At 39.0% G+C, this 72,089-nt stretch overlaps 1 protein-coding gene across 2 annotated transcripts; it reads left to right on the top strand.

Moving 5' to 3' along the window:
* The first annotated feature begins 57,810 nt into the window (after nt 1–57,810).
* On the top strand, nt 57,811–71,666 carry TLR4 (toll like receptor 4). Of its 2 annotated transcripts, XM_037797711.1 has the most exons (3): nt 57,811–58,141; nt 61,914–62,080; nt 65,364–71,666. In XM_037797711.1, exons 1-3 carry the CDS (start codon nt 58,049–58,051, stop codon nt 67,627–67,629), a joined length of 2,526 nt encoding a protein of 841 aa, XP_037653639.1. In that variant the 5' UTR covers nt 57,811–58,048; the 3' UTR covers nt 67,630–71,666. The 2 variants fall into 2 exon arrangements, with proteins under 2 accessions (XP_037653639.1, XP_037653640.1); XM_037797712.1 differs by lacking the exon at nt 61,914–62,080.
* The last annotated feature ends 423 nt before the right edge of the window (nt 71,667–72,089 follow it).

Below are 72,089 nucleotides of genomic sequence, written 5' to 3'. Positions count from 1 at the left end.
ATCAAAAAACTCATGCTCACTTCATAAACAATGAAGCCAAAGCCCCGGGTAGATGAGAGATTTGAATCAATTCATTAATCACTTCATGGTAGAGCTTGCAAGTACAGTGTTCCAGTCTAAATTCCACTAAAGCTCATCCACTACATCATGCAGGCTTTGAAATAAATTAGTAGTAGTTGGACTTGGTCCCTGATAGCCAAAGAGACATACATTTTGCTACCTCTTCTTTTCTCAATGCAGGCAGATATTACAAACCAAGCACAGCACTCCTTCCTACTAAACTTAGGCTTTGTCTTTAATCCTTCTAAACATGGTACTCCGGGCAGCCACAGCTAATTAATTGGGATTAGCTTTAAATAAAAACTATTGGCCATCCCGGACCACAAGATCACTAAGGTCCATTCTACTTTAGAGTTCTGTGATTTCATATTTAATTTTATGGTTCTAGGAACAAGATTTAATCCAACTGAAATTTACTGGTAGCCTTATGTCACCCCAGACATTTTTCATTCATCATAAAAGATAAGCTTTTTAGAGCTTTGTGTTCACAGTCTGGTGGAGGTGATGGGCAGATGCACAAGGAAGTCTAGTTTAGATATACTAAGCAAAATGTTACGGAAGAACAGACAAAGTAGGAACTAACATTTGATGGGAGTAAAGATGGTACTAGATAAAGGCAAACCTAGAATCCTTGTTGACAAGTGGCATTTGAACACAACTTCAAGTTGAGGGAATAAAACAGACATCATACACGTTGACAACCACTTGAGAAAAGGCATTATGCCATAGGAAGGTTTGGATGTGGTAGATAGTAAGCTTTTTGAAGGCAGAATGAAGATATCTGTTCTGGGGTCCCATGATGGTTGAAATTAATAGGAAGAATATTTAGGCACCCAATAGCAATTCAGTCAGGCTGCTTGTATTGCCTTTCTTGTTCTGTCTTCATTGCATCTCAAATGCCAATCTATCCTACCATCTAGAGCCAGATTCCTTTGTTAATATGACTTGCCCCTGAAGAAATCCTTTCTGAAAAGTCCACCATATTTGCCTGAGATGATACCAGCTCTTACCACACATTTTTTTTTTCTTTTTTGCAGCATACTTTTGTTTTGCTTCCATCCAATATTTTTTTCCAGATATTTATTGAACACCTAACCTGGAAGCAGACCCTCTGCCTTGGGATAAGTGGAGAAAAGTTGCAACTAGGTTGCCTCTTGTCTTTCTGAGTACATTCAATGTATTGATTGAATAGTAATAAAAAAAAATCCCAAGGAAAAAAAGGAAATAATACTGATTTCCAGGAAGCTTGCAATTGAAAGGGAGAAGTGAGAAATGTTTTGGATATCAGAAAATCTGAGCTTTAGTTCTGATCCTAACAGTTCAACTTTGAGGAGATAATGTCTGGTGTCATCTCAGGTGCCAATCCTGATTCACCTGGAGCACTGTGTTGAGGAGATGACTTGGAATACAGATGGCTCGATGGCTTAGCAAGGTCTGCCATGGGTGGGAGCTCAGGGAGTCGCCCCAGCAGTACAATAGATTTGGATCCTCAGTCGAGTCCACCTTGAATGGTCCCTTTAAATGTTATACTCCTGTGGATCCCTGTGCTAATAGCTTTACCCCAAAAAAGAGCATGCTGAGGAGATGAGATAATTTATTCTATATCAATAAGAAAAGAGGCATACAAAATATTGGCAAGAAACAAGGATAATTCTTGACTACTCTCTTTTATTTTAAAATAAATTTTGGAAAATTCTTGGTCTTAGCATCCTCAATTCCTGGCCATTGGCCATGGTAAAAAATCAGTCTCTTCTGGTCCATTACAAATTACATGATCATAAGTCCATTCATCAGGAAAAAATACTCAGAAGGGATGCATAATTCAGCAATTAGAATTGAGTCTTTGAGATTTTCATTGACTAACTCTGAGGCCCTCATGTTGACTATTTCACTTTGGACAGTGTGAGCATCCAAGGGAACAGGTAGAGACCGTAACAATTCTTCCAGTGGTCGGCTTGGGAATAGATGTCTGTATAGCCTTGCTCCTGGCATATATTGGAAGTTCTGATAATATTTGTAGAAAGAAGAGACCCAATAGACCATTTGACTGAACATCTTATTAAGCACATATTATATGCTTGATCTACTCCTAGGCATAGGAAGAGATCTCCCTGAAGACATCATCGGCTCTCCTACTTCCTGTGCTTCTGTGAAACTGAGCTGTTGGGCTGGACTATGCCTAACATACTATGAAACAGAATGTGACCAGCTGCAGGAGAATTTAGTTTGGGTTTCTACTCTTAGGAGCAGGGTGAATTTTCAGGTGCTCCTGTTTGGATTATGGCTTGAGAGAGGGGCTTCTGAAGCCAGGCTAAGAGTCCGTGGCTAATGCAGCCCCTCTGATATTCACTGCTCAGGCTGCTTGTATCGCTTTCCTTGTTCTGTCTTCATTGCATCTCAAATGCCAATCTATCCTACCATCTAGAGCCAGATTCCTTTGACTGTTAATATGACTTGCCCTTGAAGAAATCCTTTCTGAAAAGTCCACCGTATTTACATGAGATGATACCAGCTCTTGCCAAATTTTTTTTTTTTTTTTTTTTTTTTTTTTTTTTTTTTTTTTTTTTTGCAGCATACTTTTGTTTTGTTTCCATCCAATATTTTTTTCCAGATATTTATTGAACACCTAACCTGGAAGCAGACCCTCTGCCTTGGGATAAGTGGAGAAAAATTACAACTAGGGTGCCTCTTGTCTCTCTGAGTACATTCAAGCTTCTGCTAGTTAAGTCATGAATTTTTCTAAAACTACATCATCCATCTGAAAGGGACCTTACTGATCAGTTTGATTCAATCTTCAGATGGGAAAACTAAGCCTTAGAGAAGGGAAGTAACTTCCCCAAGGACTTCCACCTCATATAGCCAGGTCAAGTTCTGATTGCTAGCTCAGGGATTTTCCCAACACTGTCCTGGGAAGGGTGAGGAAAGGGCTAGCAGGGTAGTAAGGGAATTAGTAGGTGGTTTATTTTCAGGATGTTTTTCTTCCTTCGATGTACATTTACAGACCTCTTGCTATTTGTGAAATGTGAAGAAAACATGGTTACTACCATCTGCCAGTTTGTATCCTGGTTGGGAACAGAGGTACATATGCATTTAATTTCCATACCATTTCGAATTTTGGTAAGTGCTGTAATCACAATAAATAAAATACATGTTTGAAGATCGGAGAGGTTAATTATGCTTGCTCATCTGGGCAAGTTTCTTACAGCACAGTGCAGTACTTAGAGTAGATGAGGAAGACATCCCGTGAAGGGAAAGAACAGATGAAAAGATGTTTAACAGGGAGCCAAATATCTTTTGAAGAATGCATCAGCACTTTTTATGGAACAAGAAAATACCCCTCTTACAAGGAGTTGGAGGTTAGCCCCAATCTTGCTCCTCAACATGGACCCAATCCTCGTAAGCTTTCATTGGTTTTTGTGAAAGCTTAAATGATTGTAGTTCTAGCTTTGGTCACACGATGGCAGTGCAGGGCTACAAAAGGGTCGCCCAACCTCTATAGTACTTTTAAAGGGCGCGTTTGTAAAAAATGCAGAGAAAGACAGGGGTCTCAGACCAAATTCTGGAGCTGCTCTGAGGGGCTCCTAGGAGAAGACAATAACTTTCCAAGCTGGGAAGGCAGGTACTGTCATTCTGAATCACTGGTGTGTCCGAAATCTCTGGAAAGAATTTAAATGTTGTCCCAGTTGTAGCCCGGGAAGAAATAAATCCCCTTTGAGTTATACTATTTTTAAAAACAATAAGAGGATTTATGCAACCACCTCTCCCAGTTTCCCTAAATGTTTTCCTCCATCGTCGGGAGAGTGTCTGGGGAGGTTGAGGAGCAGAAGCTTGTTGCCACCTTAGCTGGCAGAAAATGAGAGTGTTTATCCAAGGTGATGTAAAAATGAATAAATAAACCGGGGTCCCAAAGAAAGAGCACCAGCCCAACAATCTGATCTGATGCCCCTTGTTTAAAGTCACCTTTCTCAGTGTTTTGCTCACCTGCGAAATGTAAGGGGGTGGGGCTGTGATTGTGACTGTGTGTGTGTATGCGTGTGTGTGTGAGAGAGAGAGAGAGATTGTGGTGGTCGTGCATGTGTGTGTATGTAGTGGTGGTGATATGGTAAAGGTGATGGTGCTGGCACAGGCCGTAGCAGCTAGGGTCATTTTGGTTCTGTGTAGAGTAGGGGACAGAGAAAAGGGGGGACAGTAAGAGGAGGAAAGAAGGGAGGAGGGAGAGAGAGGACATGAAGGACCAGAAGATTCCTAAAGTGAGGGAAATGGTTTGATTTGCATCTCTGGTGAAAAGTGAGTTTGAAGTTAGATTTTTTTTTTCTTTTACCCCTTCTTCCCTACCTTCTCAATTTCCATTTCCCAACACACATTCTTTCTGTTTTCTTGTTCTTTATCTGTCATAATAGCTTGTTTTCCTTCTCCCTCCCTTTCTCTATCTCTCTCACACAGTCCCCCCATTAACTTCAGTTTCCACCCTTTTTTCTATTATTCCCAAAAAGAAACTTTTGGGGAGAGAAAAAAAGGACTAGAGTCAGACCGCACTATCCACCTAAGAAGACAAAGAAAAGGATGCTGGGAGAATCCCACCTTGAGTGTGTGGAGGGAAGGTGAGGTTGGGACTGGGGGCAGGAGCCTTTGGAGGAGGGGAATGATGAATAAATGAGTCCTCAAATCAAGAAGGTGGCTGCCCAGGAGAAAGCCTGCTTTCCGACTGCAGAGGCGAGAAATAAGGATAGTGTCCAGACATTGGGGTGGGGTGGGGTGAAAAGCTGGGTTGTGCGTATATGTGAAAATTGCAGTTTTCCTCTTTTTTATTTAAAAAAGGCAGAACCTCTCTATTTTTAAGACACAATCAATTTCCCAAAATCATTTATTTCTAAACATTACCAGTCAAATCCCCCATTCCTTTCTGCCTTTAGAGTTTGAATGAAATTGATCTGTATTTTAATTTTAAAGATAAAAAATCTATTCAAATTGTCCCTCTGGTTAGAAAATTCTGTGCATGGGTTTTCCCTTCCCTACTCTCCCTCTTTCCCTCAGCCTCTCCTTTGCACCAGGGAGGACCCATGGGTGGACTGCCAATGTGATCATTTCAATTTGCTTTTCTCTTGACTATTTATGATGTAACCTACAAAACATTTTCCCTGGGAAGTTGATATTTGTAAAGACCATTTTCAAAGAAATGCAAGTAGGAGAGACTGTGTGGGTGGGATTCTAGTGAGAATGCCTTGTTGTTTTCGTTGTTGTTTTATTATCATTGTTATGATAATAAACCTTTTATTCAAGGACTGTGATGGAAGAGCAACAAAACAACTCTCATCCATAATCAGTTATAGCTGGGAGACAGTAAGGAGCTCTGCAATGTTTCTTTGATGTTCTGGGAAAGAGGGATGTGTTGACTGCTCTGAAGCCTTTTGATAGACACTGGGCAGTCAGAACTGGCTCTTTTAATGCAACAGTTTCTATGAGTTTGGCACAGATGAAGATAGTAATAATACCGATAATTTAGATATTAGAAAACAATTCCACATCCATTATGAAATTGAATTCTTTCAACTGCCCTGTGGGGTAGTTTTTTCATCCCCTTTTAACCAAGGAGGCAAATAAGGCTCAGGGAGGCTGGGTTTGGCCCAGCCTCCCCGCTACATTCATGCAGGCCCAAGGGCAGGCTAATGCATTCTCTTTCCATAGAGGTAGAGTTGAAGTGTAAGCCAGGTGCGACAGCCTCCACCATGAATGTGGCAGGAGGGATTAAAAGTGTCTGGAGACTATACAGTGAGCAGTCCCAGAGGAGAGAATTCATTTTTAAACAGACCTTCCTTCAAGTTCTGTCTTTGCCCCTCCTAGATCCAAACCTTGGGCATATGAATTGACTCATCTAAACCTTAGTTTATCTGTCTATAAAATGAGAATGATGGTGCCTACCTCTTGAGAAGATTAATTGAGATAATGCATATAAAGTGCATTAACCTGCTAGTTGTTATTATGGCAGCTAGTATCCACATGAGCCACCAATTCCTATGTCTTCTTTAAGCCATTATCAGACACAAGTGAGAAAGAATCTGTATTATCTATTGCTTCATAATAAATCAGCTTAAAACAACAATAAATATATATTTTCTCATGGTTTCTGTGGATCAGAAATTCAGGAGAGACTTCCTGGTGTAGTTCTGGCTCACGGTCTCTCAGGAGGTGGCAGCTGAGATATGGCCTGGGCTGCAGCCATCTGCAGGCTTGCCTAGGACTGGAGGACCCTCTTCCAAGATGGCTCAGTCACGTGCCTGAGAAGCTGCTGGTGGCCATTGCAGGAGGCCTCGTTTATTTGCCACGTGGACTTCTCCACAGGGCTGTCTTCCCCCAGAGTGAGTGATCCTAGGCAGCAAGGCTTCCATGCCTACTCTGGTGAGCCTTAGAAGTCACACTTCACCATTTTCACAATGTCTTATTGGTTACCCAGGTATTCACTTTCAGGATAGGAGCAAACTATACCCGGTTATGAATGATGGGAGACTAGAATCACTGGCAGCCATCTTGGAGGCTGGCTGCCACAGAGACCTACCCTACAGACCCAGGACTAGTAGTTTGGTACCAGGAGTTTGTTCTGGAAAGGTCTTGGCTCTTACATGGTGGTGATAAAGTAGCTGTTGGCAAACAACTCCACAGAGACCAGGGAGGTCAGATTCAGAAAGCACCTCATGGACTTAGCAGAAAAGGTATGAGGCAGGGAGGACACTTCACAGATGGTGTTAGTGACCCACTGATCTCCCAATTTCTAATCTGGCCTTCCTTTTCCTGCCCTACCCTGGGGTCCTGGGTTTTCTCTTCCCTGCACCTCAGCCACAAAACAGGAATTCAGCTCCCATTTTCCCTCTGACTTGGTTGGTCCCAGGAGACAGATTTTGACTAGGAGAGATTTGACTCAGGAAATCTGGGGTGGAGTCTGGGAATCTGTGTCTTTAACAATTATCCCAGGTGATTCTTAGCATCAGACAAGTTTGGGAAGCCCTAGGTACTTTCTCAAGAGCTGATGACAGGATGAGAGATCAGAGTCCCCCTCCCAACGATCCCACGCTTGTGTTGAAATTGCTCATGACCTTGGATCTTTGGCCACACATCCTTTACTAACCTTGTGCAGCCTCCAGGTCCTGGGGCCTCCACTTCTCGTTTCTGTAGGTGAATTTCTGAGCTCCTTGTACTGCTCCCTTCCACTGCCAGCTCCAGATTAAAAACCCTCAAAAACACACATAGAATGTTTGTGTGTTTTGTCTGTTTGGACAGGCAGGGAGTTCCCTGGGTGTTTGGAGATAATTTCTTGGTTAAATTATCTTTTTTTTTTTTCTTTCATGTTTGAAAAAACAAACTGGCTTCTTTACACTTGCCTCCTCGCTCCCTCCTCATTTCCTACTGTGGAGACAAATCTCTAACTTAAAAAAAAAGAAAAAATTCCCAGCACACACACAATCAACCTACTGACAAACCAACATTTTCTGCCAAAATATTGCATAAAGAAGAATGAAATGAGGGGTAAATCCTTTGTTTAACCACAGGAATAATTCCCTAGATTTCCAGTGTTTTAAGGTTGACCTCTTGAATATTAAAATAAGCATGGCTGTTCTGCAGAAAAATTGTGAAATTTGGTTGTGGTCCACCATTTCCATGCTCTTATATTGATCGATTCCCTACTATGTGTGCTTTTTAGACAGTAAACAGATAAAACCTACACGGATTTGGCCCTCAACTAGTCTAGTAGGAGAAAATTAAGAGGGACATAATTTCAGTACCAGGCAGAACGTAGAAAAGAGTCAGGAGCAGTGAACATAGAATGTTTGGGAAGTTTGAGGGAGGAGAAAGCATTCGTAGGGATGATCACAGAAGGCACTAAGTATAGTGGTTAAGGACATGAGACCAGATTGTGGAGTTCAAATCCCAGCTCTGCCTTATATTAGCTGTTTGAGTTAGGGCAGGTCCATTAACCAGTTTGGGTCTCAATTGTCTCAACTATGAAATAGGGATTATAACAGTCCTTACCTTAGGGTGGTTATGGGAATTCAGCGAATTGATGCTACTAAAGCACTTCACCTGCATCAACCATGCAGCACAGGCTTAGTAAGTAAATGTTAGCTACTCTCAAGCTGAGCCTTGAAGGATGAGGGGAATATAGACATGTATTTATGGAGGTGGGAAGGGAGATCTTTCTATGCTAAGACAATAACAAGAGGAAAATCACAATTTTGGGGAATTTCCAGGCATATATGGGGTTAGAGGCGGTGCAGTATAGCTAGAGAAAAGAATGAGTGAGGAGTTGAGGAAGATGAAGTGGAGAGATAAGCTGAGATCATAAAACCTTTGTGGTGGTTTGCTTATTTCACTGATGACAATAATATGAGAAAATGCTAAATGCAGTATCCTGATGGTGAATATATGGCTGTTCACCGTACAATTCTTTGGACTTTTCTTTTGGGAAGAAATCATTACACTAAGAGAGTGGGGACTTCCATTGTTCTCTTTCACTTTGCTAAATATTTCATCTCGACAACTGTTTCTGGTAAAATGCCCTCCAGCCTGACAACAAAAATAGTATAAAGCTACAAGGCATTGCTACTTTCACCACGGCAACTCAGAGGCTACCTTAAATAGGATTTTATGCAATACACATTTGATAACATATTTGCCTTGTTTTGAAGGCCATCTAATTTCTCCCCCCTCTTCTTTTAGTTACAAAGAAAGTCTTTTCATGACAGAATAGCTCATAATAGTAATAGTTTATTAGGCCCCTTGTGTCCCAGATCAAGTTCAGCTCATCCCATGGTAAATGGGCAAGAATGACAACCTGCAGAGGTGTGTTTCCAAGGATACCTTAGCCCATTTCTTTCTGATAAGCAAGACATGGAAGTTTTGGAAAAGAGCTGAAAAGACAGGGCAGCAGAGAACAGGGTATGTTCTGTCTGGGGAAAAGCAAGAAAGAAGTACTACTTGGTGGAGTAAGGGAAGCAGGAGAATGAACTGGAGAAATTAACATTTCTCATAAAGATTTTGGGGGCAAACTGCTGTGAAATATGAGAAACCTACATATTTTCTCCCCAGGAAAACGTACAGTCAACTCCTAAAAAAAAAACAACAAAAAACATCGAGCAATTCTGTGTGGGACTGGATTTTTGGAGAGAAGCAATAGGGCCTAAGTCTGAATTATGGCTGGTAAAGGGCTGATCTCGCGTGGGCAAGCAGGCAGGTTGACATCTACTGTCACAGACACTGGCCTCTTAAATCCACAAACAAATCCTCCGTGAGTAGGTGTGAGTTCTTGCCCGTTATGAATGAGAAAAGTGGGCATTAGAGAGTTAAAGTGACTTGGTTACACGGCTGGTAAATGACAGAGTCAGGGCCCATCCCTGAACTGTGGGATGCCAAAATCTGTGCACTAGAAGCCTTTCCAACCATTCTGCCCTGATATGGGGGCTTGACCTCATTCATCTTTGAATCCTGTATTCCCAGGATAAAGCCTGGCACAGAGTAGATTTTCAGTGCTTTTTTATTTGTTGAGCAAACGTTTAGAAGCACGTGCCAAGGACCCTTCCATCTCCTGCATATAGAATATGGGAGTATTTATTTTATGGGGAAAACAATGACTCGACTAGCACTAACTCTGGTTGGTGGAATGATTTGGGAAATTAATGCTTAAGGGAACAAATGATTAGAAATAAGCCTCATGAGTGAGGCATGCTTCTTCAAGGTGCTGGCAGTGGATTTGGATTTCACAGGCAATTGGAGTGGGACTTGGTAATGGGATCCAGCCATTTCCTTCCAAGACCCTTTATAAGCCAAAGTCTATATGTAGCATAGGTTACCAGACCCTCTAATATACTGGCCCAGAGCAGAGTAAATCTTAGCTGAAACTTCCAAGTAGCAGGCTGTCCTCACAAGCTGTGCACTTAATTAGACTCTGATAATCTGTATAAATTAGCATTTGCTAGTGATAAATATCACACGTCGAGCCTTAAATAATACATTAGACTTAATTGAATAAATGCATATATTATGGCTTTATAACACATATTTTCCATAATGAGTAATCTTCCATGCACAAACAAACAACAATTCTGATTAATCAGGTGGGGTAATTGTGCTATTAAAACTCCAGATTCAGCAAGAAAACTCTCAGTGTTGGTCAGGTGAAAAAAAAAGAAGTATTTTCCTTGACTAGGTTGGATGACTCTCCTGTCATTGAACTCCTGGGTTTTTGCAGTATATCCAAGTCTATGTCCCTTCCCCACTTCTGAAACCTGGATTTCAGCCTCAAATCTACTGCTTAGTAACTCTGTCATCTTGGGCAAGTCACTGGAATTCCTTGTTTCTAGTCATCCCTGTTATTTCAGATGGGCACAGCACTCATCTTATCAATTTGGGACAATTAGAAGTATTAAATCTAAAGTATCCCACCTGGTGGCAAGCACATTGAAAACTGTGAATGGTTGAAAAGAGGATATTACCATTAGGAAACATTTTAAATATTTTGCCATCCATTATCTCATTCAATCATCATGAGAAAGAAGGCAGAGTAGATATTTATGCCTAGTTTTAAAATGATAGAAACCATTCCAGAGTCTAAATGGTTTGAGTAGCTTATTTGTTTAGCCATTCAATAAATATTTATTGATCACACAATGCCAAGTATTGGAAGTTCAAAGATGAAAACACCAGGCCCTGGCCTCTGTCTTAGTGAATTTACTATGTACCGTAAGGGTGGGGTGGGGGAAATATTAAAAATTACCAACAACTGTAATATTGCCACAATTAAAATATAGGCAAATGAAATGAAAGAATCAGGAAAGGGCAACCAAACTGTTTTCTGAAAGCCAAGGAAGATCTCAAAGAGATGATTGGTGTTGAGTAGAAATGCAGAGGAGAAAGAGTTTGCTGTTTGCTTTGGATTAGGGAATTGTACTGGTATGGAAGTATTATGTCCCCCAAAACACCATGTTCCTCGATGCAAGCTTGCGGGGCAGACGTATTAGTGTTGATTAGGTTGGAACCTATTGATTGAGTGTTTCCATGGAGATGTGACTCAATCAACTGTGGGCAAGGCTTTGACTGGATAATTTCCATGGAGGTGTTACCCCACCCATTTAGGGTGGGTCTGAATTAAATCACTAGAGCCATATAAATTAGCTGACAAACGGAAGGAACACAGAGAGCAACTGAGAGTGACATTTGAGAGCAGCTGCAGCTAAAAGAGGACAAAACACCCCAAGAGCAACATTTTGGAGAATGCCATTTTGAAACACAACCTGGGAGTAAGCAGACACCAGTCACATGTCTTCCGAGCTAACAGAGGTTTTCCGGATGCCAACGGTCTTCCTTCATTGAAGGTACCCTATTGGGATGACTTACCTTGGACACCTGATGGCCTTAAGACTGTAACTTTGTAATCAAATAACCCCCCTTTATAAAAGCCAGTCCATTTCTGGTATTTTGCATAACAGTAGCATTAGCAAACTGAAACAGGAATGCTTTCCAGGAAGAGGGAAGGTGGAGACATGAGGAACCAAAGAAAGCTTGGGTTATTACATGAAATTAGTGTATCTAGTATTTTCCACCCTTGGCACTATTGCCATTTAGGGTCAGATAATTCTTAGTTGTAGGGGATTGTCCTGGGCATTGTTGGATGTTTAGCAGCCTCCCTGATCTCTACTCACTAGATGCCAGTAGGATCGCATCCCCTGCAACAAATTGTGGCACTCAAAAATGTTTCCACACATTCTAAAATGTCCTTGGTGGGGTGGTGGGCAAGATTCCCCACATTTGAGAACTAAAACTCTGAAATCTAGATTGCAAGGTAAGGAGTCATGAAAATGAGGCTGAAGTGACAGTCAAATCATGACAAGCTTCCTTTGTCACTCTAAATTGTTCTCTTTTTTTAGGTGATTGTGACTAATCTTGTTCTTGAGCACATGGGGAGAGCCTCTTAGTGTAACTTACTTAGAATCCAAAATTTCCCACAGGACCAATCTCTGGTCAAATCGCACTAGTTCCTTGAATCTACCTGTGGACACATGGGATGTGCAACCAACCCTTTTGTAAATCCTCTTCTCCTCTTTTCCCCTTCAGTGTGTGTATTTTCTTTTTTCTTTTTATGAGTCCCTGGAAATTTCTCACATATGTGCAAGAACACATTTTACTCCTGCAGCTCCCTCTGCTCCATCAGGAACTGCTGCTGGGCTGGACAGCAGAATGCCACACAGATGGCCAAAAAGGCATTGCTGAGATAATGCTTATAAGCCGTGACCTTCGTGGTCCAGCCTTCGGGCACCATAACAGGCAACCTGATCCAGTAACCCACATACACTTTAGGAATAAATTCATCTTCTTTACTTGGGATCCTCAAATATCACAATTGCATTGTTATAAATAGACCACACCCACGTTCATTAAAATCCTCCTTTTCCTTCTAGCCACTCCTCTGTATCCCATCAGTTTTCTGGCACCATTCTGTTAAAACACACAAAGCACAAAAAACAAACAAATAAATAACCTCTATCACATCTCTTTGCAGCCTATCTTTATGCTTTGAGAGAAAATTTCTCCTTCAGCTGTAATTCATTTGCATCTCTTGTCCTTCTTTCCTCCTATCCTATGTATGGTTTCTGTGGTCCTTTCTCTATTTTCTGTTTTCTATATTTTAAAAGCCTGATAACCAATAAACCAATCACAGAACAGACATTGGAGCACAGTGGATAGAGAGAAATTCAGATGCAAAGCCTCAATCTCCTTTAGGAGAGAGAGGAAAGGGGGAGGCTAAGAATTTGGTGCCATCCCTGAAGGGTAGCAATCTGCCAGAAGCACTGTCACCAACTTTTCAATGCTGCATTGGCAGATGCCATTCTTCCCCAACCCCTCCATGTTCCATTTTTTTCCATGGGATACAGCTTTCCTGAGTGCATGTTTCTGTACCTCTGTCCAATGTGCATCAGAGTTTCCTCCATTTCTTGTAAGTTGTCTACTGGTGGCCACCACTGGCCTATCAGGTGTCACCACCGATTGCTTGACCCATCACAGAGAAAAATAATCTCAGCACCCTGAGGTGAAGTTGAAGGGGATAATCAATCCCCCCACTTTACATTGTATCCTGTTAGAGAGGTCCCATAGCAGTGCAGAAACAACCATAGTACTGTAATCATGTCTGTGCAGGTTTGTATATTTATGTCCCCTGGAAAAAGCCATATTCTTTAATGCATTCTTGTGGGGGCAGACATATTAGTGTGGACTGGGTTGGAACCTATTGGTTCAGTGTCCATGGAGATGTGACCCACCCAACTGTGGGTGATGACTCTGATTGGATGATTTCCATGGAGGCGTGGCCCTGCCCATTTAATATGAGCCTTGATTAGTTTACTGGAGCACTATATAAGCTCAGACAGAAGGAGCTCACAGCTAGCTGGTGCTGAGACAGACATTTTGAAGACAGCCGTTGGAAGCTGATACAGACATTTTGGAGAACACCATTTTGAAATGCAACCTGGGAGCAAGCAGATACCAGCCATGTGCCTTCCCAACTAACAGAGGTTTTCTGGACACCATTGGCCATCCTCCAGTGAAGGTACCCAATTGCTGATGTGTTACCTTGGACACTTTATGGCCTTAAGACTATAACTGTGTAACCAAATAAACCCCCTTTATAAAAGCCAATCCATTTCTGGTGTTTTGCATTCTGGCAGCATTAGCAAACTGGAACAATGTCATTATTCCCTCTGATGATGAGGCCTAAATTCGTGAGTCAGTTGACTCAGCTGTCCCTATCTTTCCTTGGGAGATACGTGTACTCCTTCTCCCCTCTGTGTATTCTGGCTTCAGTTGGTCCACCTGCCTGTTTGCCAGTCATGTTCACCATGGCTAATCTCTATTTTTGGGTGCAGTCTACATGCAAGTGATAGTTCCACTGAAATATATTCCCTGATCCTCATTATTATGTATTTATTTATCACTATCAGGTTGTATGTCTTTTCTATAAGTCACCTCAAACCATTTGTGGAATAAGGTAGGTGATAAATAAAGACATGAATTAATTCTTACATTAGACTAGTACATGAAATGGATGTGGAGAGCAGATAAGAACCAAATGCAAACAGTTACCCGACTAAAATTCCCACTGACTTGCTGGAAGGGAAAATAAGTAATAAGGGATAAGAGGCCTATAACCTATAAAGAGGTGTAAAAATATAAGAAGATTATGATGATGAACACTTATAGTACTGTCCCTGTTTATCTGGCATTGCCAGAAAATGAGGCATTGTACCTAAGTGAATTTTTCTGAAGACTAGCACTTATTCCTTTCAAGAGTACATGCTTTTTCTTTTTAATCATTTATATGAAAATCTTTCTAAAAAGGTTACAAACTTTCTGAAATGTTTGATGGAGACTGACAAATTTTATTTTACCTTTGCTTGATTATTCATACTTGGCACATGAACATCTATTCTGATACTACACCACAGCACAATTCTACTCTGGTAGATAATTGTCTGTCTTTTTTAAAAATGACTTTTAGTAGCTTCTACATGTTGAATACTTATCCTGTGCCTTGCACTGTGCTTACTGATCACATCCATTATCTCATTTGATTCTCAAAGGGACATCCTCTTCACAGATGCAGAGCTCTTTGCCCTTTCACCAAATAGCTCCATTTCTGCTGCTTTTGAGTGATCATGTTTGCTTTTTATGATCTTTTCTGTCTCTTTGTGTATTGTTTGGCTATCTGCTCTCAGCCTTAACCAGCTTCTAATTTTTTGCTTCTATTCTTCTATGTGTTAGGAAACCTGGAGACCACACTTCATAGAATTATTTAGAAAGTTGGGGTCTAAATGAAAATCTTGGGGTTTGGCTGGATTAAAATGGATGCCTCACTTCAGATACTACACTCACTAGGGCAGCCCCAGCATGCTCTCCAAGGGACCCAGATTGAGAACGTCTGGAGTCCCTAGCCAGGCATCTCTCTATTTATAGAGTTAAGCTAGGCTTGGCTTTTATGTGATAGCCCTTCAATACATAAGCTTCCATTTATCATGGAAAAAACATGCTCCTATTTTACAAATATTTATACTGACAGGTGATTGCTAGGTAATAACTTGTGTTAGAATTGAATGTTTCTGATCATTTAATCTTTTAGAAATTAATCTTAGGACTTTCAACACCATGTAACTCTAGGTGCATGTCATTCCATTGAACATAATACAGTGGCTGAAAATGGGTTCTAAGAATTATCTGTACCTTGGTCGCTTAGTTTTCCAGGGCTGCTATGACAAATACCATTTGTTGGCTTATACAACAGAAATTCTTTGTCTCATATTTTGGGAGGCTAGAAGTCCAAGTTATTGGCAGGGATTGCTTTCCCCAGTCTGTATTGTTCTGGCTATCCTCCATCACATAATGATCTCTCTCTCTCTCTCTCTCTCTTTCTCCTGTGTTTGTTTCTCTGACTTTTCTTGGCTTCTGCTTCCACTGACTTCTGGCTTCTTCTGATTCACTGCATCTGAATTTCCTTTGCTTTTAAGTACTCTAGTCATATGGATTAAAACCTACCCTGATTTGGCATCATCTAAATAAGATCTTTGTAGTGCCTATTCACAAATGAATATACATCTTAACTAATAACATCTTCAAAAATCCTACTTACAATGACCTCCCCCACACAGGAATATGGACTAAGACTTGAACATGTCTTTTGTGGGGAACATGATTCAGTTCCCATCATTTGGTATATCTCAGCGAGAGGCTTTTTTTAAAATTCACTTTTATTGAGATATATTCACATACCATACAATCATCCACGGTTCACAATCAGCTGTTGACAGTACTATCATAGAGTTGTGCATTCATCACCCCAATCAATTTTTGAACATTTTCCTTTCTCCAAAAAGAATGAAAATAAGAATAAAAATAAAAGTAGGAAAGAACACTCAAAGCATTCCATCCCCCCATCCCACTCCATTTTTCAATAATTTTTTGTCCCCATTTTTCTACTCATCTGTCCATACACTGAATATAGGGAGTGTGAGCCACAAGGTTTTCACAATCACACAGTCCCACCATGTAAGCCACACAGTTATGCAATCATCTTCAAGAATCAAGGCTACTGGGTTGCAGTTCAACACAGTTTCAGGTATTTCCTTCTAGCTACTCCAATACACTAAAAACTAAAAAGGGATATCTATATAGTGCATAAGAATGCCCTCCAGAGGGATCTCTTGACTCCATTTGAAATCTCTCAGCCTCTGAAACATAATATAGTTCCATTTCGCTTCCCCCTTTTGGTCAAGAAGATTTTCTCAATCCCATGATGCCAAGTCCAAGCTCATTCCTGGGAGTCATGTCCCATGTTGCCAGGGAGATTTACATCCCTAGGAGTCATGTCCCACATAGCAGGGAGGGCAGTAAGTTCACCTGCTGAGTGGGTTTAGAGAGAGAGCAGCCACATCTGAGCAACAAAGTTCTCTGGAGGAGACATTTAGGCATAATTGTAAGTAGGCTTGGCCTTTCCTTTGCAGTAACAAGCTTCACAAGGGCAAGCCCCAAGATTGAGGGCTCAGCCCACTAAATTTTTATTCCTCAATGTTTGTGAGAATATCAGTACTATTCCAGGTGGGGAAGTCCAACACTTCCACATTTATCCCCAGTTCCTCAGGGGGGCCCTGCAAATATATTTTTATTCTCTACCCAAATTACTTTGGCATGTATCGGGATTTCACACTAATCTGTACAAACCTACCAGATCTCACTTCCTATTCAAAGTTCCATGTAATTATGGTGTTTGAATAAACTGATTGTACAAGTTAAATTATTTAGTGTGCTGCAGAAAGTATAGATCCTGCACCATATAAACATCTCTTCCCTTGGTCTCGCACAGAAGTTGAAGTTTTAAAACACAGTCTGTATCGTCCTTAACCCTTTGGCCTGATTTGCCTTAGTCCTAACCAGATCTGCTTCATTCATATCTTTAATTGAAGTTTGAACTCTTTTTCAGCTTTTTGAACATTTGCTGTATGAGGTAATACTGACATGCATAGCTGCCGAGCTCTAGCTCTGATTTTCAGGTGTCACACAGATACCCAAAGTTCCAGACACCGACCAGGTTATACACAAATTGCTCAGTGTCTCAGAATTTAGAAATAATCATTACAACTCAGGAATAGATGTGACTTCTGTAAGAGCTTACAATCTAGGGACTATTACAGTAAGCGTTCCCCTGATAAGCTGTGCTAGTAAAATTCAATTCTCAGAGTTTACACATTATAGTTAGTCCATATTAGTGAGGTATTATAATGTTTGCCTTTTTGTTTCTGGCGTACTTTACTCAAAATGCCGTCCTCAAGAGCCATTTATCTAGTTGCATGTCTCACAGCTTCATTCTTTCTTGCAGCTGCTCAATATTCTATTTGTATGCATACACCACAATTCACCATTCTGTTCATCAGTCGATGTACTGTTAGGCCACTTCCATCCATTGTAAATCGTGAATACTGTCGCCATAAACACCAGTGTGCAAATGTCCATTTGTGTCTCTGCTCTCAGATATTCCATGTATATACCCAATAATGAGATTGCAGGACATTATGGCACCCATATACTTAGCTTCTTGTGGAATCACCACACTGTCCTCCAGATAGGCCATACTGTTCTACTTCTCCACCAACAGAAAATCGGTACATCCCTCTTTCCATGTTTTCTCCAGCACTTGTATCCCTCTGTTTATATTTTTCCCTGCAATTTTATAAAGATATATTCACATACCATACAATCATCCACAGTGTACAATCAGTTGTTCACAGTATCATCATATAATTGTGCATTTTAGCAAGAGACTTTTGATATAATTTACAACTTTACGAAATCTGAATCTAGTCATGGCCTACTATAAATTGGTCAGTGGGCTCATTAGTGGTTATATCTTAGAATATGATTTAATGCCTTTGAAATAAAATGTATAAATGAAGAATAACATGTTAATGTTTCTTATTATCTATTAGAATGGCACATGCTATGAAAGATATGGCTACTAGGTCAGGAAGCTGAGTTTTTGGTTTGGAGTCTTTGTCATAGTTTTCTTTCTTTCTAAGTTGGCAGACACCATAGTGAATCTAAGAGTGCTATGGATAGACAGTTCTATAGAGATGCTCGAGGTTTGGGATGATGTAAGAAGATTTGTAGAATAGTTTTATATTGCACATTTATGGGTAAGGACATATGACTACATGACCTAGATATTGGAGCCTAGGTCATCCATACTCATTTTTTCCTTGCCTGAAGATGATTTTCATGTAATACCCTATGATGCAGGCTAAAAATAATGTGGCCGAAAAGACAGCTCCATATCCAGAGTTGTGGCTCATCTAGGGGACAGGAGGCTCAGCATGTTATAGAAATAGCCAGAGATTGGGGAGGGGGCTTGAGGACTCAGGTCTAGGCCCCAGTTGTTTCACCTGCTTACTTCATGTTTCTAGCAAGTGACCTTCTGTTGTATGTCTGTTGGAGAAGGTTGCAACGCCTACTTCAGAGGGTTGTTGGGAGAGCTACAGGTAATGGTATGTGTCTCTGAAAAGCATTTTGGAAAATTCAATGTGCCATATATGCTTTTTTCTTAAGATTATTTAGGAAATATTTCTAAGATTTAATCTCCTTTCTCATCATCACCTGGACACAGGTGAGAGTTAAGATGTGAGTCACTAAAGGAAACAAAGGTCACAAATTTAAAACATCAGTAACATCAGTGGAACTTTAATGGGACCTCTTTTATGTGAGCTGCATACCTGCCCTTTTGCATCTTTGTGTTTCCTTGAAGCGGTATGTTTACAAGGACATTGCTCCTCACCAATTTTGCTCATCCTCTATTAAAAAGTCCCAGTGAAGACAGCTTCCCAGGCAACATAGCTAGGATTTCTCCTTTTGGTCCAGTCCAAAATTGTCCTGGATCATTATTTTCACAGAATCTCAGAATTTTTGTCTCTTACTAGAATGATCTCTGTGTACAGTGAGCACATCCTCCAGCTGGAAGGCAAAGAGGAATATGCAGTTACATTTCACATTTCATGTTCTGTTACAATTTTAGTCCTCAAACTGACCTTGGGAAGAAAAGAGCACAATCTATGTATTATGGATGAAGGAATTGATGATCTTAAGTTATTTACTTAAATTCATACTGATAATAATGCATGTAGAAGAACCTAAACTTGATTCTCGCTGACATCTAAGTCAACGCTGGTTTCCCTAATCCAGACTGCATCTCAGAACATTAGGAAGCATTTCCAAATGCCTCATGTTTAAGAAGGGCCAGAGGATTCCATTGAAGGAATCAGAAGACAAGTATTGTAGTAGTCTCCTGCCATACTATACTCTTAAAAAGATGATAAAACTTCTTTGAACCTCAGTTTTCCTACTCATATATCTCCCAGCTAGTTGAAGAGCAAATGGATTAATGAAAGCAAAAGTGGTTGTTTGGCCAAGTGTTATATGGAAGTGAGAAATCAATAATAACCCCAAGTGATATTAATAAATTCTGTCTGCTCTTTAAGAGGGTTCCAGGTGACAATATTCCCTGGTTAGTATTTCCCCCTTATGTAGTGGTTGGAGTAGAAGATCCTACTTGTGTTCTTGGCAATGACAGATACTAGTAAAATCTCAGTTGAAGGGGCCACACATTAATCAGACTTGCATTGGATTAATGACATAATCTCAGTTTAATGGCAGCTCATCATCCACTTTTACTGCCTAGCTTTAAGAAGAGATTCTTTCCAAGCCCAGCCTCCAAGTTTATTAACTACTTAATCTGGGCTGGAAACTGTGGGTGTCTATTTTATCTCTCTTAGGACTATTTACAGAGAGGATAAAAGATGAGGTGGCCTAGCCTGGGAGTATTTGAATCCTCCAGTTTATTAGAATCATATACAGTAATAATGTTAGCAGTGGATGGGAGAATTTATAGATCAGCCTATCATAAGATAATAAACATTTATTTATTTAATTCCGAAATATTATTTAGAAACTTCATGTGGTACTCATCTTTCTGGGAATCAGGTAGACAAAAATGGAAGCGTTCCTGCTCTTTAAAGGCTCAAAATCTGGTGAAATATTATAAATTTTATAAATTCCATAAGCTTTTTACAATAAGATGCAGAATTATTAGTTGGTGGCCAGATCAAAGCAAACCAACATGGGACATTCTAAGTCTGAAAAGTTTGGAAGTAAACTTTCTCCTCACTAACTCCTTGTAAACGTTTGAATATACTCTTTTAAGGCTTGTAGTCATTGTTCAGCATTTCTGGACAAGGTGTACACCCACATCTTGGCATCTTAATTCATGGTTTGTTATGCCTGTGAATTATGTGTGCATGTTGGGGAGGACATGGTGGAAAGTGTGATGATAAATAGCTGGGCTTTGGAGTCAGCCACTCCTGACTATCGCAATTTTGTTTGAGGCCTTGGAAAATCATTTAATCTTATTAGATTTTATTTTCCTTGTCTGTAAATGGGAGTACTGATATCTATCTTATAGTGAGTTAGAAGGAGGACTAAAGCAAATCAAATGTGTAAAATTTCTAGTGCAGTATGCAGTATTTGGCACAAAGTTTGTGTTTAAAAACCCTAGCTATCATGATGAGCCCTACGTGAGCAAGTGTCTGTACAGCCACTTGGAAAGAAACCTGGTCCCAGACTGACTTTGACACGTGGTCTCTGCTGGAATCTGGGAAAGGCACTGTTCCTCCCAGTCTCTATTTCTTTCTCTATTTAATGAAAATTATAATTAGTATACTTTGAGATTAGAGGGGGGATTTGCACTTACTTATGCATTTGTTTCATGTATGTGTGTTGAATCCCCTTTTACACAGCAGGAAATGTTCTAGCTGCTGGAGAATCAGCATGCAAAACACCTGGCAGAGAGATAGAACTTAAATGTAAGCTGATCTCATGTTATTAATAATTATAGCAGACTTGCTACTATCATTCAATTAGATTTGATTATAATAATAATTAGTATTAATATTATCTATTCAAAAATGTGGTTTTCCCCCATCAAACATATTTATTTTCTTGTGCATGTGTGACTTTTAATATATTGACAGTCAAAACAACTCATTGCAGTTTACTGAGACCACTGGAACCAAGCATTAGAATTTCCAGACATTTGCATGTATTTCATCTTCCCTGGGACCTTGACGTTGACCTCAACTCCAGTCTCTGAATTTCCATTTAATAAGAAGCTGAATGGAAAATCAGACCTTCACCCCAGGAAATGCCTCTGCTTCTACCTGTGTTTACAAAAATGGTGGTGCATTGCAATGAACTTGCTTCATCCCCGATTGCTCCTCACTGTGTGTTTGGAGGATTGGCAACGATAATTTGGTTTTAAGCCCGATCTCCCTTCATTTAAACTGTCACACAGTTTCATTTCCTTCCAAGGTCCATCTACCTCCAAGTGTATTAGGGGTGTGTAATAGGTCTTGAGAAGTACCTCATTAGTCTCTGGGAGTGATATACTACTCGGGCAGGAGAGGTCTGTCTCAGCTGCTTATGAATGACTTTATTCCTTAGTTGAATTCTGGAGCCACTCACAAATCTGCTATGTCTGGGTGTGGAGCTGGCCTGGAGGTCGTGTGGTGAGGACATTAGTTTGCTGACCCATAATCTAAAGTGCAATCACACAGAACATCCTAGTATGTGCAGGACAATGTCATAAACTCAAGCCACTTCCCCTAGTCCTCACACATCAGGTCCCAACTGACCCATAAAACCAAGTGCTTCATTGGCCAGAAATTTTCAAACTAGGGCTCTTTGGAAGTGGTTTTGAGACTGCCTGGGGGCAGATGGGGGGAAGGGCACAGTTCTTTAGGCTCTCGGGACCCTTCTCTACTTTAGGCAGAACAGTTCTGCTTATATTTATTTTGTATTTTGCTTCTCTGTAAACTTTCACTGTACAAAAAAAAAATATTCTTGGGCCCATTTATTTATTTGTTTTTGGAACAATGCTTTTGGATAATTGCCCTGGCTCTTTTCTCCTCTTAATCCTTCCCTTGGCCTCTTACATGTGATGACTCCAGGGACTTTCCCACAGCTGTTTGTTTTATTGCTTCTAACATAAAATTTGTGTCCAGGAGTAACCTGTGTGTGTGTGTGTGTGTGTGTGTGTGTGTGTGTGTGTGTGAGCTCTTCTCCCATGATTTCCATCTGGGCCTTTCCACACCATGCCTGTCATATACAGCCTACTCCAGGGCTTCTTTTTTTTTTTCTTTTTTTTTTTTTAATCATCATTTTATTGAGATATATTCACATACCACGCAGTCATACAAAACAAATTGTACTTTCGATTGTTTACAGTACCATTACATAGTTGTACATTCATCACCTAAATCAATCCCTGACACCTTCATTAGCACACACACAAAAATAACAAGAATAATAATTAGAGTGAAAAAGAGCAATTGAAGTAAAAAAGAACACTAGGTACCTTTGTCTGTTTGTTTGCTTCCCCTACTTTTCTACACATCCATCCATAAACTAGACAAAGTGGAGTTTGGTCCTTATGGCATTCCCAATCCCACTGTCACCCCTCATAAGCTACATTTTTATACAACTGTCTTCGAGATTCATGGGTTCTGGGTTGTAGTTTAATAGTTTCAGGTATCCACCACCAGCTACCCCAATTCTTTAGAACCTAAAAAAGGTTGTCTAAAGTGTGCGTAAGAGTGCCCACCAGAGTGATCTCTCGGCTCGTTTTGGAATCTCTCTGCCACTGAAGCTTATTTCATTTCCTTTCACATCCCCCTTTTGGTCAAGAAGATGTTCTCCATCCCACGATGTCCAGGGCTTCTTAAATGTTAACAGGCACGCAACTCAACTGGTTATCTTATTGAAATGCAAATTCTGACTCAGGAGGTCTGAGGGAGGGCCTGAGATTCTGCATTTCCAAAAGTTTCCTGGTGATGCAGAATTGCAGGTGTGGGGCCCACCCTTTCAGTACAGAGGGCTTCAATAAGTATAACGTGTTTGCGATACAAACGCAGCCTCAAGAGAAATCTACCCTCACCACACTCCTGAGCTAATTATAGATCCCAAATAGAAATTCTGGAGTTACTGCTGCCTCAACACACTATACTGCCTGTGGTGAGTATTTCCGCAATCTCATACCCGAATAAGCCAGTAGCTTTCCATAATTGGGGTTGGGGGTGGAATCCTATGGTAGCAACCCATTGGATTTTCTTTTTCAAAACTTGGGGTGCTGGAGGCAGGAATTTTGTTGAGCATCCGCTGTATGACAGACACTGCTAGGCACTTAACATACAACATCATAATTAATATGCAACATTTTTGTGAGGCCCATGTTTAATAGCAATTTCATATTGAGGGAACTTTTATTGTAAGCAGCAATGACAAGAGTCCCTAAAGCTTCTAAATTATTGCTATCCAGTTTCTACATTTTTTTTAACATATATTTTCTCATCTGCTCCTGTGAGCTCTCCAGATCAAGAAGCTAGGCCATGGAACTAGCAAGAAGCAAAGCCCGAAATAGGTGCAGTTCCCTGGATTCCTGGTCCAGTGATTTTTCCCTCCACTCATTGTCGTTTATATTTGCATGGAACATTAGATGCTACCCACCCAAATTAACGGATCTTTCAAACGGTGTGACAGTGGCATGCTGTCGTAAAGTAATTTTCAAATTTAGGCTTGAGAATCGTTTGGAGAGGTTGTTAATTCTGACTCTGATTCAGTAAACATGGGTGGAGCCTAGGAATCCACATTGTTGACAGTGATCCAGTTAATTTTGGTGTCCCCAGGGTCACACTTTCAGAAACACTGGTATGTTACTACAACTCGGGATTGCGGATCAAAAAAATTATTTGTGAACTCTGGCTGTGTGCTCATCACCTCCTAACCTACCCACCTGCCTGAGTCTTCCCATTTTTCAAAGGAAAGAATTGGGCTAACTAGTGGATACTAACCATCTGGGTGCATTAGAATTACCTGAGGAGCTATTAAAACACAAACCCCTTTGGAGATTCAGATTCATGGGTCTGAGGAGAGCCTTTTTAGAGCTTCTAATATGAAATGATTCTAATATGCAGGCATGGTTTGAAATTTTGGGATTTTATTTTTAAAAAACTGTGGTATCTCATCAGATACCCCACAGGCCCTCTGCAGGTTTTCCCAGTAGAGAGACCCTGGGGGTTGCTACCCTCTTTTCAGGTGGGTGGGTGGGGCTATATTCAGCAACAAGGGGGTCTACAGGGATTTGTGCATTTCCTGGTGCTTTTGTCAGTGACTGAACAAAACAAAAACCACCTTTATCCCTGGCTTCTATTATTTGAATTTAGTGTCAGTGATAGCAGTACTCACTACCATCCACTGGGCTCCAACATGTGCTCCTTTCATTCTCAGAACACCTTTTCCAGGAAAGAATTACTGGTGTTTTATAAGTGAGGAAGCCAATCCTCCAGGGTACTTCTTGATTTGCAGAAGATCCCATAGGTGACCAGGGATTTGAACACAGGTTAGTCAGGCCCAAAAAACACACTTTTTCTCCTAGATCTTTAGAACCAGTTGTCTTTCTTGAGTCTATGTTTCTCCTTCACCTTCTTAATATAGTTCTTTGGAGAAGGGACCCTTGGATTGTTTTATCTCACTAATACATATGAGTCCATAATAACTCCCAGACCAGTTCATTGGATGTGGATGAATAAGTTCTCAATGGAGTCACACTGTCAAATCGATTTATTCATTTAGCAGTGAGTATCCATTAAATTGCCAAGCACTCTTCTAGACCCTGTAGATGTACCACTGAAGTTTAAATGGGTGGGGAGTAAAGTGTACATATACCACTAAAGTATATATGGGTGGGGAGTATATGGGGGAGGCAGGCTTTATGAATCCCTAAAACTGCCTGTGATAATTGTAGGTATGCGTAAATGTGCATTTATCTGGGGAGAGAATTCACAGCTTTCATCAGATTTTCTAATAATTTATGACATCCAGAAGTTTAAGCATCAGTGAAGTCCTTTTCCATCTTTTAAGATCAAAAATTCCAAACAGGGGTATTTTGTTCTCTTGAGGGCCCTTAAGTGGTTTCCGGAAGATGTGTCTCTGCTCCACGAGTTTCCTACATCTGAGATTAGGCCAGGATGTTCTGATCTGCAGAGACAAAACAGGGAAATGAATAATAATGTCTCAGTGAGATGATTTAGGACTTGCCCAGTGTATGAATAGATTGGGTCTTTTGCAAAACTCTCTTGGGGAACAATCTCCCACAGTGACTCAGCAAAAAACAACTGTCAGTGACTCCATTTTGAAACTTCTATCATCTACTGCTCTCTTTCCCTCACCTTCTTTATCCAATCAGTTGTCACAGCCTATAGATTCTCTGACTTTTTCACTTAGATGGTTTCAATATTCAATAAACTAGCTCCCTGCCTCCTGTCTTGCCCGCCTCAAATCCATCCTATATACTGCTGTTAGATTAGCTTTTCTAAAGAGCTTTGTGTCACTCTCTTTCTGAGAATCCTTCAGTGACTCTCTGTTCCATAGGGAATAAAATAACAGTTCCTCCACCTGTCATTTATCATCTTCTATGACTGGGTCTCTGCCAATCTTTCCTGCTCTATGTTTTACATAATCATCATATAAATGTTATATTTCAGCCATACCAGAACCCTTACCACTGGAAAACTCCACATTCCCAGGCTTGGAATGCCCTTTCCACTTTCATATGGTATTTCTAGATTGTCCAGCTAGAGCAGATTTTCCCTTATTGTTTTGCCTGCTTTGTATTCACTTTGTATTTACCTCCATTGTAACATTTACCATGATTTGCTTTGTGTTGAGCTAAACTGTGTATGTATGGGCTTCTCCCTTAGATCGTAGGTGAGGGAAAGGCAGTGTCTCTGGGGCCCATGAAGGAGAGATCTTGACTTCAAGAAAGATTTGAAAATGGTGGAGGCAACCTTGAGAAAATGTAGAAAGGCTGTTTGTTTTGTTAAGAGGTAAATATTTTTCTTAATTATTTCAAGTTTTTAGCAGCAATTGAAATAAAGCTTAGGGAAGAATGGGACGGTTTATATTCTAAACGTCTTGAATAAAATAGAGTTTTTATATAGGCAATAGATTTTCTATTTGAAGCTTGATTTTCCAGATCTTTTGCCAGTATTGATTTCTTCTTAATTATTCTCTTAGGGGCAGTCATGAAGCCCTTTCTGCAAACTCCCACAAATCTATGTCCAATACCCAATTAAGTGCTTGGCACATAGTAGATGGTTAATAAATGTTAATTGAAAAAATATAAGGAGAATATAGATAGACAGAGGGTTTTGATAAATGTGCAGGTGTTTGTAGGCAGAGAAGAAATTCCTGTGGTCAATACTGGAGACCCTACTTGGGTATGGAAATAGGGGGACAAATGTGGGGGGTGGGGATGGGGAGTTTGAAGCTCTGTGAAGAGAAAACTAAATTATAACTCAAATTTTCTGTCTATCTTTCTATGATTTAGTATCTGGATTTTTTTAAATAAATACGTACCAAGCATCAACCATGTGCTAGGCATTGCACTGTCTATTGGAGACGAATCTGTGGAGTTTGTTAAAAGGGCTTAAGACAAAAATTAAGGTTTGGCCTGGCCTTCAATGAGAATGACACAGGTGAATACTCACTAATAGCCTGACATAGGTGAGCAGGACAAAAATCAACTATAGGTAGAAAGAACTAGCAATATGGAACATGTGTATGTTAAATGTGACTTTCACTTTTATTTGTTCTAAAATTGTATCTATATTTTCTTATTATAAAATTATATTAGCCCACTGTAAAGAATCTAAAAATTATCTCATAAGCTATGTGGTGGGTACACACGTATTTACTATTTTTAAATAATACTTCTATGCTATGTTCTTTTGTATTATGATATATTTGATTTTTAAAAGGAATATTTATTTTTAAAAAAACAATTCAAACAATATAAAATAGTAGAGTGAAGAAATTTTTTAAATATCTAAATATCAACCACTGTTAATACTTTGTTGAAAATCCTTCTGGAAATCCATTTTCTCACTTGTGCTCCCTTGCTCTCACTCTTTCTCTTGCTGCACTTAAACACTCACATGAACTCGCAATTTTATATAAATGCATTCATACCACTCATGCCTCTTGTGATTTGATTTTTACACTCAACAATATGTTGCTAATCTTTCTTTATTGATAAAAATATACTCACAGCATCCTGTCAATATCTTCTCACTCGTCCTCTACATGAGCATAGACTATTCATTAATCAGTGCCATGCTGATAGACATTTAGATTGTTTTCAGATTTTGAAAAAATTTTCTAAAGCACACTACAATAAATATCCTTTTACTGATGTCTTTGCAACTTGGACATGAACCACCTGTGGATTAATTCCTAGAAGTAAGTTTGCTTTGTTTCTATTTTTCTTCTTTTTTTTGAAATAGAGTTTTCATATTTAATATGGTTTTCCCTAACAGAAGCACATTTTAGAACCAGCATTGAGTAATGGCATGCAATTTGACTTGTTTTGGGCATATTGAGATCTATTATTTGTTACTGAGGTGCTTTCAGGAATTGAGTTTTGTAGTTGCTTTCCTTTACATGATAATTAGCAAAGTATGTGCAGTATCAATTGAAATTAAATCAAGGTAAATAAATCGTACTTTATCATGGAGTTGATATTCTTGAATTTTCTTTATAGTATATGTAAAATTATGCAGGTCCCCCAACTTGCTACATTTTTCAGAGAAGTTTAGCAATTATCATTCAGGGCTTTGGTAAGTTGTTCACGTAAGCTGATTTTGATCAAGTAGGGAAGACAAGGTTATAAACTTATGGCACTCCATGGTTTTAGGTTCTGTCCTTCATGTTAACTACTCTTGACTTGTCCGCAGTCACTTCAGACTTTGTACAATGATCTCCACTTGTATAACTGCCCTTTTGGGTTAAATGATTGAGGTTTGCCTCATAAGGAATAAGAATCTTTATAAAGATAGTCAGGTGTAGCAAGGATGAGGATACCAGAGATGGATGAAAGAAAAGTTTATTAGTACTTGTAGTTCCTGGAACAGAGAGGAGCCTCATGCCTTGTACAGTCTCACAGGAAGACAAGTCAGGGCATAAGCTCAACCAAGCAGGTGGGAAGCAAAGGTTGCAAGGCACCTGGGGACTGTGCCTTTATAGTATTGTAGGGGTGGAGCTTTAACAGTTGGTCAAGTAAGGGTGGGGATTGGGGAGTTCGTACCTGACTTTTGCAGGGATGGGAACCCAGGTAGGATGGAAGGAGGAGAGGGAGAAGCTGTTTACCTTGTAATAAGCAGGTGTCACAGAGAAACCTAACAACAGGGTGTAGGATGCTGAAGCATCATGACAATGCAAAGCCTCTGTGCTATTAACGACAGGGTTGGAGATGCTGAGGCAGCAGAACAGTATGAAAAAAAGCCCTGTTTTATTTTAATTCATTGCAAGGTCAAAGCATTATCTCACATTCTTGAGATTTTGGCCTCTCTCATCCTCTTTCCTGCACCCCACTCCATTTCTGCCTAGAAATACTTTTTGTGACTATGTACAATAAGGTAATCATGAAATATGGTTTTAAGTGGCCTGTTCCCTGGTGGGTAAAATCACCTAAGATCTTATATTTAAAATTCTAAAATAATAAAAAAAGGCCAGGTAGATTGTGACAACAAGAGAGAGGCATTCAGGGCACAATAAACTCTGAGTTCCTACTAAAGACAGGAAAGAAGATGTAGACCTCTTTCTTTAATGATTTCTAAAGGCACAACTTATCTCAGGGCGTTTTTAGAGTGAATTATAACGGATTCATTCATTTGGAGCACAAAGTATCTAAGTTACATAACTCTGCTGTTCTTCCCACTTTTCATTATTAGCAAGTTTATTATATTATCGTTATTTTAATTCCCAGCATTTTCTCCATCACCTTTTCTTTTGTTACCGTCTCACTCATAATTTTCTTCATTCTCTTCCTCTTTCCTGCTTTTCTCTCTTTATTTCACTTCAACTGCCACTTTATTTCTTATCACTTTCAATTTTTCTTCATTCATTTATTCACCATTAATTCTTTTTCTTTTTTCCCTGTATCTTCTCTTCCTCATCTTTGCTTCCTTTTCTCTTTTCCTCACACTTCTTTTTATTGCTCATTTTTCCTTCTCTTCATTTTTCTCTTTCCTGTGACGTCTTACTCATAATTCTTCTTTCTTCCTCCCCTTTCCAGTCTTTCTCTTTCCTACACTTCCTTTTCTTTCTCCTCCCCCTTTCATTCCCTTCTTCCATTTTTCTTTTTCCCCTTCTCTCCTTTCAAAACCAGTTTTACTCTTCTCTATTTATCCTCTCTTTCTTTTTCCCATCTGTTCTGCCCATTGTGTTTTCCTGAAGGAACACTGCTGCTTTCCTTTCATCCTTTTCCTGCACAGATGCCTCTAGGAGTAGATGGGTTGTTTAAGGGTAGGTTGTTCAAGAGCAGGACAACAGATGGTGAGAAGCCAGGCTGGCGAAGAGCTCTCTCGCAGCAGCCTGACACCTCCTGCCTGATGTTTCCTTTTCCTTCTTCTTTTTATTTTTCCTCTTCTTTTCTCATTAAGGTATCTGTATTTGAATTTGTGCTGCTTTCCTTCAAGGTGACTTTGCTGACATCAAGAGGAATGACATCAGGGCACAGGGTATTTTCCAGCCTTGCTTTGAAAATTATAGAGGCTAAGGAAAGTCATGAATAGCTCATAAGGGCCCAGATTTAATCACTTATTCTTATTTGTTCTTGTTATTGTGCTAAAATAACAATCGAATCTATTATTTGCTGAGTTCTCACTGTGTGCCAGATGCTTGCATCATCTCATCTTAATCCCACAGCCATCATATGAAGTAGGCACGAATAGCATCCCTGTTTTGCAGATGAAAACTGAAGATCAAGGGTGTTAGAACTGGCCCAAGGTCACAGAGCTGGTGTTTAGAAGATCTGGGGCTGGCACCTTCATGACAGACATGGTTTGCCTGCAGGGATTCATAAGCGGGTAATTGGTCAGTACCAGCATTGATGGAGCTTTTAATCTTTGTGAGGCACCATGAAAGAGTAGGGTCATCCAAACCTGGGTTCAAACCTTGGCCCCATCACTTACTAACTATTGTCTCATTTAGTTCTCATGGCAACTTGCTAGGTCAATATTAGTATCCCATTTTATAAATGAGGATGTAAGGTTCAGAGGGCATAGCCAACTTGCCTATGGTAATATAGCTCTGACTCCAAGGTGTGAATGTTCTGTATTACATTGATGTGGGCTTTAAGAATGAATAGAATTTTCTTAGGCCAAGAAGGCAGTGGGAATTCTTCCAGTGTGGAGGAGGAAGTGTGTGGTCTGGGCATGAAAACAGGGAAGAAATGAACACGGTATCTACAGGACAGTGAAGAGATTGGTCTTTCTGACTTATTCCCACTTACAAACTTGACTGAATCACTTATGTTTGTAACTCAAAATGTCTCTATATGTAAAATGGAGTTAATAATTTGTCTATATTATCATTATCTATATATATTGAGTTTTATGGCATAAGACAAACTAAATAAAATACACGGTTTATGAAAAAAAAAACACTAGCAAAATGACGTCAAATATCGTGGCATATGTCTCAGACTAGAGTGAGACATGATTTTTTTCTTATTTTTATTTTTTCTTCTGTATTTTCTAAATATTCCAGGATTAGCATGAAAGCTGGATGAAAGAAAAGAAGAAATTATAAGTTGTATATGAAGTTATCATGAAGCTATCTTTTAAAATTGTAAGTATACTTTAATTCTTGTTCTTTTTTTCTTTTTGATAAATGTTTTTCAGTAGCACTGATTTATGTTTATTGACTATGGTTAGGGACTTTGGGGACTCATAAATACAACCTAGAAAAAAAATAAAGAGAGAACATAGAATTTCTAAAGGTAACTGAAAAAGAGTTGGGAGGAGTAAGGGAAGAAGAGAAATGAAGTTAATTTGCAAGCTTACGGACATATGAAAATGTATAATGAGTTATTTCTACAGTAATGTTACATTATCAATCACCCACAACATCTTAGTGACTTACAACAAACATTTCTTTCTTCCTCATAAGACTGCAGGTCAACTAGGTGGCACTGTTTCATTTGTGCATCAAAGGATTTCACCACGAAAGTAAAAAGACAACCTACCGAATGGGAGAACATATTTGGAAACCATATATCTGATAAGGGTGTAAAACATCCCCAAAATAAATAAAGAACTACAACTCAACCACCAAAAGACAAACAACCCAATTAAAAATGGGCAAAAGTCTCGAATAGACTTTTCTCCAAAGAAGATATACAAATGGCCAATTAGCACATGAAAAGATGCTCAACATCATTAGCCATTAGGAAAATGCAAATAAAAACTACACAGGTGTCATTTCACACCCACAGAATGGCTACTATGAAAAAAACGGAAAATAATGAGTGCTGAAGATGATGCGGACAAATAGGAGCACTTGTTCATTGTTGATGGAAATACAAAATGGTGCAGCCATTGCAGAAAACAGTTTGGAGTTCCTCAGAAATATAAGTATAGAATTACTGTATGACCTGGCAGTCACACTTCTGGTTATATATCCCAAAGAATGGAAAGCAGGGACTCAAATTCATATTTTCACACTGATGTTCATTGCAGCATTATTCAGAATTACCAAAAGATAGAAGCAACTGAAGTGTCCATCAATAGATGAATAGATAAATACAATGTATTATATACATACAATGGAATATTAGCCATAAAAAGGAATGAAGTTCTGATACATCTGTTGATATGGATGAACTTTGAAGATACAATGTTAAGTAAAATAAACCAGACACCAAAGGACAAATATTGTATGATCTCATTGAAATGAAATAATTAGAATAAGCAAATTCAGAGAAAGAAACTAGAATAGAGGTAATTGGGGGTTGGGGTAGGGGTAGGTTATGGGAATTTAATGACTAATTGGTACAGAATTTCTGTTTGGGGAGATGGAAAAGTTTTTGTAATGGATGGTCGTAGTAGTAGCACAACATTGTAAATGTAATTGACACCACTGAATTATATATTCAAATGTGGTCAAAGGAGGAAATTTTAGGTTGTATGTATGTTACTAAAATAAATATAAGAAGAAAAAAAACATAGGACTTTACAAAACAAACAGTGATTTCCCCATGTAAATTGGCCTATAGTTAACAGTATAATTATAATTATATTGTCTCATGAATTGTAACAAAGGTAACACACTAATTGACAGTGTTAGTAATAGGCAAAACTGCATGGGTGAGGGGGATATGGGTACTCTATTTTCCAGAAACCTACAACTTGTCTAATAAATTTTTATATAAAAAAAGGGAAAGAGAAGAAAAGTCTATAAATCAAATAAGTTAGAAATAAATATTTAATTTCTTGTCAAAAAATATTTGTGCAAATCTTATAAATAGCCAAATTAAATAGCCACTGTTAGAAAACGTTTAACCAAATGTTTTTGTCACTGAAAGTTCCCCCAAATAGTAAGAAATTAGAAAATAAATATATTTTTTTATTTTCTAAGAATTAAGTGCGAAGGTCCTGACAATATCAGGATCAGGAAAAAAAAAAAATCCTGGTATCCTAAAGCAGTCTAGTCATCATGACATTCTTTTTCTATTTGGAATCCTGAAGTAGTATTTGGTAAGAGAAAATCCTTCCAATTCCCTATCCTCACAGGTTTGGGATTAAAGCCAATATGATCTATTCCTTGTGAATATGTCTAATCAGAAAAGAATCTCAGCATCTTTGATGTCTGGACTTGCAACCCTCAAGGACCACCTTGAGATATGAGGCCATAGTTTATGTTACATTCTGAAGTCCATATTTAGTGAGTGACAGAGCAGGGACAAATTACCCAGATCTTTTTATTTTAAGTCCAGTGTCTTCCACAGGACTGAATTTTATGTCCTTTTGCCCTCAACTTCTTCCCTTTTGTAAAAATCAAAGGACAAGGAATATGTTCATTGTCAGCAAAATGGAAGGCTTGGACTAGATCAGTAGCTTTGCTAAAGATATCCTTTTTATTCCATTATTTTGATCCATTTATTTTGAGCCACTCCGCACAGAGAAATGTTTCTTTTCCCTATTTTCTTATCTTGTGCATCAGGTTAAAAGATTTACCAATCAAAGGAATTGAGATAGACTGGAGAAAAAAACATGTACATGTTTAACAATAGTCATGCAGATTTCTTATTAGTTTTCATTTCATTCAAGAAACCTTATTTTTTCTGGAAGAAAAGATAATACTGAAATTGCTTAGAGAGGTGAGCTTTTGAATGCATCCTACTCAGGAAGATGGAGTCATGTCCAACCTGGACAGTTTTTATAATTGTGGTTAACAAACAATTATTCAACATATGACTTAAGGTGTATAAATCAACACTTTGAGATTTGAATCTTAGAGATTCTCAATTTTAATTGTTGGTGAATGTTCAACATGTGGCCCTCTTACTCTTTAATATGAAACTTATTTTATCCCTCCTTTTCCATCTTAGTCACCATGTTCATTGTCTAGAAACAGACACAAATCAGTGACAATCAATCTTTCCATAAAGATGGAGAGGCCTGAAATATCATCTTGTTCTATTTTCAGATGAGGACATTGAAACAGAGGGGTAAAATGACTTGCTCAAGACTTTCAAATGATAATAAATTTTCAGTTTGCAAGTTTCTCTCTTCAAAACCTCCCTGGTTTTCTAAATGCCACATAACCCTGTTAATAGCAGAAGTTGGGAAAGACAACTCCCTAGGACTTCCTTCTTCTTTTCAAAACTTAAGACAGTTTAATTATTAATCATTTTTGCATTGTCTCTCCACTGCCTGCCTATTGCTATTAATGATTAGACATGTTCAAATATTACTGGTAATAATCTGTGAATGTTCATTACCCCTCAGTTTAATTATTTGTTTTTTGCCTAGGAATATAGAAGGCTTCAGGCCCCTAACTCAGTGTATGTTTGCGTGTGTATGGTGCATGTGGTACATGGTAACTGGATCGTATATATGTGTATAATTTCTTTTAGACCCCAACTGCTATTGCATGAAGCAAAAATATTTCAAATAAGGATTCTTAACCACTTTCTTACTTATGAAACCACATAATTCCTGTTGAATGTGAAGGCAGAAAGTCAGGTATAGCTTATGATCCTCCTTCATTTTATTTTTTCAGTCTTTTGCAACAATTCTTTGAAACCCTCTTTAAAGGCTAATTTATTTTACTTCTCCAGGAATAAAAACTGTATGTGCCCTTTGGATTTTATTTGGCTTTGTTTATTTGTTTTAATTCATTAGGTGCTTGGGGGGATTCCTAAATTAATGAGACCAAAGTATGTAAGTTAGTTCCTGTCCACTCTTCTAAGAATGACTACACAGCAGAAGGTTCTACTCCACTTTTGAAGTGAGTGGGAGTAGACAGATAGTTTTATCTGTATTAAGGATGTTTTACTCTGCAAAAGGTGCCCAAAAGTCTCTCAGCTACCTCTCTGTCTAGAGCAGAAGAACAGATAAAATAAATGTTCAGTCTTTCTAAGGAGGACATTTCACTTATAGTAGATGAGTGCCTGTCATCAGGAAAATACAGCCTCATGGGTGGGAGAAAAGAAAGGGTGAAAGAAAAGGAAATACCGTTTGTTATGAGTCTACAAATACTATTTCATTTCATCCTCCAAATGATAGCTTTTATATTGAGTTTCTATTAGCTCAGAGAATTTAAATGATTTGCCCAAGGACACTCAGATGGTAAGTAGCATAAATGGAATTTAAATCTAGATCTGAGCAAAATGGCAAAATGAGACACCCCAGCTTTCCATGTACTCCCAGAATTTCTGAATAATAAGCAAAAACTAGCAGAAAAGGAAAGGTATGTGTGCCAGTTTAGATATATTATGTCCCTTTGAAAAGTCATATTCTTTAATGCAATCTTGTGGGGGCAGACTGATTAGTCTGTTTATTAGGGTGGAACCTCTGATTAAATTATTTCCATTGAGGCATGGACTGTGCCCATTCAGGGTAGGTCTTGATTATTCACTGGACTACTTAAGAGAGCTCTGGAGCCAGAGCAGGTAGAGATGCTTAGAGATTGTTGGAGATGCAGACAGAAGGAAGTAAGGAGATGCTAAGTTAGAGATGAAGCCCAGAGTTTGCCCCAGAGAAGCTAAGAGAGGACCCCCAGACATTTAGAGAGAACATCCTAGGAGAAAGAAGCAAGGATGCCCAGGAGCTGAGAGAGACTGGTGAAGACAGACACTCAGAGACATTTTGGAGAACACCATTTTGAAACACAACCTGGGAGCAAAGGACCAGCAGACACCAGCCATGTGACTTCTCAGCTGATAGAGGTGTTCCGGATGCCACTGGCCTTCCTTCACTGAAGGTATTCTCTTGTTGATGACTTAGTTTAGACACTTTTATGGCCTTAGAACTTTATATTGGTAACCAAATAAATCCCCTTTATAAAAACCAATCCATTTCTGGTATTTTGCATAATGGCAGCATTAGTAAACTGGAACAATATGTGACAAAATTCAGCAATGTTTCTTGATTAAAAGACTCAGGAAACTTGAAATAGAAGGAATCTTTATCAACATGATAAGGACATATATGAAAAACCCATAGCTAACATCATATTTAATGGTGAAAGATTGAAAACTTTCCCCTAAAATCAGGTATAAGAAAAGAATGCCCATATTCAACACTGCTATTCAATATTTTAAAGGAAATTCTAGCTAGAGAAATTAGGCAGAAAAAGAAATAAAAGTCATTCCAAACTGGAAAGGCAGAAGTAAATTCACAGATTATATTATCCCATTGCTATAGAAAGCCCCAAAGAAATTACAAAAAAGCCACCAGAGGTGATAAGTGAATTCATCAGTGATGGGTTACAAGATCAAAACACAGAAATCAGTTGTGTTTTTATATACCAGCAATGATCAATATAAAATGAAATCAAGAAAACAATTCTAATCAAAATTCCAAATGCTTTCTTTGCAGAAATGGGAAAGCCAGTCATCACATTCATATGAAAGAGCAAGGGGCCTTAAATAGCCAAATTCCTTTTGAAAATGAAGAAAAAATTGGAGGACTCATACTTTCCAATTTCAGAACTTATTACAAAGCTACAGTAATCAAAACAGTATGGCATTGGCATAAGGACATATAGGCCAGTGGAATAGAATTGAGAGTTCAGAAACAAACCCACCCATCTGTGGCTAATTCATTTTTGACACATGTACAAAGTCCACATAACAGGGGAAAATAGTCTCTTCAACAAATGGTGCTGGGAAAACTGGATATCCACATGCAAAGAATGAAGATGGACCCCTACCTCATACAATATACAAAAATTAATTCTAAAGAGAACAATGATCTGAATATGAGATAAAACTATAAAACTTTCAGAATAAAACATTTTTACATTTTATACCACAAGTGTGAGCAACAAAAGAAAAATTAGATATATGGGATTTCATTGAGATTTAAATGTTTGTACATCAAAGGGCATCATCAAGAGATTGAAAAAATAACATACATAATGGAAGAAAATATTTGGAAACCAATATCTGATAAGAGCTTAATATCCAGAATATGTAAAGAATTCCTACAGCTCAACAACAAAAAGACAGACCCAATTAAAAAAATGGGCAAAGGACTTGAATAAACATTTCTGTAAAGATGATACACAAATGGTCAACATGCACATGATAAGATGCTCAACCTCATCAGCAATTAGGGAAATGAAACCAAAACCACCATTAGATACCACTTCACAATAAGATGACTATTATTTTAAAAATGGGAAATAATATGTTCTGGCAAGGATACAAAGAAAAAAGGAACTCTTTGTACACTGTTTGTGGGAACATAAAATGGTGCAGCCATTGTGGAAAACAGTTTGACAGTTCCTCACAATGTTAAATATATAATTACCATATGACCTGGTAGTTCCACTTCAAAGTATATACCAAAAAATTGAAAGCAGGGACTCAAACAGATATCTGTACACCAATATTCACAGCAGCATTAATCACAATAGCCAAAAAAGTGGAAACTCCCTAAGTGTCTAGGAACAGTTAATGGATAAATAAAATGTTGTATACACATGGAATGGGATATTATTCAACTGTTAAAAAGAATGAAATTCTGATATGTGCTACAAAATGGATAAACCTTGAAGACATCATGTTGCGTGAAATAAGCCAGACACAAAAGGACAAATATTGTATGAATCTATTTACATAAAATACCTAGAATAAGTAAATTCATAGAGACAGAAAGTAGATTACAGTTTACCAGTAACTGAGGAAGGTGAGGAAATTTCTTTACAAGTGCTGAAAAAGTTTTGGTAATGGATGCAAGTGATGATAGCACAACATTGTGACTGTAATTAAAACAATCGAATTCTATACTGAATGTGGTTAAAAGGAAATTTTGAATTGTGCATGTGTTACCACAATAAAAATAAAAGGAAATTTAAGAAAGGAAACAAAAGCCAAGAGCTGACTGATCCCAAAGTCTCTACTCTTTCTACTACACTATGCTTCCTCAACATATGACATATGCATAAATAATTTCAAATGGTGTACACATGTAAAAATTATTAGAACCACAAATAATTTTCCTCTAGAACTCAGAAGAGGATTTTAGATACTTCTAGATAAGTTGTTCAGAAACAGCTTTTTGGAGGTGACATTTGAGCTAAGGATGTGTAGAATGAAAAGATCCAAGCAACTCTAGTGTGTTCCTTTGTGTGAACCTCTCCATAGTACTACTTACTCGAGTTTTATGAAATCTATCTAGGCCTCTGTCCTGCATTGCTCTTCATGAACTCTGTAGTCCATTTCAGCACTGAATGCATAGGAACACAGAGGCATAAGCCTCTATGAAGATGTGCTATCTTTCTGTTAGCTAGACATTTCCTGGAGAAAATGCTAGTAAAATACAACACACACACACACACACACACACACACACACACACACACACACAATTAATTAATTTATTTTTTGTTCTATGGGGTTATTTATCTTTTCACCACTACTGACGACTTCTACTATTGAAAACTTGAAAAATCACTAGCTTCCAAGAAATGTCTACAATTTATCCATCAGTATCGATTTTATGATGCAGCTTTTCCAAACCCAGCTCTGCTATGGGATTTCCAGGGATACACTATAGGAGATGTAAGACTTGATGAACCATCTATCAAAGATCTTATGATTTCCATTGAGAGATAATAATTGTAGTTTGCATTTATTGACTTTTCTATGTGTTCAGAGCAATTCAAATTGCATTTCCAGGTTTATCTCATTTAATTCTCTCAACTGATTTGTGACATAGTTACTGTTCTCCCAGTTTTAAAGCAGAATCTTAGACACAGAGAGGCTTATTAACTTGACAAAGAGCACTCAGTGAATATGTGGCAAAGCAGAGATACAAAGTTTCTCTGTGAAAAGTTAAGATACAAGTATTTAATACTGTTGTAAGATAGCAGTCTTTATAATAGAGACTCATAGAACAATATAGGAAGAAGACTTAGAGGCCAATTAAGAATGAGGAAACAGAAATACAATTTCTACACCCATAGATGAGTCATATAGTAAGTTAGTGGTAGACCTTGGTCTAGAACCAACATTTAAGGGCTTCTATCTATGGCTAGCTGATTTTTAGTACTTCAGAAGATATGACATGATTTTGTCAACCACTGGTAGACTTAAGAAATTCTGTACAAACAGGAAAGAGCTCTCAGGGTCTCAGACCAAAAACCTATATTGAGTCCATTTTAGGGATGAGAAATATATTTTGAGTGGGGTTAGAAGTGATGGGGAAAGTAGCTTAATTTCTATCTTTGAAGTTGAACACAAATTGAAAATTAGCACTTTTATGTTTAAATTTATGTTTTTATTCCTTTCATTCATCTATGTACCACTCCAGAATTCATTGCTTTCAACTTGGTCCTTCACCTCTTCCATGAGGTCAACACTGTGGGCTTCATTTATGATGACCTTTTAAGTCGCAAGTACCTACCTGATTTCCAAAACAAAAATGAAAACAAAACAAAAAAAAAACCCAAAACAAAAAAACAACAAAAACCCCCCACGAAACCCAACATTAACCTAGGTATGGTGAGTATCTGTTTTCTACGTAATCCATGTCTTGCATATTTCACTTTTGCAGAGGCAACACATGGGAGTGGGGCTCCATTTGTGTGAAACTTGAAAGTTGGTGACTTATACTGTGGGCTCTCTGCCTTACTTTTGAACTGGAATCCTGCAGTACAAAGCCTTCCACCATTCTCTGAGTCCTGCGTTCTCTGCTTCGTTGTCTTAGTCTGTTTCTCCATGTATCCACAGAGGGGTGAGGGATAGTTAGTTAATCTGATAAATAAACCAGTGTGGATAAGAAAAGGGAAGGTGACTTCTCTCTTAGGCAACTAAGTTATGTAAGGTAGGTCAAGAGCTATAAGAAAGACTCAGAAATGTATACATGTTCACATAGAAGTTTGATGCTCACTCATATCACAGTACTGGGTAGGTGAATTGGTTGGTGGGGTTTATTATGAGTCAATGAGGTTGAAAGTACTCTCCAACTTGTATAATGCTATATGGACTTGAGGGCATGTTGGGAATTTGGGGTAAGATAGGTGATTAATTTGGGGAGCAGATCCAAGCTAGTGAAGACCTTTATGAGACCTTCATGAAACCTTTATGAGAGAAGAGCTTGGATTATGGCTCCTTATTTACAGATGGGGAAATTAAGTCCCTGAAAGGCCTAGTGATTGCTTAAGGCAACATAGCAAATGAGTTAGGGAACCATTCAAGTCTCCTGACACCAGATCTAGTATACCTTCTTTTTTTTTTTTCTTGCAATTTTGTTAAGGTACAGTCTCATAACACATAATCATCCAAAGTGTACAATCAGTTGTTCACAGTATCATCATATAGTTGTGCATTATCACCACAGTCAATTTTTGAACATTTTCATTACTCCAAAAAAATAATGAAAATAAAAATAAAAACAAAAAGTAAAAAAGAACACCCCAAACAACTCATTCTCCCCATCCCCCCTATTATTCATTTATTTTTTTATCCCCATTTTTATACTTGTCTGTTCATACACTGGATAAAGAGAGTGTGAGTCACAAGGTTTTCTACAATCACACAGTCACATTGTATAAGCTATATAGTTACACACTCGTCTTCAAGAAATAAGGCTACCGGGCTGCAGTTCAACAGTTTCAGGTATTTCCTTCTAGCTATTCTAATACACTAAAAACCAAAAGGGGATATCTATATAAGGCATAAGAAAACCTTCCTGAATGACCTCTTGACTCTATTTGAAATGTCTGAGACTCTTAAACTTTACTTTGTTTCATTTCTCTTCTCCCTTTTGGTCAAGAAGTCTTTCTTAATCCCAGTCCAGATTCATCCCAGGGAGTCATGTCATATGTTGTCAGGGAGATTTACACCCCTGGGATTTATGTCCCATGTAGGGGGGAGGGCAGTGAGTCCGCCTGCCAAGTTGGCTTAGAGAGAGTGGCCACATCTGAGCAACAAAAGAGGTCCTCTGGGGGTGACTCTTAGGCACAATTATAAGTAGGCTTAGCTTCTCTTTTGCAGTATCAGCTTCATAAGGACAAGCCCCCAAATCAAGAGTTCAACCTCCCCAATGTTTGTGAAACTATTATTAATTCCCCAGGTAGGTAAATTTAATATTTTCACATTTTTCCCAAGTCCCTCAAGGGGGCTTTTAAAATACTTTTTTATCCTCTGCTCAAATTAGTCTGGGATGTATTGGGACTTCACACTAACCTGTACAAACAAACCAGATCTCACTCCCTATTCAAGATTCTGTGTGATTACAGTGTTTGAATAAACTGACCATACAAGTTAAATTACATAGTGTGCTACAGAAAATAAAGATTTTCCTCCAAATAAACATCTGTACCTTTGGTTGCACACTGAAGTTGAAGTTTTAAAACACAGCAATACCATCCTCTACTCTTTGGTCTGATTTACATAGTCCTAACCTAGGCATTTTATTCATATCTCTCACTGAAATCTGGTCTCTTTTTCAGCTTCTTTAACATTTGCTGTATGGAGTAATGTTGACATTCATAGCTACCGAACTCTAGCTCTGAGTCTCAAGTGTCACACAGATATTTGAAGTTTCAGGAACCGGCCAGGTTATACACAAGAGCTTAGCATCTCAGAGCCTAGAAATAACTATTACAACTCAGGAAGAGAAGTAACTGCTGCAAGAGCTTACAGTCTAGGAACCATTATGATAAGCCTTCATGTGATAACCTATGCTCTCAGATTCAATTTTCAGAGTTTGCTTATTATAGTTAGTTCATCGTAGTGAGGTGTTATAATGTCTGTTATCTCATTTCTGGCTTATTTCAAGCATCATACTGTTTTCAAGGTCTATTTACATAGTTGCATACCTCACAACTTCATTTCTTCTTGCAGCTGTTCAATATTCCATTGTATGTATACACCACAGTTCACCATTCTGTTCATCAGTTGCTATACCCTTTGGCCACCTCCATCCATTGCGAATCATGAACACTGCCGCCATAAACTCCAGTGTGCAAATGTCCATTTGTGTGCCTGCTCTCAGTTCTTCCAAGTATATACCCCATAATGGGGTTGCAGGACCATACGGCAACCCCATACTTGGCTTTCTGTGGAACCACTACACTGGCTTCCAGATGGGTTGCACCATTCTACTTCTCCACAAGCAATGATTAGCTACATGCCTCTCTCCACATTTTCTCCAGCACTTGTACCCCTCTTTATTTTTTAAACATTCAATCCTAAGTAAGCAATCAATGTTTCCTGGTATAATCACATAGTTATGCATTCACCACCACAATCTATATGTGGAGATTTCCATTTCTTCCACCAAGAAAAGAGGAATAGGAGAAAAAAGACAAAGAAAAAAATGATGAACAAAAAAATAAAAGGAGAAAAAAGACAAAAAAACGATGAACAACAACAACAAAAAAAAGTAAAAGAAAAAAAATTAAATACATTAAAAAGTTTGGGCAACACCACCACCACTGAGAATCCCATACTCCTACCTTATATCCCCCTCTTAAAGACATTTAACTTTGGTATATTTCCTTTGTTACAATCAGTGGAGGCATATTACAATGTATTGCTAACCACAGACTGCTTTGCGTTGATTGTATTTTTCTCCCAATACCATCCCATTCTCAATACCTTGCGATGTTCACATTCATTTGTTTTCCCTCATGTAAAAACATTCTTACATTGGCGCATTTAATCGCTATCATTGACCACTCTAGTTTTCACTAAGTTATACAGTCCCAGTCTTTATCTTCTATCTTTCCTTTTCGCATCCTACATGCCCCTTGCCTTCCTCTTTCAACTGTACTCTCACTCATCTTTGTTCAATGTAGTACCCTTTCTTTTAACCTCAATACCACTGGCCAAGTATGCATCCATGCTAAAGGGAATGGTACACAGTGTGCAGTGGGGTGAACCAAATGGCCTCAGTTATGAGTCACCATCAGTCTTTGCTCTAGCCCCACCCATAATATCCATATAAGAAAATTAGGGCCAAGGACCACTCTAGATTGAAATTTTTAGGAGAAAAAAGAAATAAGATGGCATTTTGCATGTCTAGCACATTTTATTATATGCTAGGTCTGTACTAGATATTTAATATAACATTTTTTCATGTCATCCCCTCAACAACCTCCTAAGGAAAATACTTATATCCCCATTTTGAACATAAGAAAACTGAACTCATAGAGGTGTTCCAAAGTTCTACAATTGGAAAACTGTGAAGCTAAGATTCAAGCTCAAATACGTCTGCCTCCAAAACACGCTCCATTTCCATTTTACTGTGATGACTTCACTCACTTGGAATAGAATCGGCAATTTGAATCTAGTCCTCTCCATTAATTAATCCCACATTTGACTATAACCACTTGTCCAAGAGCTAAGGAAGTTTTGTTAACTGGTTTAAGGAGGAATTATTTTCAGGACAATGTTAAAAGTTATTTCTCCTTAGAAGTATGTTCTTTCTACTGAAGGTAATGTAACATGACTTTTCAGCAGAGAAGAAACTCTAAATGAAAATGGTTTCTGAAGGTCATCTCTTTGATTGGATGAATCCCTATCACTGACTGACACATCCTTTGGAGGTTTCTTCTCTTCTTGATGCTGGTGGAATTCTGATGTCTCATCTGCATTTGACAGACAGACGGCTGTTGGGAAATTGTGCTTAGAAGTCTGGACTAATTTGGGGGTTTCCTTATCGTAAATCCAGGAGTGATGGATGCTACTGTCTAGGAGAGGTCCAATGTGCCTCAATTTCCCTTATATAGTTAGATATTGAACTTTCAATCACCAAGGGAGATTTGATTGAATTATTTGCTATTGTCCTTTATATGTTTGTATTTGCAGCTGATAACTTCTGACAACCTCTGCTTCAGTAAAGACTATTTTGTGCAGTGAAGGAGCTGGATTCCCTTCCTCCTAGAATTATCCAGTTCGCTTTTCATTCTCTTCTCCTTTTGTTCTTAAGTTGACTATTTAATTGAGATGTTAAGGTCCCTTGCAGATCTGAGTGGCAATTTAAAACCAGGTTTCTCCATAGACTTTGAAGCTAGCAACATTTGTGAGATGAGTCTGCTCCAATCATCTTGGCTGAAAACTCTGGAGAGATAAGATTTTCCAAGCTGGGATGTGTTATGTCCAGTGTTCTCTTATTGTTAGGAAAAAAACATTCCGGAGTTTTAGATTCTTTGTTCCAGTTGGATATATAATTGAGGAAAGAGAAAAAACGATCTGTTTGGAAGCTGAAAGCAGAGTGTTTAACATTTTCTAGCTTCAGTAACCTTCTCTTTACATATTTATTTTTTTTATTTAATTAAAAAAACGGTGCTTGATTTTTAAATTCCCTGGGAACTTGTTATCCTTTCAGTTTAGTTTTACCACAGACCTCTTTGCATGGCATGCCAAGGTCTCTGTATAGAAAAAGAACTTAGATCTCCTTTCTTTACAGATGAAGTTATTAAGAAGAGATGTAGATGCTTTACTTAAGATCATACAATTTTTAGTTGTAGAGTCATTAAGGATAGAATCCTGGCCTCATTTTTCTCTTTACTCCACTCTTCTACAAGGTTACTGAGATGATTTTCTTGGTCTCTAATTGAATTATCTGATGCTTCATTGTTTCTGCCATTCATTCAATTCATTCATTTAATGTTACTCATTTACTTGATTGATTGAAAGGTAACAGTGTATCATTGTGCCAATCTCCTTGCATAATTTTTTAAAATTGTATGTATCTTTATTGATTAGGGTTATTGATTGTAGATTTACTCTGGCTAACATAAGAAAAAGGAAACATATTAGAAAGGTACCTGAGGTACACAGATGATTAGACTTGGGTAAAAGTAGAAACTAAATGACTCTGGAATAGCAAGAAGCAGGAATCAGAACATCTAGCAACTGTCTTTTTGCCAGAGTAGTGCAGACAAAGGCCAACTTTGCTGCCCATTCTACTATGAAAGCAGTGCAAAACTACCTTTTTTTCCCTTATGACACTTGTTTCATAGTGGAGGTCCTAAGAAAGCATTCAAATGGCTCAACATAGATCATATGCCAATTCATGGGTGTGCCAGCACATTTGGATTAAAAATAAAACTCCACCAGTTACATGTGTGTGTACACATATGTATTTCCTTATATTAAAGCAACATGTGAAAGTAAAAAATAGAGTATTTCAGAAATTAGAGACAGATATAATGGGAAAACCACACAATTCAAAAATAACCAGTCTTAACCGTGTGTATTTTTCCTATTTATAAAAATATATTATGTAAGAATTTATCGCATGTAATTTTAGTGTATCCTATATTTTAATATTTATCACCTTTGAAATTATTCTGGTTTTATTAGTTTTGTAATTTCCTTTCAGTATAATTGTAAGTATTCCTTTTGTTCAATAAAATTTTAGATACCTGTTGTATTCATGATATTACAGGAAGCAACAGTGAGTCATCACAGACCTTGCATTTGAGAACTCATAGTCAAATAGAGTAAATGAGATATGGACACAAACCATCACAATATGAGGAAAAATGATAAAATTTACAAAAGAGATATAGATAAATGAGAATATTTAGGGAGCGGAGAGAACAGAAATCAAGGCAGCTTGGGGGAAATAAGGGGCTGCTTTTCTGGAGGAGTTGGCATCCAAACTGAATCTGGAAGGCCAGGGAGGATTTATACATGTAGAAAGAGAAGGAGGCAGAGAAAAGGTCTTTACTTATTTATGTTTTAATAAAAACTCAAGATCACTTTAGAGAAACTCAACACATGAATGTGTGAAGTAGTTTGGTGATGTTCAAAAACTAAACAGTGTGTGATGAAGGGCCAGAGAGAGGGATATCAACATTAGGTCATTTGCGCCACAACCAAGTCAATCCTGACCCAAACTGGGGCCAAATCTCTCTGTTTTGCACTTTCTTTTTTAAACTATTTTTCCTATCTTCTTGCTCTCATTTCGCCCTTCATTATGTGCCTATCCCATTGCTGTTCCCCTTTTCCTTCCTTCTACCCCATTACCTCCCCTTCACTGTCCTTCTCATCCATTGCCTGTGTTAGGATTACTGGCCTTACTTTTGGGATATTAAATTTGGTGTAAAATTATACACTTATGAGTTCCTCTTTTGACATGATGGTGTGAGGAGCCCAAGGGATCCACAGATCCACTCCTCAGTGAAACTGGTGTGAAAAGTATGTATATTTAAAATCTTTGAAAATCTGGAAATTATCCTAAGAGCATATAGCAAATGAGGAAACATTTATTTTTTTCAAGAGAATCTACCAAATCTTGGGAAGAACAGTAAGTCTGTGTAATCTGAATAAGACACACTCCCTCTCTGCACTATTTCAGATCAGGAAGCCAAAAATTCTACTCCAGACTGGTGCATCTTTGGACAGGGCTCGCTCTTTCCCCAGCTCTCGTATCTATTGAGTGCCCCACCCAACAAAGGAAGATTCACATTCTTCTGAAGTGCACATGGAACATTTTTGAGGATAGACCATATGATAGGCTATAAAACAAACCTCAATATGTTTAAAATGATAGAAATAATATGAAGAATTGTGAGGTGCTTGATAGAAAAAAACCTAGATTTCTTTGAAGAGACTGTTGGGAGAAATATGGATGCTAAAGTTACTTCCGATGAGGTCTTAGTAGGGAGAATTTCCATCTCTACTTCAGCCAGTCAGTTTCTCCTGAGGAATTTGTTGAAAACCCTCATCGCAGTTCCCAACTGGTAGCCTGTCCTACAGAATTTGGACTTGCCAATCCCCACAGTCACTTGAGCCAGCCAGTTCCTATAATAAATCTCATAGGGTGTATAGTGGGATATATATATATCACACTATATCTATCTATCTATCTATCTATCTATCTATCTATCTATCTATCTATCTATGTATAAATATATATATATACATCTCAAGAGATCTCCTGTCAGGTCTATTTTGCTGAAGAGCCCTGACTAATAACCACAGAGCCACTTTGTAAAGCAGTCTGTCAGTTCCTCATTTAAATAGAATTATCATATGATCCAACAATTGCACTCCTCAGTAATACCCAAGAGAAATGAAAATATTATGTTCAAACAAAAACTTGTGCTAAAATTTTTATAGCAACATTATGCATAATAGACAATAGGTGGTAACAACCCAAATGTTTATCAGCTGATGAATGGATAAACAAGATGTGATATACCCACATAATGGAATGTTATTCAGTGATAAAAAGAAATGAAGCACTGACACATGCTACAGCCTAGATAAACCTTGAAGACATTATGTTAAGTGAAAGAAGCCAGTCACAAAGGACCCGGTTTTATATAATTTCACTTATATAAAATGTCCACAATAGGCAGATCTATGGAGAATGAAAGTAGACTAGTGGCTGCTTAGGGCTAGGGGGATGGAGGGATATAGAGATGTTAGCTAAAAGATACCGGGTTTCTTTTTTTTGAGGTGAGGAAAATTTTCTAAAATTTACTGTGGTGATAGTTGCACACTTGAATATACTAGAAAACATTGAATAGTATGCTTTAAATGGGTTAATTGCATGATATATGAGTTACATCTCAGTATAATGTAATGATATGGTTGGAGTCAGAAATACCTGGGTTTGAATCCAGGCTCCTGTCAAAATTAACTGTGTGAAAAGTGCATTTGCATATCTAAGTTTTAGTTTTCAGAAAGAAAACAATGTGATTTCTTCAGCTTCATGGAAGCAAGAGCTTCCATTCTTGGGAATGTGACTCCATGGGAGTCACACTAACGGGAGAGCATGACCAAACCGTCATCAGCTGGCCCAGACAAGCCTTCTGGATTTTGACTCAATTATGAGAGTAGGCTTAGTCCGGATAGTGATGGTAGAATTCGTAGTGCAGTGAGGTTGGGAGGGCATACTGTGAGCTAGCATTTTCAGAGCGCGGTCTTAAATTGTCTACTTTCCCGTGAGTGACTTATTCATTCTCTTTGGTTCTTTGTTGTTGATTTCCACTCTTTCTCTGAAATCCTTTCTCTCCAGACCTTTCAGCTTGTTTCAAAAATTAGCTTTCATGCTTTGACCACAGAACTCTTCTCTCTACTTTTCATCTCATTGTACTGACTGTTTAGGAGAATGCTCTTTGGTTGCATGGAACTTATTTTTCCTCACCCCCAGTTTACATGGGCATGACCTAAATCTGAAACTGAGACCCAGTCAAGTGGATCTGAAGTCACATTTCTATGGGAAATACTTCATATCCACAGACTGAATCCCTAGCCCTAAGAGTCACGAGTAGGAGTGTAGATATTTTTCTGCACTGTACTCCCATGAAGACCAAAAAAACTAAAACAAGCTTTAACATGGATACAGTATTAGGATTCTCATTTCCCCATATGAAGGATAGGGCAACTCAAAATACAGAACTCCCACCCTACCCCTGCCTACTGGGTAAAAAGAGATGGTAGGTGAGCCTAAAGATGTTATAGATCAGCAATGAACAATCTGCAACCATATGGTGCCCTTTAGCTTTGCCATATGTCTGGGTCTAATTTCAAACTCACTTTTCAGTTTATTTAAAGGTGAAGGATTTAGATGGGAATAGGGGACCTCCATTGAAACCTTGCTCTAAGGTAGAAAATACCTTCCTGCCTTCCTGCCTTCCATTAACTGATTTTTACTACAGGGCAAGCTACCCTGTAGATGTGCAGGGCAAGTTCGTCTCCTGGTTGGGGGGATATAATATGAACTGTGATAAAATGCTTTTAAATGCAGATAAGTATGCATAAGGTCATGACAATGTTTCTAAAGAAACCAGAGAAAAGGAGCTCATTTTGACCTGATATGTGTGAGTATATGGGACTGCAAACAGGGAATGCTAAAGAAGAAACCAGAGAAGGCTTCATGGAAGAGATCAGCTATGAGCTGAGCCTGGAGCCTTGGAGGACAAGTTATATTTTTTCCACATACCCTGGATCACAACCACTTTTCCACACTCCATTTCAGTGACCCAAGTTAAGGTGACTCTGCTCACATTTAGTCAAGGAAACCCACTGAACTCCAAAATCCAAAATAGTGATAGTTGCATCAGCCGTTTGCTTTTGCATCTTCTTAAGTCATGGCAGCCTGCAACTAACTAAAAGATATAAGGTAATAAGGAGTCAATCCAGAATAAATTATCTGTAAACATAAAGGTGCACTGGATGTTAACCTTCCACTAGCAATGAGAAATCCCCATCAAGTTTTGACATGAACCGCAATAGAAAATCTTGCAGTTGTTGCGGACTTTACCTAAAATTTCTCATGTTGTCCTCACTGTAAGCATTGAAAAGAGGAATTCAAGTTTAGTGACTTGACTGAAGTAACATAGCTAAGAAATGATGGAACAAGTGTTAGAAGTGAGGACTCCCAGTGGTGCTTGGTTAATGCATTCCATTTATTACTCAATAACAAGTCACCAAGAAACTCCTTCATTCAGCAAACATTCTATGAACATTCACTTTGAGCCTTTCCTTGTGCTGAGCTCTACAGCAGTAATAGGTGAAAAAGACATGGACCCTTTGACATGGCTCAAAATGGCAGAGTCAAAATAGTAACAACCTGAGTCTTAGTACAGGCTCTAATCCATATCCACCATGTCACATCTAACAGTTTTTGCTTTTTCTCTTTATCTTCCTGCTCTTTGAAACTACAGTCCTCCAAGACAAAGACAATAGAAGGGTTTTTTTTTTTCTGGCTTGTAATTTTTTTTTTTAAATTGAATTCAGTTTTATTGAGATATATTCACATACCATATAATCATCCATGGTGTACAATCAACTGTTCACAGTACCATCATATAGTTATACATTCATCACCCCAATCTATTTTTGAACATTTTCCTTACACCAGAATGAATCAGGATAAGTATAAAAAATAAAAGTAAAAAAGAACACCCAAATTATTCCCCCCATCCAATCCTATTTTTCGTTTAGTTTTTGTCCCCATTTTTCTACTCATCCATTCACACACTGGATAAAGGGAGTGCGATCCACAAGGTTTCCATAATCACACTGTCACCCCTTGTAATCTACACTGTTATACAGTAGTCTTCAAGAGTCAAGGCTATTGGGCTGGAGTTTGTTAGTTTCAGGTACTTACTTCTAGCTATTCCAATACATTAAAACCTAAGGGGTGTTATCTACATAGTGCATAAGCATGTCCACCAGTGTGACCTCTCGACTCCATTTGAAATCTCTCAGCCACTGAAACTTTATTTCGTTTCATTTTGCATCCTTCTTTTGGTCAAGAAGATGTTCTCAATCCCATGATGCCAGTCCAGATTCATCCCCAGGAGTCATATCCTGCGTTGCCAGGGGGATTTACACCCCTGGGAGTCAGGTCCCACGTAGTGGGGAGGGCAGTGAGTTCACCTGCCGAGTTGAGTTAGCTAGAGAGACAGGGCCACATCTGAGCAACAAAGAGGCACTCAGGGGGAGACTCTTAGGCACAATTTTATGCAAGTCTAGCCTCTCCCTTGCAGTAACAAGCTTCATAAGGGCAAGTCCCATGATAGCGGGATTAGCACATGAAACTTCCAGTCCTCAATGTCTGTGACAACATCAGCATCAGTCCAGGTGAGGAAGTCCAACTCTTCCACATTTTCCCCCAGTTCCTCAGGGGGGCCCTGCAAATATGTTTTTATTCTCTGCCCAAATTACTTTGGGATGTGTCACTATTTCACTCTAACCTATACCAACCCACCGTATCTCACTTCCTATTCAAAGTTCCATATAATTGTGGTGTTTGAGCAAACTGACTGTAGAGTTATACTGTTTAGAAAATATAGATCCTTCATCAAATAGACATCTCTTCCCTTGGGCTGGCATGTAAGTTGAAATTTTAAAATATGGTCAGTTTCAACCTTTACCCTTTAGCCTGGTTTGCCCTAGTCTTAAGCAGATCTGCTTCATTCATGTCACTAATTGAAGTCTGGGCTCTTTTTCAGCTGTTTTTTTTAACAGTTGTTGTATGCGCTAATACTGACATTCATATCTGCCGAGCTCTAGCTCTGTGTTTCAGGTTTCACAGAGATACTCAATGTTCCAGAGACCAATCAGGTTATACACTAAGGGATCAGCATCTCAAAGTTTGGAGATAACCATTACAATTCAGAAATAGATTTGACTGCTGTAAGAGCTTACAATCTAGGGACCATTACAATAATCGTTCCCTCTTAGGCTGTGTTTGAAGATTCAATTCTGAGTTTAAGCATTGTAGTTAGTCCATATTGGTGAGGCATTATAGTGTTTGCCTTTATTTCTGAAATACTTCACTCAAAATGCAGTGTACAGGATCCATTCACCTCATTGGGCGTCTCACAGCTTCATTCCTTCTCGTAGTTTCTCAGTATTCCATTGTATGCGTACACCACAGTTCACAATTCTGTTCCTCAGTCTATGGACCTTAGGCCACCTCCACCCATTGCAAATCATGAATACTGCCTCCATGAACACCAGTGTGCAAATGTCCATTCATGCCTCTGTTCTCAGATCAATAGAAGGGTTTTTATTTTCCTATTTTGACTAGAAGCAGAAAAGGATACAAGTCATTATATAACCATAAAATCCAAAATAATTGCATGGAAAGAGTTTCACCTTTACCATGCAAGATGTAGCACCTTTTAATTTTTATTTATTTTAGTTTTTTCTTTCCCCACCTGGTAGTCATTCCACAGTGAGGGCCTTTTTGCCCTTCCTTCTTCTCCTCAGGATCACCAATAGCACAAGCATAGCATGGAATAACTAGTAACTCTTATTGACTCCATGGTTTAATCCATAGGTGAATCCAAGTGTATGTGGAAGAGAACATGTGAGGGGCAGGGTTTGGGTTTATTTACCCATGCCCTTCCCTCCATCCTTTCCAGTGATACCTGCCTGGGTTACTCAAGCCTGTGTTGCTCACTGTGTTGTGTTATAATGTGACCTGCAAGTATAGTACAGGATTGCAACATATGCCAGCTCAGAAGTATTTTGTCATAGGTTGCCTTCTAGAAAAAGGATCAGATATTACTTTTAAATGTTTTCTTCCTCTTTCTCAGGGGAAGATGTTAAGAGGAGAAATAAACTACTGACTGGCAATCAAGGGAAGGCCTGAATATATATAATCTCCTCATTCAGTCAGGCAGTCAATGTTTATTGAACACTTATTACGTACCTGGTATGATTAGACATTGGGGCTACAGCTATGTGTGCCCCCTCCAAGATCTTATCATTTTGTGTATGAAATGAGACTCAAGTAGTTGCTAATATAATTAAAAATCATTATCACAGTTATTGATGCAACTAACATGAATTGAGCTCCCACTGGGCATCAGTCACCATGATAGGCACAGGGTGTACAGAGATGGGCTAGATTTGATTGCTGTCGTGAAGGAGCTGGAAACCTAGTGGGAGAGGCAGACGGCTGGTTCCTCTGAGAATGACAGGTGAATGCTGTGGGAGCGCTAAGGAGGCAGTGACAACGTTTTCCCCAGGAGGTTGGGACAGGTATCAATTAGATGCAAGGTCCTTACAACGTCGACAAGGACAAGAATGCTCCAAGTGATGTAGCTTGCCACCTGTGCCTCTCTGACCCTCGATTCTTTGTTGGTTCTGGCACTTTCCTCTCTCTGAACCATTGCCTTCTACATTCAGGGTGTCTCAATCTTAGCACTATTGACATTTTGGACCGGACAGTTCTTTATTGTGAGGGACCGTCCTGTGCATTGTAGGATGTTTAGCATCATCCCTGGCCTCTACTCACTGGATGCCAGTAGCCCCTCCTCCCAGTTGTGACAACTCAAAATGCCAAATGCCCCCGGGGGCAAAATCACACCCGGTTAAGGACTATTGTTCTAACTGGAATGTTTCCCCCCCACACAGATGCATGGCCAGCAATTTACTCAAAATGTCACTTCCTCAGTGAGGCCCAAGCTGACAGCTCTATTAAAACTTCAGTACTTCCTCCCATTCTTCATCTCTATTATTCTCTTTCAGTTTTTCCCCCGCGGACCTTAACACCTTCTAAAATATTATGTAATGTATTTACTTACAGTTGTTATTGGCTAGCACAAGCTCCCTGTGATAAGGGGTGTCTGCTTTCTTTATTGTTGTATCCTTAGTAACTAGAATAGTGACTGGCATATGTTATTAAAGTTAATAGCTTATATTAAAATGTTAATATATATTAATAAGTTAAATAAGGTACACAGCTAAGAAATTATTATGTCAGTAATTAAATATTTTAAAATATAGTTCTTTCTGCATTACACCATGCTTTTCTGGGACAAGCAGGAATCTACTGGTGATTTGGAGAAATAAAGAGAGAGAAGAAAGATGTAAGAATGAGAGATAATGAACCTGTATTTGTCTCAATTTCATGAGTAAAAGGAGGCAATGAGGATTTTTCTACCCCAGGAAAGGTGGAGGGTTTACTGCAGGAAATTTCTTCCTAATCTACTTGCTATGACTTGGTGCTTCTCCACGTTGCTTAAACTGGGTCATGTGTATCGCCAGGGAATAAATGTAAGTAGAAAAGTGTAAGAGAAGCCCCAGCATAATCACTGGATATCTTATAAGAGAGTCAAGTTACTCAATATGGAAATTTGGCAAAAAATTTAAAATACTTACTAGATATCAAAAACAAATTCAGATATATTATTTGTTAAGTCATTCATCAACTACTTACTAAGTACCCAGGTATGAACTCAATAAATGTGAACATTGAGCAAGGTCCCTTCTGTCTTAGAGTTTATATCTTATTGATAGAGATAGACAGAACTGAGATGAAAATTAAAATTAGTTTAAAAATAACATGAGATAGGACTTGCCCTTTACTGCAAAGGAGAGGGTAAACCTGCTTATAATTGTGCCTAAGAGTCTCCCCTTGAGTGCTTCTTTATTGCTCAGATGTGGTCCTCTCTCTCTCTCTAACTAAGCCACCTTGGCAGGTGATCTCACTGCCCAACCCCCTACATGGGACCTGACTCCCAGGGGTGTAAATCTCCCTGGCAATGCAGGATATAACTCCCAGGGTTGAATCTGGACCCGGCATTGTGGGATTGAGAACATCTTCTTGACCAAAAGGAGGGATGCAAAATGAAATGAAATAAAGGTTCAGTGGCTGAGAGATTTCAAATGGAGTCTAGAGGTCACTCTGGTGGATACTCTTATGCACTATATAGATAACACTTTTTAGGTTTTAATGTATTGGAATAGCAAGAAGTAAATACCTAAGACTATCAAACTCCAACCCAGTGGCCTGGACTCTTGAAGACAATTGTATAACAATGTAGCTTACAAGGGATGACTGTGTGATTGTGTAAACCCTGTGGATTGCACTCCTTTTATCTACTGTATGGATGAATGAGCAGAAAAATGGGGACAAAAACTACATGAAAAATAGGGATGGATAGGGGATGCTTTGGGTGTTCTTTTTTACTTTTATTTTTTATTCTTATTCTGATTCTTTCTGATGTAAGGAAAATGTTCAAAAATACATTGAGCTGATGAATGTATAACTATATGATGGTGCTGTGAACAGTTGATTGTATACCATGGATGATTGTATGGTATGTGAATATATCTCAATAAAACTGAATTTAATTAAAAAATAACATGAGAGAAGTTTTAGGCATTTCAGGCTGGGGAGGAGAAGGCACTGCTTAGGGCTGTTCTCACATGCCTCTCCTACTAGCGGTATTTGGGAAGAAACTAATGAGATGTACAGGTCAGTACTTAACGTGAGGACCCAGTTGTAGGGGCAGGAAACAGATCACCTGGACATGGGAGAATACCCTGTTCGTATGTCCTTAAGAGCAGCATTTTCTGTACTATACAGCAGAGGGGCATTGGCCAACAGCACACTAATGGATGCCAAACTGTTAATGGGTGTCCGATGATAAAAGAAAGTCACAGGGTCAAAAAAGTTGGAAAACATTGAGTACTTTTTCTCCTTTGTAGATGCAAAATACACTAGTTCAGCAAATGTTCTAAGGATTTCTTAGGAAAGAAAATCTCTTTTTGTCTGTTTAATGCATTGCTCCCTTTATTTACTTGAAGAAAAGCTTGTTCTTTCTTCTCTTAGTGATAAATCGTACTTCATTGAATCTAAGATACCACTGATTATAAGAGATATCATTATTTTTATTAGCCACCAAGAAAGAAAAAAAATCCCTGTTAATTATAGTTGTAATATATTGTCATTAAAGTGACATGCACTGATTAGAGAAATGTTGACTTGTGAAAAGATGTGGAACTGAGAGTCACTGGATGAAATTGGGTTCAGTTCTTAGATATGCAAAACTTAGGGGGCCTTTCTTCCCTGAGCTGGGCTACACTGTTCATTATCATTACTTTATTTTAATCACCAAGAGTGATAATTACCGGATTCCAAGGTTATAGCAGAGAAAGCCCACTGACCACCAAAGTTTTTTGTTCCTCTTCCACAGTATAGAATTGATGCTGCCATATAATGATCGCCAGTGACTGTGAGTGTGTGTATGTGTGCATATGAGCTTTGGATGGGACAAGAGGCTCGAAGTTAGGCAGTAGAGAACCCTGACAACTAGGTGTGGTCTTGGGACTAGTTCTGGTCAATGAGAGCAGAGGTGATGTGTGTCACTCCTGAGCAGAGGTAGGTAAGTATCTGGGTGTCTTTTCCATGCTTTTTTCACTCTTCCTAGCAAACTTAAAGGCAATATGTTGAATAACAGAAGATAATGAGATAGAAAGAGGCTGAATCCATGACTCATCCTTGGAGTACCTCCAATCAGGAACATCCTCACTGAACATTTCATAAGAAGGAAATAAACTTTTATTGTGTCTGAAATTTGGAAAATTTCTGAAAAGTCTCTGAATTTGGAGGTTGATACAGTGATTAGCCTATTCTAACAGGTCAAAAAGTTTTGTTCTTCCTTTATCTCTTGCTGAATGAAGTACCTGCCAAATAACATCAAATGCTTCTTCCAGGTGTGTGGTGAAGATGAGATTCCTCAGCTGACTGAATGATTATGGACACTGATTTGATCTTGCTCATCAGAAAGGGGGTGGAAAACCAATGGGCTTCCCAGGCCTTCTGACTGAGCCTCTGCTATGGTGACCAGGGCATGATTATTACTCTTTTGCAGTAGAAATTAGAGACCCATGATAGCAACTCATCATGGCTTTCTTGCAATACTACATCTGTGGTTCACAAAAAATAAGCAAATAAGATTTGATAACTAAGGGGCTTGAAGTTCCTCTTTGGTATTTGATAAATGGCTTATGTTCTGGAAGAGGCTGAGACTTGAGACACCTTTGATTAAGATCAGTAGATGATAGGGTGTCAGTCCCATTCATTTCCCATGAAAACCAAACAACTTTACAAGGTATGATAAGGAATTCTCCTGGAAAAAATAGGAAAATTTCCCAAGAAGACTTCTATAAACCATATATGTTAACATCACATGAAACGCAGCTCTGGAATATCTGGAGATCTTTGTGGACCTCTTCTCTGAGGCCTCATCCTGTTCATCAAGAAGTTTCCCCTTCACTGGCAGGAAGAGAGAACATTTGCCCCATTACATGCTTATATTATTCTACTCAGTTAAGTTCCACTTCCATTTGAATAATGAGGTCTAGTTATATCCAGCCTTAAATAGCAAACATGCTAGCTTCTCCTAAGCGGGTGGAATATGTCTGTAGAAGAGGCAAGGAGACTTAAGTCTTAGGCAACACACGGACTTAGAATACTATTAATAGGGCATGATATAATTATATTTGCATTTTATAAAGACAGAAAGATCCTTTTGATTGAAAGATGAAGGATGGATTGGAAGAGATGAGTTCAGACCCTGAGATATCAGTTTAGAGTGTATCACACCAGTCCAGACCATGAGATATGTTCAATGGCAACGGTAGTAGAACTGAAGTATGACATTTTGGAAATATTTTATAGATAAAATCTCTAGGGCTTTGTGGAAAGTTTGGGTAAGAAATGATGAAGTCAGAGGAGAAAAAATCAAAGAGATATCTGTTTTGGATGTCTATGTGGAACTTTATTGAGAACCTACTATGTGTCAGGAGCTGCACTAAGAAATTTACATAAGTAGTCTCAATTAATCCTCAAAGCAAAGTTTTGATGGGAGATTGTTTTTAACTGAATTTTACAGGTGTGTTTAAGGAGTTAAAAGATTGTGATCAGTCCACTATGACATCCTTTCTTGCAGCTTGGTTTTAGACATGATGGATTTGAGGTGCCTGCAGGACATGTCCCTAGGAATATCTAGGACACAACACCAGTAATATCCTCATTTTAAACTATGTTCTTTAACAGTTACATTCCACTTGCTATATCTTAGGCACTGTTCTAAGAGCTTTAGAAATAACAGCAGCTCATTGAATTCTATGATAACACTGTAAAGTACCTATTATTATTATACCCATTTTATATACATTTTAATCATCATATTAGCTGCCACTTATGGAATGCAATGATGAACCATGTACCGGGCTAGGAATTTTAGGTAAGATAACCTAATTCAATCATGTGAGGCAAATGATATTATTTCCATTCTAAAGACCAGAGAACTGAGGCTTGTACTTTGCATAACCTACTGCCACATGACTTTATTTTTGCTGATTTCATGAATATGAGCTTCTGTTATTATTAAACAACATTATTCCCATTTTAAAGAGCAGAAAGTAAGGCTCAGTAGTTTAAGTGACCAGATGGCCATAAAGTTACCCAGCCTGGATTTGAACTTCATTATGCTTGGTTCTGAACCCCAAGCTTTCTCCAATATTTCAATACTTTTTTTTTCCAGTATTTTTTTTCCTGGTATTCTGATAGTCTTCAAGCTGTGTTTCACTAGACTTTTATTTTTTATCAGTTTCCTAAAGGTGAACTTCTGCACCAGATTTCATTGAACAGTATGCCTCCACTACTAGAACAAAGTAAGAGAAACACTGTCCTAGATAGTTACGCAGACTGTTTGTCCAGAAGTTCATTAAGCCTGGACGTCAGATGACTTCCTGGGATCAGAGCCAGCTTCCTCTTGCTATTACTCCAGCCACTGGTCTGCACACTTTTTTTTCTTCCTGTTTTTCTAACTTCCCCTCCTGTGACAGGGGAGATGAATGTTAGAGAAACAAAAGTCCAGAATGCTAAGGCTGCCACTCTCACTTCCTTTTGACCCTTGCCCGGCACTGTTTTGAATACAGTAATTGCTACGGGGCACAGAGTTGGGGAGAGAAGACACAGGTGCCTCCGAGACTGCCCGTCAGGTAGTTACAGCGTGGAGAGCGCGTCATGCTTTCACAGGGCCACTGCTGGGCACTGAGAATGCCGGGATGATGTCTCCCTGGCGCCTGGCTGGGACGCTGATACCAGCCATGGCCTTCCTCTCCTGCCTGCGGCCCGAGAGCTGGGATCCCTGCGTGGAGGTACGTGGCTGGGGTGGACACATCTCGTGTTAGCTTTGCTTTGCTTCTGAAAAACTGCTTCTTGCCGGGAACTTCCCACTCTGCTCCCTGGTTAGTTTCTTCTACTAAAAGGAGTCGATTTACCTTAGAGACCCAAGAAACTACAGGGGCTAAATAATCAACTGTTACAGGGCACTAAAAGGGAGTGAATGTAAAGTCCCAAGAAACTACAGGAGCCCAGTAACAATTACCAATTGTTACAGGGCCCTAAAAGGGAGTGGATGGGACCATGTCCCATGCAGGATTCTGAAAGCTCTAGGTCTTAAGTTTAAGATCATTCTTTAACCACTTCTTGGCTGTGGGAACTTGAGCAAGTTATTAAACCTCTCTGAGGCTATTTTTCAATAGAATTGTATAGAATTACACTAACATCTACTTCAATAGAGAGCTATAAGAAGCCTGCTTTGGTGTTATTCCTTTCTGCTGGTGGTTTGTACACTCAGCTTCTAGGAGTCATTCTGCCTCTTTCAATTGCAGGGAGAAGATGACATTTTTGTCCTCAATAGAAAGAAATTTCAAGGCAGATTTCAGATTTCTGGATTCAGTCATAAAGTTCTGTTCAAAGGATGAAAAATGATAAAAGAGCATGGAAGAGAGGAAAAAGAAAAAGAGAGAGGGGTGTAAAATGTTAGCAAATCAGTGGTGAAACTCCATTCTTTGTGAAATGACCAATGGGCTGGTTAATAGTCCCATTCAAGATGGGTCTTCTGCTTTTCCCCTGCATGGACTTCACAGTTGCTTTGGAAGCCTGCAGCAGAACTGAATAGCCAGTAGAGTGTTCTGGGATTTAGGGTGCAGCAGAGAAACTCTAGAGAAGCAAAGCCAGCCAGAGTCCTGAAGTTGAGAACATGCGGGAAAATAGCAAACTTTAATATGTAACAAGGATCTAATTCATCATCTCAAAGACCCCCTTCCCCCATTCACTGCCCACAGCCCTTGCTCTCCTCTGTATTGTCGGGCTAATGCAGGCAGATCTCCCATTCAGCGTCACCCTGGGATAAAAACACAGCCACTCACGGCTCCTTTCTCTTTCCATGTGCTATATTCTTTGAGTCACCAAAGCCTGTCCCTCCCTGCCCAGATGCTCTGTGCCACCCTAGCGCAGGCCCTCAGCTTCTCTGGCCTTGACTCTTTGGTAGTGACTGGTTTCTATCACTAGATATAGCGATAGTGACTCCCTAGACCCCCTCCTTCAACCATACTGTACATTTTGGTTTATTGTTTATTTGTCTTTTGTTTTACTTCTGTGGATATTGGCGCTAACAAATTATTCTCCTCCTTAAAAACTTTCAGTAACTCTCCATGTTGTTTGAAGAGTTTCCCATCGCAGGACATTTGCACTAGCTATTTCTTCTAACTGGAGTGCTTTTGCTTGGTTCAGGGCCGTCCAGTGGCAATATCATGTGAGCCATATATGTGATTTTTAATTTTCTAGTGGACAGATTTAAAAAGTTAAAAAAAAGCATAAAACAGAAACAAAAACAAAAAAAGAAAACACGTGACACTAATTTTAATGACATTTTTATTTAACCCAATATATTAAAAATATTATTTCAACAGGTAATAAATTGTAAAATATTAATAAGACATTCCACTTCTTGATACTTAGTCTTTGAAATATAGTGCAATTTTACATTTACAACATACCTCAGATGTTTATACTATCCATATTTCTGGTGCACAATAGCCACGTGTAGCTAGTGGCTATATTGGACAATGCAGAACTAGATATTTTCATGGCTTAATCCCTGACTTCATTCAGATCTCTGTTGAAATGTAACTTTCTTGGGGAAGTCTTCCCTGGTATCTCCATTTAATGGAGCCCATATTTGCCTCTAGTCCCTTATGATATTTTATTTTTCTCCATATCACATCATTATATATTTTTGTTTGGTGTTTATCATCTGTCTTCTTCTTTGAAATAGAACCTATAAGAGAGGGGAGGGTTATTGCTGATTGTATTTATTACTATATTTCTAGTGCTCAATGCATAGTAGATGATCAATTGCTATTTGCTAAATAACTGAAAGAATTGACACAGGACACATTTGTGTGTGAGGCCCTCCTCTTCTGGCTCTGACTTCTTCCTCTGACTTAGGCTGTGCCACTCCCCCACCTATCAGCCAATCTGAATTAGTTTTCCACCCCTTCCTTGCTCACACTCTTCTCTACTTATGAAATGTCCTTCTTCCTCTTTCCATGTATCCAAATCTTACCCATTATTTAAGACCCACTTTGGAATCTTTTCTCTCTAGAACCTTCTATGAACTCTGCATCCAGAATTCATCTCTACTGTCTCTGAACCAAAGAACATGTTTCCAAGCCCGTTTTATGGCACTGTTAGTATTGTGTTCCTGTCCTAACTCTTACTGTAGACTGGGAGCTCTACAGTAGCTAGTAGAAAAGGCCTACAGTTTGAACTTAAACAGACCTCCATTTGCTCGGTTATTCAATCGTTTATTCTACAAATATTTATTGAGCACCAGCTGTTTGACAGACATCATTCCAAGTGCTGGAGGTATAGCAGAGAACAAGAGCATCAAAGCTTACAATGTAGTACGGGAGATGAACAACAAATATGGAACTATATATACAATAACAATATTATGTAGGTCAACTACATCTTTTAACGGAAATATGACCATGGCATGGTTTGTAAGACTCCCATGTGGGGTACCATTTAAGCACATGGGTGAATGAAGTACAGGACTGTCACTTATGACCTGTTTGACTTTAGGCATATTGCTTCATCTCCTTGAGCTTCCGTTTTCAATATGTTTGCAAGGTTTATTTGAAAATTAAATCAAAGTATATAACATATAATAAATATGCCAGTGTATGGTAGGGTATTAACTATAGCTGATAATGATAATAATAAATGTTAAAGTTTATTGATCATTTACACTGTAATAAACTTGGAGATAAGCTCTCTTAATACCTTATCTATTTAATCCTTTTAAACAAAATCAGATTAGCTAGTTTAGGCAAAGGATTTTACTAGAAGGCATCAGAGAATTCAGAAATTGAATGGGGGGGCTGGAGAATAAGGCTTTGAAAGAGTTTGGGAAAATAGGATGGAAATTAGCATAGGAGCCAGGACATCTAAAACACTCAACTGTATTTTCTAGACTCCACTACTGGAATCCATGCATTCCAAATATTTTCCTCATTTCTGCATTTCTTTTGCTCAAGGTCAATGGGCCAAGAAACAAAATGCAATTGGGGAAGGTTAGGCTCTGTCTAGGGGAGGCTGGACACCTTGACAGTCAGTCTTTCCAAGGCTATAAACAATGTGTGGGGGGGAGTAAAGAGAATGAAATTGAATACTTTTATTACCTGTATTTTACATATGATAAAATGCCCAAATCACATGGAAGAGCTGGAATGAAACTCAGAGCTTGTGTACTCAAGAGCCTCAGCCCTTCACCACTCTATTGTCTCTTACTAAACATTGCTAACATTATAGTAGCGGTTAGAACATTGAGTACAGAGTAGATGCTCTTTCCTTCCTATTCTTGGGGGTGGTATTGAATAACTATAAAGTGAGTGGATACATGAATGAATACATGAATGGATGGATGAAAGAAGGTTGACTGGTCCTTGTGCTTGTATTTGAGCACCACATCCCATCTTCAGTCCCCAGCATCTGGTCTAGCAGAGTGGGGGTTGGAAAGGTAGTTGTTGAGGTGCAAGCAGTAAGACCCTGCCTTTAATATGCGATCATTCATTGCAGGTGGTTCCTAACATCACTTACCAGTGCATGGAGATGAATCTCTACAAAATACCCAATAATATCCCCTCATCAGCCAAGAACCTGGACCTGAGTTTTAACCCCCTGAGGCATTTAGGCAACCATAGCTTCTCCAAGTTCCCAAACCTGCAAGTGCTGGATTTATCCAGGTAATGAGTGAGCTTTTGCATACTGCACAAGTAGGTTATTCATTATTCTATTACCTCATTCTTGGGCCAGAAGCTCTGTTTGGTGGAAACTTATCTTGACTCACTGATTCATTTATTCAGAGTCCTGACATATAATGTAAACTTGGGCAAGATACCTCTTTTTTCCAGGTCTCAGTTTCCCCATCTGTGAAATGGGAAGTCACCGAGATGGTTTCTGAGGACAATTCTACTCTTGGATATTCTTAATTCATTAATTTAAACCCTTTCATCAGCAGATATTTATTGAATACTTGCTACATTTTGTACTATCTGATAGGAAACAAGAGCACAGCAATATATAACATACTGTCTGTGCTATTAAGGAAGACATATGCACTTTTGAAAGTGCTAATATGTGAAAGTTCTGGGCATGATGCTGGGCACATAGTAAACATTCAATAAATGTTATCAGATTCTGATTTTTAAAATTTTGACCTGAGATAAGGGTAGTAATATATGACAGTAGGTGGTAAACTAGGTGCAAACTAGAGGCAACAAATTGTGTTGTTCAGAAGAGGAGACTTCTCTGTGCTGGGTGGTTAAGAAACATTTCATAAAGTGAGTGGGATTCAAATAGTGCTTGGATTATTGAAAGTGGAATAGAGAATAGGGAGTTAGGAAGGGACAAGGAACCAAAGAGGACAATGGCAAGATCAAAGAGAATCATTTGCGCTGGGCAGGGAACAGTGACTGAAATTGTATTTACTGATGCAGGGAAGTACATTATGCATTGGGATAGGTGAAGTTATTATTATTTTTGGTGGAACTGAATCCTAAAAGGGTTTTCACATCAGGGACTTTATTGTTAAAAATGTACAAGAGAGTGGATCATATTCTCTGTAATCATTTATGAAAAGTGCAGAAGCATTTCATATAGGGCTTTACTACAGACACTTTTGATAAAAACTAAGAGTATAGTAGGAAAATTCTCCTTTGAGCAGGCATTTCTGCAGACGAGTGAGCACCTGAAGATTTACACTCTAACTTGGATATTGATAGATAATAATAAATATTTCTGACAAAGGTGTAAATTTTCTCTCCTGACTTAAAAAGAGGAACAGGGCACCTTGAAGGTAGTTGTGCAAAGCAAGGAACCCTCCTGGTGTCAGAAGACTTGACAGAGGTCTTCCTCCAATACTTTATTACCATGTGACTTGAGGCAGGTCACTTCATCTCTCTGGTTCTCAGTTCTCTTTTCTGTGGAAGTTTTCATACTTACCCCACAGGGTTAAATGTGATAATGAATGCAAACATGCTATGTATATTGAATACATCATATGTGTGCACAATATTATCATAGCCTTTCTGTAACTTCTAAGTTTCAATTTTGTGAGTGAGAATTTTGTCAAGAACTGTATGGAGGTAGATGCAATAAGCCCACCCCTGACTTTTAAACAAAAGTAGCTTCTCATCAATGTCTCTTATAATTCATTTTCAATCCTCTATTTATAGTCTTGGAGGAACTTTCCTTGGAGGCCTTAAATGTGTGCTTAGAGAGAGGCCAGCTCACTTCTGGTTAGCAGGCATGAGATTCTGAATTAAAGCAAGACAAACAATAGCACAGCAGAAATCATTTGTCTTTTCATAGAAATCATTTGTCTTTTCATAATGCCTCACATTTTCAGGTACACTAACTCAACTAGTCCTCTGAGAATGCTTTGTGATAGACTAGACTGCCTGTTTTTCCTATAGAAATCTATTTATCATTTCATAGATAAGGAAACAGAGGCTTGGAGAGGTTAATGTGATTTAGCTACATTTACCTAGCTTGTTGGCATCAGATCAGAAGTTTGAGTTCACAGGTCCTGCCTCAAAGTTAAATGTTCTCTTTATTTTAGTACTTTAGTATTTAGTACTATTGCTCTAAAATGATAATCCCCTTGTGATGAGAGAGACACAGGTAGTGTGTCTCTAGTCTTGTCTAATGCATAGAGCAAGGCACTTCATAGATAATGAAATCATATGATTGAACAGAACTTGAGAAATAATCAAGATCAGCTGCCTCATTTAGAAACATGATAAGTGAGATTTAGAGAGGAAAAAACTTTTTCATGGTAACGCAGTAAGAGAGGATGGTAGGAACACAGAACCCAACTGTCTTGCCCCCTTTTCTGGTGTCCTTCCTACTGCAGCAAGTGCCCACTTTCTAACTATCGGTACGTAACAAAAGCTTGGAACAAAATGTTTTTATTACCTGAGACCCTTCTGAAGGGGAGAAGGCAAGTGGGGAACTCTGTGAATGTAATTCAGGTTGGATTAGGAAACGGCTCATTTGCAAATCATAACAGGCATGCATCTGCAATGCTAGCAAGAGTTTATCTTTGTTTTGCTGCGTATTGACTCATGAGAATACTGTCTCTAAGATCACCTCTACGAATATTGTGTAGCATAGTTTCCCATTTCTCTTGGGATAAAATTCAAAATCCCTTTTTTTGGCTTGTAAGCCTCTACTTTTTATTTCCTTTGTCAACAACCCCATCTCATATTCCTCCACTTCCCTGTCTCTACTCCAGCCATGTTGGCTATTTCTTGTGGTTCCTCAATGCATCATGGTTGCCTCCTACACTGGGACTTTTGTATCTACTGTTCACCTCCCCTCCTTTTCTTGTTAACTCCTACTTGTTTTTCAGATTTCAATTTAAATGTTCTTGCAGAAACCATCTTTGATCCCTCTAGATGCAAACTCCCATAGCATACTTTCCTTTCACAACACTCATTCATATCACCTGTTACTAACATGTATCTGTGATAATTACATCTTTCAATCACTATCTTATATCCAGAAGTTTTCATAAACTTGTGTATCTGCAATGCTCATTTGTATTCTTTTATATATTTGAAATAGGCATATGCCAGTCATTAATCGTGCCTATCAACTAACAATTATTGGTATGAATCACATGTATAATGACAATTACGTGTAGCAGGAGTTTATAAACTTAGTCCAAGGCTATTATGTGCCCTGATTATTACTCTTTAACTGTTTTACTCCTGTTGGGTGCACTGTGTCTGTTCAGCATGTATGCCTAGTGTGATTACAAGAGCTTATCGTTGTGGCCAACATATTGATACTGAATTTGTGGGGACTTCTTTTATGCTCAGACTATCATATGCCTTGCCTGATCTCTTTGCCTATGCACGATCATATGACATGTCACAAGAACGGGATAAGTTAAAGTGTTATTCCATTTGGGGGTTTTATTCAGCAGAAGTATTATATAATCTGTATCTCTTTTCACTGTAGGTGTGAAATTCAGATGATTGAAGATGATGCATATCAGGGCCTACACCACCTGTCCACCTTGATATTGACAGGGAACCCTATCAAGAGAATCGCCCTGGGAGCCTTTTTGGGACTGTCAAGTTTACAGAAGCTGGTGGCTGTAGAGACAAACCTGGCTTCTCTAGAGGACTTCCCCATCAGACATCTTAAAACTTTAAAAGAGCTTAATGTGGCTCATAATGTTATTCATTCCTTCAAGTTGCCTGAATATTTTTCTAACCTTCCCAACCTGGAGCAATTGGACCTTTCTAACAACCAGATCCGGAATATTTATCATGAAGATTTGCAGATTCTGCAACAAATGCCCCTACCCCAACTCTCTCTAGACCTATCCCTGAACCCTATAGAACTTATACAACCAGGTGCCTTCAAGGAGATTAGGCTCCATCAACTGACTTTAAGAAATAATTTTAATAGTACGGATGTAATGAAAACATCTATTCGAGGCCTGGCTGGTTTAAAAATCCATCGGCTGATTATGGGAGAATTTAGAAATGAGAGGAACATGGGCGAGTTTGACAACTCTGTGCTGGAGGGACTGTGTAATTTGACCATTGAAGAATTTCAGATAGTATACTTGGATGAAGTCTTGACAGATGTTGCTGGCTTATTTAGTTGCTTGGCAAATATTTCTGCAGTTTCTCTGGTGAGTGTGCAAATCAGCAGTTTAGTAGGCCTTCCTAAAGATTTCAAGTGGCAAGACTTAGAATTAGTTAACTGTAGATTTTATCAATTTCCCACACTGGAACTCTTCTCTCTCAAAAGGTTTATTTTCAATGCTAACAGAGGTAGTAACAATTTTGTAGAGGTTAAGCTGCCAAGCCTTGAGTTTCTAGATCTCAGTAGAAATGGCTTGAGTTTCAAGGGTTGCTGTTCTCACAGAGATGTGGGGACATCCAGACTAAAATATTTAGATCTGAGCTACAATGATGTTATTACCATGAGTTCAAACTTTCCAGGTTTGGAACGATTGGAGCATCTGGATTTCCAGCATTCCACATTGAAAAGTATCAGTGAATTTCCAGTATTCATATTACTTAATAAACTCCTATACCTTGACATTTCTTATACTAGCACTCAAGTTGTCTTCCACGGCATCTTTAATGGCTTGATCAGCCTCCAAGTCTTGAAAATGGCTGGCAATTCTTTCCAGCGCAACGTCTTTCCAAATATCCTAACAACACTGACTAACTTGACCTACGTCGACCTCTCTATGTGTCAACTACAACAGGTGTCCTGGGGAGCATTTGACTCACTCCTTAAACTTCAGGTACTAAATATAAGTCACAACAAGCTCCTGACATTGGATATGCTTCATTATAAACATCTCCACTCTCTCCAGATCCTGGATGTCAGTTTCAATGGTATAGAGGCCTCTGAGAGCCAAGAACTACCTCAGTTTCCAAGTAGTCTAGCCCTCTTAAATCTTACCCAGAATAATTTCGCTTGTACTTGTGAATATCAGAGTTTCCTTCAGTGGGTCAAGGACCAAAGGCAGTTTTTGGTGGAAGCTGAACAAATGGTATGTGCAACACCTGAACGTATGAGGGGCACGCCTGTGCTGAGTTTTAGTAACACTACCTGTCAGATGAGCAAGACCATCATTAGCGCCTCAGTTCTGAGTGTTCTTGTGGTAGCTCTGGTAATAGTTCTGTTCTATAAGTTCTATTTCCACCTGATGCTTCTTGCGGGCTGCAAAAAGTACAGTGGAGGAGAAAACACCTATGATGCTTTTGTTATCTACTCTAGTCAGGATGAGGACTGGGTGAGGAATGAGCTGGTAAAGAACCTGGAAGAGGGAGTACCTCCCTTTCATCTCTGCCTTCACTATAGAGACTTTATCCCCGGTGTGGCCATCGCTGCCAACATCATCCAGGAAGGTTTCCACAAAAGCCGGAAGGTTATTGTCGTGGTGTCTCAGCACTTCATCCAGAGTCGCTGGTGTATCTTTGAGTATGAGATTGCCCAGACGTGGCAGTTTTTGAGCAGTCGTTCTGGCATCATCTTCATCGTCCTGCAGAAGATAGAAAAGTCCCTGCTCCGGCAGCAGGTGGAGCTGTATCGCCTTCTCAGCAGGAACACCTACCTGGAGTGGGAGGACAGTGTCCTGGGGCGGCACATCTTCTGGAGACGTCTCAGAAAAGCCCTGCTGGATGGCAAATCATGGAATCCAGAAGAAACTGCAGATGCAGAGAACAGCCAACCTGAAGCAACAACTTCCACCTGAGAAGAAACTCCTGGGGTACTTTCTTGCCCAATGGGGCCCAACACTTATTCAGTTAACAAGTATTTATTAAAACACTGCAACGTACCAGGCATTGTGCTAACAGTAGGTGATTTGGTGGTGCAGAAGATACACAGACTTTAATCCCACAGAACTTACAATGCAAGGGAATAAATACTGTGCTGAAATATAGAACTATCCAGAGAGGTGTTTTCACCAACTCAGCCAAGGAATCTATGGGAGGGAAAGTCAATTCAATTGTTACTCCATCAAATCAAATTAGAACTAAGAGAGTGTGTCTCAGTGAGACAAGAAAGGGACATTGTTTTCCTCCTGAGCCTTTTGATTGAAAATCACCTCATGCATTAAGTTTTAGCCACCTTAAAACCGTTCTGGTAGTTTCAACTGAACTGGGTGTTTGTTCGCTTTTCATTTGTTGAATGCAATTTACATTCTATTTGTTGATACAGAAACCCCTGACTTGGGATCTCCCTTCCACCTTAAGGACTAACTAATTCTTAAGGAAACCTTACAAATGCATACTCAAACATACAAACATCCTGGTCATTCTTTAGCATGTTCTATTTACTAAACAATAATCCCTGATAGATGTATGTCTTTATAAATAGCATGTTCTATTTACTAAACAATAATCCCTGATAGATATATGTCTTTATAAATCTTGTTTTCATTTTTTATGTCATCTCTATAAACCCACATCATAAAGCAGGCTAGACACATGCTGGAAATATCCATATTTAGTCACTCTTTTTCAAGCAAGTATATAAACTACACTGTCACTTTATGTCACTTAATGTCACTCAAAAGTTTTCACCTCCTAAGCTTTGGCTGCCATGGAAGCAGCATTAAAATAATTTGGATGAAAGTGGCATGTTTTTAAATAGGGGGAGAGAAGTCTAACTTCATGGTTTCATAAGGAGCAGCTCTGATTTGAGGCACAGGGAGGGAGGAGGTGACATTAGGAAGTTACCTTTTCTTGATGATCCCAGAGCCGTATGGGCTAATGTAGCTGAATGACCACATGAGATGAGTTGAGCAAAGGTTTCTTCTCAGAATTAGTGTTTGAGGGAAAGTTTAATCCCTTCAGGGAGACACATAGGACTGAGCTCCCTCCTCCACCATCTCCCACTGCCAGGAGAGCTGCTTGTGAAATGGTTCAGGTAGGGCGTGCGTGTCACTGCTTCCTGTTGGCCATCACTCCTTGACCACAAAGTTGTTAGCTTTGAGGAAATGAGGTAGCTGGGGTTCATTGCGGTCATAGTCAAGGGGAGTTCTCAGAAAAGCACACACATCTAGCTTCTCAATGCATTTATTACCTGTGTGACTTTGGGTTTGAGTTAGTTTCAGAGTATGCTTGAGAATGTGTGTTTGGTAATGGCCATGCTCTGCGTGAGTGTACTGATGCTCATATTTGAGCATGTGTGCTGCAAATCTGTTTTAGTTCAAGCAGATACACAAGATTCCAAGGGGGAAAATAAGAATACAGCTGTGTGTTTCCTTTATACAAGGTTGCCCCTGGCCACCTTCCTACCAATCCCCCTTTTCAGATGGAGAATTCTGAAAATTGCTGGTGAGGTGGACAAGAACGAAAGAAATTATATGGACCGAAACAGGAGGGGAAGAAGGAAACTAGTCAGGGCTATGATGATCTCCTTGGAAATGTTTGAAGCCTCTGGATTAAGGAGAGACAAAGGGTGAAGTGGAGACAAACTAATACAAATTAAAATGCCTTAAATTTTTATAATACCCACACAATTAAAGCCACATTTGAATTTCCCATTAACCAAGTGAGGTAGGCAGGTCAAGAATTACTATCCTCATTTTACTGATGTGAAACCTGAAATCCAATGAAGTAAATTTACTGTCATTAGGCCACAGAGAGATTGAGTGGCAGGGCCTGAGCCTGGGCCTCTGGCCCACTTGGGGCATTTACTTTCCACTACACTTCATTGCTTCTTGCTTAAAGTTGGCAAAACGAGAAGTGAAATCCTTGCAGTTCTCTGCATGGTTGACACTAGTCAAGGGTTTCTCACTGAAATCATGAATAATCAGGCAAATACATATGCATAGATATATTATATGTACTGAATAATTTATTTATTCCATAAGAACTTGAGAGTGCTTCAATAAAATATACATGCACAATAGGGTTAATGAGTTAGAAGTAGAAAATCTGGACAAAGAACGAAAATGGGAAAGAAAGATACTAAGAGTAAGCTTTAGCACCGTTTTTCTAGTCCCAAACTCCTAGAGACTCCTTGGTGTTTTGGACAGTGTGGATTCTGGAGAAAGTAAAAAAGATTAACCATTTTCAAGCTGGGTGCCTTGGGCTCTCCCCCTCTGAGAGTCTAGTTAACTCAAATGTAAAACTCGGGTAAGAATATTTCTTTGTAAGGTTGTTTTAAGGGTTGAACATAGTGTATGTTCCATGAGAGGGGCAGAGTGTTCTTATGGGGGAGTGCCCTCTGGGACTTTATAAAGAGGGCATAGGGAGAAGAACTGGGGATCTCCTGGACTACTGTGTTTTGGCACTTGCTATGTTTTCCCAGCCTGTGGTGCAATAGGGGTGACTATAGCTCAAGTGGGGCAGTTTCTGTTTGACTCACCCTCCACCCACAGGATTGTGAGATTTTCAGCTTCCTTCTGGCCTCTGTAACACTTCTAGAAACTGCAAGTAGGTTTCTGGGGGGTTCTGTGTGCAGTTACAGGAGTCCTCCTTAGATTGGCTGTGAGATTGGAGAGGGCATAGGACACGTCCCTCTGCCCTCCTGCTTCCCCAGCCTGAGCACCATGCCCAGCACAAGGAAGACAGCTGTTTATTTGAAGAACTGATGAATAAGCAAAGCTCCAACTCTATAGGTGATGTGCCTCCAAGGAAAGGTCCCCAGGTCCCACAGCATGGTTCAGGAGGCCCCATGCAGCCTCTGGCACTCCGGATTTTCATGGCTATCTCCTGTTCCTGTCACTGCCTACATGGACGCTCTCAGCCACTCTCTCCTCTTATTCCTGAGCCCCAAGTGTTCCATAAGTGACTTTGCTGAGGGCAGGTAAGGACTGCCCTTATGATAGCTACCTTTTGTGGCTAGATCCTATTCTAAGGCTTTATCTCATAGATCTTCCTTAAATTCTCACACCATGTTTATGAGATGGGTACTAGTAATATCAGAAATAGCACAGATTTGGAAACTGAGGCTCTGAGATTTTAAAGAACCTTTCCAAAGTCACACATGTAATAAATGCAGAGCTTGGATTTAAACATGACTTCCCTGACACTGAAAGCTCATTGCTCTTAAACCCTATGCTTGATGGTTTTCCTAATGCCTTCCTCCCATTTCTTATAGAAAGTTGAATGCTACTGCTCTTTATTTTTGCTTTATCTTTAGTATGGTCAGGGCTCAAAACTAGAAGCCAGATATAAGAGTTGAACCACAGGATGTTCATTAAGTGGAAGGAGGAGCTGTGTTAGAGACCTCATTCCTCTGATAGTGATGGGCAAAGCCTATCCCATTTTAACTCTCTTTCCCAAGGTGGTAAATTCTTTTCCAAGGGGCTCCTGGACCTCTCACACAAATAGGCCCACAGTGGGTCCATCCAATGGCCTCCCCAACAGACCCACATGTCTCTGTATTTATAGGAATTGCCCAGCATCCCTCACTTGGGGATCCCTACTGCCACATGGACTTAAATAAGGCTGTTTGTTGCAATGACTTCATTAAATGTCAATAATATGTCATTGGAAATCAACTCCATGAGGAGGTTAAGCTGATGTAGTCTGAGTACATAGACTTCAGTGATGTCCATTGACACGGGATTTAAGTTGCACTGTCATGAGAAGAAGCAGGACAGCATGTCCCTTGTATTGAATTTCCCACTGGATCCATTATTCTCCATCATTTAGCTTGGCTAAATGAGAAGAACCAAATAACTGAGAGTTTGAAACTCAGGGTGTCAGCCTAGTACCTAGAATGCTAATAAACTATTTCGCTGATTGAAGAAAAATACAGACGCTTTGAAAATCAGGGATGGCAGAAAATTTTGAGTTCTTTTTTTCCTCATATGGAATGTTCTAGCAGCTGTCATTAAATATAGGCGGTGCAAGAAAGAAAAAGGCCACAGGGCCTTTCTTTAAGTTAGGTACTAGTTTAGCAGATGCATACAGAAGACTTAGGTTTGCCACTTCTTCACCATAAAATTTGGGGCAAATTACTTAATCTTTCTAATTTCAGTTTGGTTGCTGAGTAGTGAGGGTAATTCTCTCCTATGCTATGGGGTTATTAAAAAGATAGAAGCAGAGAGACACTGCAGGGCTCTGGATTTTCCTGCTTGAGGAGGCTGCCTGAAGAGCAGGAAAGATACTGAGCCTAGTGTAAAGTTGACAAAGGGGCTTGGAAGCCTGAAAATTTCCAAGGCAGGAGGCCCACACTCAGAGTCAAACTCAGGGA

This window comes from Choloepus didactylus, chromosome 10, assembly GCF_015220235.1.
Source record: "Choloepus didactylus isolate mChoDid1 chromosome 10, mChoDid1.pri, whole genome shotgun sequence".
Taxonomy (NCBI): Eukaryota; Metazoa; Chordata; class Mammalia; order Pilosa; family Megalonychidae; genus Choloepus; species Choloepus didactylus.
The sequence above is the reverse complement of the archived record's forward strand: the minus strand, read 5'-3'. Positions and strand labels throughout refer to the sequence as shown.

Bases quoted from the DNA above. Each gene is read 5' to 3' on its own strand.
- TLR4 (XM_037797711.1), top strand. From the start codon at position 58,049: ATGATGTCTCCCTGGCGCCTGGCTGGGACGCTGATACCAGCCATGGCC. The intron at 58,142-61,913 runs GTACGTGGCTGG...CATTCATTGCAG, and splicing joins GCTGGGATCCCTGCGTGGAG to GTGGTTCCTAACATCACTTA. The intron at 62,081-65,363 runs GTAATGAGTGAG...TTTTCACTGTAG, and splicing joins CAAGTGCTGGATTTATCCAG to GTGTGAAATTCAGATGATTG.